We start from the raw sequence: 71,746 nt of genomic DNA on the forward strand, positions 1-71,746 counted from the left end.
TTCCTAAGGATCTTAGGAGGTGTGCATTAGTGAAGTTCTGCTCCCCCAGACCTGAGGCGGGAGGAGTCAATGCCCCTCTACCAAACTTCTGTTGCTGCCCAGTCATGTGTTAAGTCAAATTGAAAATAACTAAGGCATTTTCCTCATGAAAAACATTTTGACAGCAATAAGCTAAACATGTAATCATAGCAAAGAAGGGAATTCCCCGCACCCCAAAGGATCATGATTATTGGGGATTAGTCTGGTTGCTTAGTTGTAATGCTCGATGTTGTTCTGGAGATCTACTTCCATTATTTGCTAGTATTTTTTTGATCCACCTGTCTTGGTGTAGCAGATGAAGTAGGCTACTCTGATTGGCCAAAGTGAGTCATGGCCATTAGTGGCCATAACAGAATTTATGCTTTACTTAAAAATGGGTTTTAAACTCTTTTTGCTTCTGTCAGAGAGCGCTTTAGTGTAATTAGTAATTACAGCCCCTCCCCTGCGTTTTCCAGTGTTAATAGTTATAGTAACTTGAGAAGAAACATGTAACTAGAGTGTGTTTCTCTCTCCTACCCCTCTCCCCCCCAGTCTTCTACATTTCTAAGAAGTGTTTCATCAGCTACATGACTTACTGACAGGGGATCTGCTGTGCGACCAGATAAACCAGGACTTGCAGCAAGCCAACGATGCTCTACAAGCAGAACTCAACAAAGTAGGATTTTTAATATCTGAACTATTCAAATGGAAGTGGTGATGCTGAGTTTTTATTTTATGTAAAATTTAACTGTCCTCTTTATTGTGTTTGAAGATCTATACATGACTAATATTTAAGTGCAACTAAATATATCACAGGTCAGAGCAAGCTGCAGTATGTTTCTGTCACAGGGTGAGCTGGTCCATTAAAAGACTGGGGCACAGCTGCACCTTTTGTCAGGTTTAGCCCATCTCCCTGTATGATGGGAATAAATACAAGGGTCGTGTGACAGAAGCATGCATCTAAACCGGGCCTGCTGGCAGGTAAAAGGGCAGCCTGTGGTCATTCAAGAGAGAGAGACCCCCCCCTGCCCCAAAAGTTCAGAGAGAGACTCTCTCTCGTTAGTGCCCAGGCAGAGAGCCTGTGAAGAGGACAGGTGACAATTTTCCAGAACTCCAAGGCAGAAGCCTTTTGGGGGAAGAGAATTACAAGGAACTGGAAACTGTGCAGGGATAAGCCTCCATTGATGGACTTGCAGGATGCAGAAGTCCCAGCTAGGAGAGGGGTGGGACTACAAGGATGGGCCTGCTCTGATCAAGACCTGGAAAAACTTGAGGCATTATATGCGGAAAAGAATAATTGAGGCTGGTTAAGGGTATGTTTGAGTCTTGTGTTATGATAATAAACCAACCTGGAAGAGAGCACTACTGTAAAATCACCACATGTGATATCTGGTTTGATGCAAGATTAAAGGTAAACTGAGGTAGCAGAATGGCCCAAAGGCAGTCTGGGGGTAATGCCTTTAGCCTTGTTCTGATATGAGCACTGCTTCTTTTCTACCCCCACTCTCTAATAGAAAACTGCTTTTTTATTTATGATAGACATGGTCTACACTGACTTCATACAGAGGTTCTAAATTTGTCCACGATAGCTGTCCGGCATAGCTATGTGTCATCCTAGCTGTGTGAGCACATTAATCAAACCTTTTCTACAGAGGTGGTTAGTATTTTCTCTACACATACTCTTCTTTCCAGGTTTACTCTTGAAACACTCGATTCATACTCAAACTTGGACATCTATAGGTTTTTATCCAGAAAAGCCTACTCCTTTCTAGAATGGAACTAGGTTATTTCATTCTCATTTTTTACTTCCTTTTTAATTTGGAGTACTATGGAGCTATTATGACTGATATAAAACAGGTTAAAAAGGTTGAAAACCAGTTAGAATTTGGTGGTGGTACAGTTATGATCTTGTTAACTTCCTGGTTTAGATAGCGACATAACAGGGGTCGGCAACCTTTCAGAAGTGGTGTGCCGAGTCTTCATTTATTCACTCTAATTTAAGGTTTCGTGCCAGTAATACAATTTAACGTTTTTAGAAGGTCTCTTTCTATAAGTCTATAATATATAACTAAACTCTTGGTGTATGTAAAATAAAAAAGGTTTTTAAAATGTTTAAGAAGCTTCATTTAAAATTAAATTAAAATGCAGAGGCCTCTGGACCAGTGGCCAGGACCCAGGCAGTGTGAGTGCCACTGAAAATCAGCTCTTGTGCCGTCTGTGGCACACATGCCATAAGTTGCCTATCCTTGCGATATAAAGTCAGGTGATAAATTTAAGATAGAGGATAGCACGACACTAATTTCCATTGCCCCTGAAGAATGTGGTTATGGAGACAGAGGTGCAAGCTGAATGTCTTTGTTGGTCCATAAATATGGGGAATTAAGATGTACAAATACTGGTTTTTCACAACATGTAACCTATTCCTTGAGTATATAGTAAGTGGAGAAGGTAGAGTAATTTGTCAATCTCTTGGTATTTGGATTGTACCGAATTGAGTCTAGTTTGGTATTGATCCTTTCTGTTTGTTGGCTGTTCAATGGCATATTTGGTGATAGCTGATCGTCAGTCCAACACCTAAATGTTACCTCTCAAATGAGCAGCTGAGGACTGAGTGGGAATGGGGAAGGATCTTCTAAACCCAATAGGTGCTCGCTTTGACAAAATATGTTATGTTAAAAAAAATGGAGAGCAAGTGTTAAATCTGCTGCCCTTATGATTGAGCTTAAAAGAAAGCACTGGTTAGGATTCCCAATGATTACCAGACTGTACTATGACTATTGCTTAAATTATGACTATATTTATACATTACAACTATATACTTGAAAATGTGCCTGAAAATATTTTTCATAACTTTGCCCAGTCTTGAGTTAAAGATTTGTGTTACCTTAACTTGTTCTGGTTTTGGTATGATACAGAATCTAGAACCCAGGACTGGACAGTGAAAGGAGGATGGATTTTTCAGATATTTGGGCTATTTTTAATTGCACTTTTTTAAAGCCATCATGCTGAGTTTCAAGGTTTAGGACCAAATTCTGCTCTTAGTTATACAACACAGAAGTCAACAGTTACTCCAAACTTCTCTTTCTGTAGGAGGAAGCAGAACGTAGCTTATTCTTTTGGCTTTGTTTTCTAAGGTATCTCTGGAGCTCATCATTTAAAGGGACATCAGGAATTTTTAATTTTTTAAAATAGATTCAATATAACTACAAATACAATGTGATGTGTTTTCCTCATAGGCAATAGCAGTGAAACACCGTTTGGAAAACAACTCCAGTGAGCTTAACACAGAAGCTGTGCAGAGCAGAACAGGCTTTACTAGCAAACCAGTCAAAGGAACTGGAATAATTAATAATTTAAACTGGAAATCAGTAAGAACTGGTGCCATTTATGCCTTACTGACTCCCAGGGGAACTCTGCAAGCTCTATGTTGGAGAATACTGTATTTCCACCAGAAGTTGTGTTTCGATACTGTCTTATTCTGGCTGTCCTTTTTTGGAGCATCTTAAAAGACTGTGACAAAGTTCCTCCTCTGCCTTGGTGGGTCCTGCACTTATTGGCGGATTTGCTCACCTCAGATATTCAGGGCAGCCCTCAGTTTGGCCAGTTTTATGGCTCAAACCTGCCATTCACTCAGCTAACCACATCACTTGCCAGCATGGGGAAAAGGAAGGAGAACAATCCCCACAGTCTCTGCTGACCCACCTAGTGGGCCAGGGAGACAGGCCAGGGATCTTCGCCTCTGGTGGGACCCACAGTCCAAGTCAACTCCTCTTATATCCAGTAGGAGGGAGGGGAATGAGGGGAACCCAGGCCCTCCCTCTACTCTGGGTTTCAGCCCAGGGCCCTGTGGATCGCAGCTGTCTACAGTGTTACGTGTAACACCTGTGTGACAGCTACAACTCCCTGGGCTACTTCCCCATAGCCTCCTCCCAACATCTTCTTTATCCTCACTACAGGACCTTCCTCGTGATGCCAGATAGCGTTTGTACTCCTCAGTTCTCCAGCCGCAGGCCCTCTCACTCTCAGCACTTTGCGCACCCTTCACTGACTGAAGTGAGGTCCTTTTTAAACCAGGTGTCCTAATTAGCCTGCCTGCCTTCATTGGTTCCAGCAAATTCCTGATTTTTCTGGAACTGCCCCTGTTATCTTACCCAGGGAAAAGGGACCTGCTTAATCGGGGGCTAATATATCTGCCTTCTCTCATTCTCCTGTAGCGGGCCCCTGCCCCATGGACCCAACCGGCCTCCGTGCCCCTTCATCATAAGCCATCTGCACGACTTAAAGCCGGTTCATTTCCAGACCACGCCAAGGAAACATCTATACGCGCTCGTGCTCCACACTCTGCACTTCCTCACCTTTGCGTCCCACCCTGACACAAAGTGGAGGGACCTCCTGCCACCTCTAGAGGGTGAGGAGCCCCGGTGGGCCAGCCTATACTCCACCCTGCTCCCAAGGCCCGCCGGGGATGTCAGTTGGTCGCTTCTTCACAGGGGTCTGAGCACGAGCATGTAATTGGTGCAGTTCAGCCCCATCCTGGACACCTGCCCTTTCTGCTGCGTGAGGGAGACTCTGGTGCACGTTTACCTGGAGTACGCCAAGCTGCAGCCTCTATTCTGTCTCCTCACAGATATCCTGTTGCATTTCTGGCTGCACTTTCCCCCTCATTTCCTTATTTATGCACTGCCTATCGGTGGCCTCACAAAGTCACGGGACCTCCTGGTCAACCTCCTCCTGGCCCTGGCTAAAATGGCCATCTATAAAACCAGGGAGAGGAGGTTGGCCGATGGAGTCTCCTGTAACTGTGGGGCCTCTTTCCGGTCCTCCATCCATTCACGCAACCGGGCAGAAATCCTCTGGGACGCGTCCACTGACTCCCTTCATGCCTTCGAGGAGCAGTGGGCGCTGTCCGGGGTTCTCTGCTCGGTGTCCCCATCTGGTTCCCTTCGTTTGAGCCTTTGACAGCATGTCTGTCCCTGTTATTTCATTAGTTGTCCCCTGAAACCACTTGGTTTCCAGGTCTTGTTGATCCCCCCTTTAAGGCTGGGGGGATCTTTTAGCAGTGGGCTCCCCACTTCCTGAATCCCAATAGGATCACTCTCCTGTAGCCCTCTGGCCCGACCCTGTCACAAGACCTATAGCTGTGATACAAGATAAGGCCCCGATCTTGCAGTTTTTGCAATTGATTCCATGTGGACTGACCCCAGGCCAAAAATTGGTTGTATGGTCAGAGTTTAAAAAAATGATTTTGCACCAGCATACCACAGATAGGGTTACAGTTCATATGGAATTATTTGTTTAATCTAATTATGTAGTATGGTTCAAGAGACTCTTTGTTTAGTCCTAAAAAATAGAATATATTAAATATCTGAGTTCATTTGGAACTTCTAGAATCAGTAGCTGCTTCCTAAGTATAAGTGTGTTTTGCCTTAAAATGTACAAATCATTTGTTGGATTTTCTCTTGCTTTAAAATGATTGTGTGACCAAAAAAGTACCCACTCCTCCATGAAATCTTTGGTTTTCTCCTATATACGGGTCTCCTGGAGTGCTCTGTATCAGACTCGCTGCCTCCCTTCTCTCCCCCCAAGTATATCTGGGTGTGCAGAGAGATGTGTTACTTTTGTGAAGCCCATTCTCAGGTGGCAGGGTCATATAGTTTGTTCATCTCTGTTTTCAGCCTGGGACCCTCTTTCAAGCAGGGAAGGGGACCCAAATTTTAGGTCACAATGGAGTGGGAATTGTCCCTGTCTGTTTATCAGGTCAAGGACTCAGGCTTTACCAAGGAAAGGAGTTTGGAGTCTCCTCTCCCTCTCCATAGGCTTGCTCAGCATTGAAGGATTAAAGAGCACTTTAACCAGTGTGTGCCCAGAAGAGAGGCACATAAGAATTCCATTCATTTCCGGTTAAATCTAGATGTTAAACTAAAATGTTATAAAAAGATAAGGAAAATGTGTAAGTTTGGGGAACCTAAGTGCAGCAGTAGTCCTACCTGAGAGAGACATGGCCATGCCTCCAGAAGGGGGTTCCTTCCAAAAGATTCCATTGACCAAAAGAGTGAGGACACTACAGCAAATTTCAAAACTCCAACTGTGGCCATTTCTTAGACTTAGTAAGGAAAATCTAGTTGGTGGCAAGCAAGTGGGCCATCGTCTCTAGGGTATGATCCTCAATTTGATTGTGAGAGTTCTCTGGGTTACATTCTTGGCAAATCCTTGAGGTGTTGAGTAAGATATTCTTTCATGGCAATTTTTCTCTATCTTGATGTGATTTGTAGCAAAGCATTCTTACTCTCTGGCTACAAGGAAACTGTCTACACTCATGAACGTGAAAAAAATCATCCATACCCCGTGCATCCACTTTCATAAGTGCAAGGCTATTTGTGGAACCAGTGAAATTAGTAGCTGAGACAACAGAAGCCTGAACCCTCCTTGTCAAAGCCGGCATAGTAATCCATTGGTCACTGCCAACACCAAAGGTATTCATGAAGGGAATGGTTTCAGAGTAGCAGGAACAGGAGTACTTGTGGCACCTTAAAGACTAACAAATTTATTTTAGCATGCAGACGGGAGAGTATGAAGCAGAAGCTCACATAGATGACCTAAATCTTTTTCTTCCCAAACAATTAAATCTTCAGCATGAAAAGACAAAATGAGCATTTGTGTGTGAAGAGTTTACAATTCCTATACAAGACTCTTCGTTTTGACCTATCCTCTGTGTTGAGAGGTTTAAATGGCTGGTAGTATCACAGCAAGGCTGAGGTCTCAAGTTACACATCCCTGTCCATTTACAGACAACATCACTGTTTGTGCCCTGACCAGCGAAACAGATCCATTCCCAACTTGCCAGCTGCTAGAAAGGATTCCAACCCCACTGGAGTTCAAAATCCGAATATTCTGTATCCAGTGCAGGACATTGTTCAACCAGGTTAAAATAGGCATGGCCTGGACTCTAAATTTACCACTCTGGTAAAGATTTACTTTACAGAATTCAGTAGTGTTGGAACAAAAACATAGGAATGGACAGATGGGTTCAAACTAGTGGTCCATTGAGTCTCCTGTATGTCATCTGACGGTGGCCAGTAGCAGTTGCTTCAGAGGAAGGTTCAAGAAACCTGTAGAGGGCAGTTATGGAATAACTAACCCACAAGGGAAATTTCTTCCTATCTCCTGTTAGAGGTTGGCTTGTGCTCTGAAGTATGAATGTTTATATCCCTTTCAACATAAGTGAGTACCCAGAGGTCAGAACTTCTCTCAGAGGCCATGGAAATAATGTCAGATGTCGAGATGTCCGATGTCCGCTGCTTTACAAGACAATTCGCATAAAGGGAAGAGGAAAGAGCTGAAATCATCCTTCTAGTTCTTCACTAGCCAGAAGTTCTGGGAATTTTTGGACATGATTGATTAATAGCTAAGGAATCTCCACTCTACCAGCAGAAAAAACAGATCTCTTGACGCATGGGCCCCTATTTCATCTGTACCTGAGCTGCCTACAGTTTGACAGCCTGGATATCAAAAGGAAAGTGTAGTTCAGCAGAGATTATCCTTTAGCCCAGTGATTCTCAAACTTTTGTCCTGTTGACCCCTTTCACATAGCAAGCCTCTGAGTGCACCCCCACCTCCTTATAAATTAAAAACACTTTTTTAGCCTGACTGATACATTTTGGTATCCAGGCAGAATTCAATCAGGAACTTTCATTCATTGTTCTGGTAAAGTTTCACTTATGGTGCAAAGGAAACAATACCTTACTTGCCAGGGTCTCTACTTCAAAATGAGACCGTGTTTAAACATGTCTTTTCACTCTGCCCCTAAGGTTGACCGTAACTGACTGATGTGATATTAAACATAACAGGGCAGTGTCTACACTGCATGTTGTAACATCGTGTTAATGAACACATTAATATCTTCTGAAACTTCCCAGGGCAGACATGCCCCTATTATCTTTAAACTTCTTCTACTACCTCCTTATGTCACACTCGACTTGGGAGAGCATATCAGTTCTGATGTATGCAGAATTTCCATCTAAATTATTAATGAAGTGATTCTTCTTATGACAGCACTATTCTTGCTAATAATTTAGATAGGCATGTGAACAATTCCATGTGCCACTGCAAAGAGAAATTCTGGTAATGACTATATGAAGTTTTATTTGTAACACGCATAGGTTGGGTGTTTACTGCCAAGCAGAAGGGGAAAAGTTTTTAAACCTGTCCATCTAGGTGAATTTTTTCTTATCAATTCCCTCTGCATTTTCTAGTCTGCAATCTTTTTCTACTTCCATTTATGGTGAATGAGGGACTGTAGTTCTATGCTCTCGCTTCAGAAATAAACACATCAAAAAGCACTCATGTAGCACAGTGTGGAGCCGGTATTGTGGCAAGCAGGCATTGAGTTACAGTACTCACTCCATGCCCAGCTGATGGAGCACTGTGCTTGATATTTACATTATCCTGAAGTGTGTTTTATAAGGCTGCCAGATATCTACCATCCATTTATTTTGGCACCCCAATGCACATAAGGTGGACAAACATGCCTGGACCACATGCTTTTCGGCTGGGTTCTGTCATTTGGTTATTTTGAATATTATATTTAGATTATGATTTCTCTATCAAGGAAATCTACACACACGTAGCTTTCCAATAAACATGACTTTAATGTTTCTCTGTTGGAATTAGAAGCTGCTATAATTCAATTGTATATTACTAAGTGAACTCTACTGTACAAATTCATATTATAACATTCTGGATTTTTAGTTGCACTGAACTTTTAATGGTAGGTGAGATGCCATTAGTGAGAGTATAATGCTTAGACAGAAGAATGAATTTTCCTATTAGCAACTAAAATTTTTTTTTTATTTTATAGTTAGACAATCTGAAGGCTTTAGATCAACTGAAGAAGCAAAATGGATTCGCTGACAGTAAACTGAAGACATGGATGCAATCCTGTAAGCAGCTGGGGAAGGAAAAAGAAATGTTGCCGAAACAAACTGCTGACCATAATGCTCTATTAAAGGAGCACAAGCCAAGTATGGGGTAGTTGAAGAAGGAAATGCTATACTAGAATGATTGTAAGGCTGCAAATCATTCGTGGAAGTCACGGTTTCTGTGACCTCTGTGAATTTTGCAGTGCTGGTGCAGCTGATCCCAGGATCCCAGCAGCTGGGGAAGCCCAGGAGCCAGCCGCACTGGCCGTTGCTCAGTCAGCCCCAGGCACGGTCCCTGGAGCAGCAGTCTGGGACTCGTGGTGGTGGGGCCCTGAGCCACCCATTCCCCCCCAGCACCAGCATTGCCCTGCTCTCTCTCTCCACTCCCCAGCAGTCTTCAGGAGCGTCCCCTCTCCCAGGCGGTAAGATTTAGTCCCAGGTATTTTTAGTAAAAGTCATGGAGGGGTCACGGGGCCCTGACTTTTTGTTTATTGCCCGTGACCTGTCCATGACTTTTACTAAAAATACCCACGACTAAAACATAGCCTTAATCGTGATCCTGTTTCTAACCTTAATGCATTTATTTAGAACACATGTTTTCAAAACCTCCATTATTACATTTGATTCAGATGAGGGGCCAGATCCTCATAAATCAGTATAGTTTCTGAAGCTCTGCTATAGTTGACTGTGGTTGCACAAGCACACGTCTTATGTACTTAATTAACAAATGAATGATTGAGATCATTGCATTCTAAACACATATTTCCAGAGTCTCCTTAAAGTTATTTGTACAGGTAACGACTCTTTCCCTTGGTCAGGTGCTGATGAGGTTGCCATCTACCTACATTCACTGACCCAGGACAACGAGCCAGCGTATGAGCCAGATGGACTCCCAGAGGTGGTCAGAAAAGGTAATTGTTACTTCTTTAGAGGAGAATGGTCCACATTGTGGGGAGTGTGTGCGCGCACGCTTATCTAAATAATCGTGTTGTCATAGGTGTGACTTGGAAGCATTGTAAAAACTTGGACATCATTGGCCAAATCCAGCCCTCATATAGGTTGCAAGAGAGGGATTCTAGGCCCAGCCATTCCCATTATAAAACACCTTTTTCTTCTGGTTGATAGGAAGGGGGGAAATTTTTGCTTAAACATTTTTAACTAAATGTTTTTTCATTGAAATGTGCTGCATTGTCAAAACCGAAATGTATTACGGAGATGTATTGATTCGGACAAAGTTTTTGCTGAGCAGGGAGGGAGACCCCCAAATTGAAAGCCTGATGTTTTTTGATTCAATTTCATTTTATGAAAGCATTTGAAAGGCTTATGTTTTCATTCCAATCTAGAATAAAAACAAATTGTGAAACCTCGAAAGGGGTCGCAAAACAGAATTGTCTCCCTCTGGCCGGCTCTATGTAGAACAATAGGAGAGACATCGTTTTCAGATGGAAATGATTTTCCAGTTAATGGTGTCCCTTTAAAGGAAAAAGAGAACATTTGCTTGGGGAAAACTCTTTTTGCCATTTTAGTAGAGTTGCTGTTACACAGATCCACACCCTTGCCTGAGTTCACCTATAAAATTCTAGGAACGCAAGATAGTCCTAATAATTCCCCCATTCTGTTATTCAGTGAGTAAATGCCATTTTACTTTCTTAAATTATTACCCGTTGTCATCTCCATCTTGAATTGAGCAAGATCAGATTGATTGGAACAATAAAGTAATTTAATCAACTGTGGTTAATGGCTGTTGTTTATTTTTCAGGCATTGCTGATATTCCTACTGGGAAAACCAACCCCCGTGTTTCGCGCAGAACAGCGCTAAACCTAAAGACCAGTGCCCGTCTTGCTGCTCAAAGCCAAAATTTGTCACCATATGGCCAACGTTTACAAAAAGGCAGGTCAGCTAATTTTGCCAAGATCTCTAAACCGACAGCTGGTGGCAGCAAATCACCAAAGGTAACTGATCGTCAAAATGTATCTGAATGTGCAGGGCCTGGGAAATCCACATAATGTATTTATCTCTCCAAGTGAGTTTGAAGATATGCCGTGTTATTCATACCTCCTTTATATCTGCCATGAATATAGTGAAGACAAGGTCATCAATGTAAATAAAAGCAGAAAAGAATCCTGTGGCACCTTATAGACTAACAGATGTTTTGCAGCATGAGCTTTCGTGGGTGAATACCCACTTCTTCGGATGCAAGCAGTGGCAATGTAAATAAAATGAATAAAGCTTGGCACATAACAAAGATCTGGGCATAATGGTAAACTTAAAATTGTTGGTATGATCAAATCTGTGATCTCATGCCAAGTGCTCATTAACTTGGTAAATGGGAATGAGGTCAATCTTCCCACTTCAATGCTCATCCCAAATATTTGATTATTTCTTGAAAGGCCTGGATGCCTAGAGCAGCGGGGGTGTGCGTGTGCATATATGGATTACACGCAAAGCACTCAAAAATTCGTATATGCTGGAATTAAGGCTCCTTGTCCCAATCTCCTGCTCAGCCAGCCCCAGTTCTCTTAGACTCATAGACTTTAAGGTCAGAAGGGGCCATTCTGATCATCTAGCCTGACCTCCTGCACAACGCAGGCCACAGAATCTCACCCACCCACTCCTGTAACAAACCCCTAACCTGTGTCTGAGATACTGAAGTCCTCATATCGTGGTTTAAAGACCTCCAGGTGAGAGAATCCTCCAGCAAGTGACCCGTGCCCCATGCTGCAGAGGAAGGTGAAAAACCTCCAGGGCCTCTGCCAATCTGCCCTGGAGGAAAAATCCTTCCCGACCCCAAATATGGCAATCAGTTAAACCCTGAGCATGTGGGCCAGACTCACCAGCCAGACACCCAGGAAAGAATTCTCTGTAGTAACTCAGATCCCACCCCATCTAACATCACATCACAGAGCACTGGGCATATTTACCTGCTAATAATCAAAGATCAATTGCCAAATTAATTGCCAAAATTAGGCTATCCCATCATACCGTTCCCTCCATAAACTTATCAAGCTTAGTCTTGAAGCCAGATATGTCTTTTGCCCCCGCTACTCCTTGGAAGGCTGTTCCAGAATTTCACTCCTCTAATGGTTAGAAACCTTCGTCTAATTTCAACTCTAAACGTCCTAGTGTCCAGTTTATATCCATTTGTTCTTGTGTCCACATTGGTACGAAGCTTAAATAATTCCTCTCCCTCCCTGATATTTATCCTTCTGATATATTTATAAAGAGCAATCAGATCTCCTCAGCCTTCTTTTGATTAGGCTAAACAAGCCAAGCTCTTTGAGTCTCCTTACATAAGACAGGTTTTCCATTTCTTGGATCATCCTAGTAGCCTTTCTCTGTCCCTGTTCTAGTTTGAATTCATCCTTCTTAAACATGGGAGACCAGAACTGCACAAAATATTCCAGATGAGGTCTCACCAGTGCCTTGTATAATGGTACTAATCCTCCTTATCTTTACTGGAAATATCTCACCTGATGCATCCTAAAACCGCATTAGCTTTTTTCATGGCCATATCACATTGGCAGCTCATAGTCATCTTGTGATCAACCAATACTTCAAGGTCCTTCTCCTCCTCTGTTACTTCCAAATGATGCGTCCCCAATTTATAACCAAAATTCTTGTTCTTAATCCCTAAATGCATGACCTTGCACTTTTCACTGTTAAATTTCATCCTATTACTATTACTCCAGTTTACAGGGTCATCCAGATCTTCCTGTGTGATATCCTGGTCCTTCTCTGTGTTAGCAATACCTCCCAGCTTTATTAGCACATTCCCACTTTTTGTTCCAAAGTCAGTAATAAAAAGATTAAATAAGATTGGTCCCGAAACCGATCCCTGAGGAACTCCACTAGTAACCTCCTTCCAGCCTGACAGTTCAACTTTCAGTATGACCTGTTGTAGTCTCCCCTTTAACCAGTTCCTTATCCACCTTTCAATTTTCATCTTGATCCCCATCTTTTCCAATTTAACGAATAACTTCCCCGGTGGAACCGTATCAAGTGCCTTACTGAAATCGAGGTAAATTAGATCCACTGCGTTTCCTTTGTCTAAAAAATCTGTTACGATCTCAAAGAAGGAGATCAGGTTGGTTTGGCACGACCTACCTTTTGTAAAACCATGTTGTATTTTGTCCCAATTACCACTGACCTCAATGTCCTTAACTACCTTCTCCTTCAAAAAATTTTCCAAGACCTTGCATACTACGGATGTCAAACTAACAGGCCTATAGTTACTTGGATCACATTTTTTCCTTTTCTTAAAAATAGGAACTATGTTAGCAATTCTCCAGTTGTCCAGTAGAACCCCCAAGTTTACTGATTCATTAAAAATTCTTGCTAATGGGCTTGCAATTTCATGTGATAGTTCCTTTAATATTCTTGAGTGAAGATTATCTGGGCCCTCCAATTTAGTCCCATTAAGGTGTTTGAGTTTGGCTTCTACCTCGGATGTGGTAATATCTACCTCCATATCCTCATTCCCATTTGTCATCCTACCATTATCCCTAAGCTCCTCATTAAAGACTGAGGCAAAGTATTTGTTTAGATATTGAGCCATGCCTAGATTATCCTTAACCTCCACTCCATCCTCAGTGTTTAGCGGTCCCACTTCTTCTGTCTTTGTTTTCTTCTTATTTATACGGCTATTGAACCTTTTACTATTGGTTTTAATTCCCTTTGCAAGGGCCAACTCTACATGGCTTTTGGCCTTTGCCTTTCTAACATTATTCCTACATGTTCTGACCTCAATAAGGTAGCTTTCCTTGCTGATCACTCCCGTCTTCCACTCCTTGTAGGCTTTCTGCTTTTTCTTAATCATCTCTCTGAGATGCTTGCTCATCCAGCTTGGTCATCAACTCCTGCCTATGAATTTTTTTCACCTTTCTTGGAATGCAGGCTTCTGATAGTTTCTGCAACGTTGACTTGAAGGAATTCCAGGCCTCCTCCACCTTTAGATCCACAAGTTCTTCAGTCCAATCCACTTCCCTAACGAATTTCCTTCATGCTTTAAAGTTAGCCCTTTTGAAATCAAAAACCCTAGTCCCAGATCTATTTTTGTTTATCCTTCCATCTAGCTTGAACTGAGTTAGCTCATGATCACTCGAACCAAGGTGGTCCCCTACAACCATTTCTTCTATGAGGTTCTCACTACTCACCCAAACCAAATCTAAAATGGCATCTTGTTGATTCTTCAACTACTTGGTAAAGGAATCCATCAGCTATCACATCCAGAAAAATCTGAGCCCTATAATTATTACTAGCACTTGTCCTCCAGTCTATATCTGGGAAATTAAGGTCTCCCATAATCACACAATTCCATTAATGTTTACTTCATTAAAAACATGAGAGGTCTCTATCCATATCCAAATCAGATCCTGGTGGTCTCTAGCGAGCCCCAAGCACCTCAGGGGAGGTTCTAGTAGCTTTCTTTCCCATTGTGATTTTTGCCCACATAGACTCTGTCTTATCCATTCCATGACTTCTTATTTCTTTACAGTTAACCTCATTGTTGATATACAATGTTACTCCACCACCTTTGCCTTAATTTCTGTCTTTCCTAAACAGCACATAGCCTTCAATACCTGTACTCCAGTCATGACTACTATTCCACCATGTTTCTGTTATCCCTATAATATCCGGTTTCACTTCCTGCACCAGAAGCTCTACTTCCTCCATTTTGTTACCTAGGCTCCTCGCATTAGTGTACAAACATCTTAATTTTGCCATTTGGCTTCACTGACATTCTTTACCCGGTTAGGCACAGACATTCTACCCCAGTATCACTTCTTAGACTGGTATCTACACTACCCTTCCTCCTTATTTCCATTCTCCGACCCATGGCTGTATCCTTTCTTACTTTGTTTTCTTCCCTCTCAATGCTAAGAAGGAGATTACCCTTTATGGGAATTTTGGAGATTACCTGGACATCTCCCAACCATCTTCCCCAAATTCCTAGTTTAAAGCTCTCTTAATCAGTTGTGCCAGCCTCCATCCTAGAAGTCTATTTCCCTCCTTACTCAGGTGAAGTCCATCCCAAGAGAACAGTCCTCTGTCCATGAATGCTTCTCAGTGGCCATACATCCCAAAGCCCTCCTTATAGCACCACTGCCTGAGCCATCTGTTGATCGCCATAATCTTTTCACACCTTTGTTGCCCTTCTCTAGGAATAGGCAGAATCCCACTGAAGATCACCTGAGCCTCAATTTCATTAAGCGTCTTCTTCATTTTCTAACTCTGCAAACCTGTTCCTGAGCTCTATTTCTCCTTCACTGGCCCGTCTTTTTCTCTGCCTGGTTCTCTTAGTCACGTGCTTCCACCGTCCACTTTCCTCACCCAGCAGTCTCCCTCAGAATTCTTTGGTCCTGCTTCCATCTGCAAGACTGAGCTTTTCCTTCAGCCTCCTCATGTCTTTGCTCCATCATCCGCTCGAATCCCCTTCTAAACTCGACAGAGTTTCCACCTGCATCTCCAGTCCTCGGATCTTTTCTTCCATCAGCTCTATCAGGCGGCACGTCAGGCAGACGAAACTCTTTTCAGGTACCCCCTCCAGGATCATGTACATGCAGCAGCTTCCATATCCAGTCAGCCTCATTCTGTCTTTCACTGCTGCCTCTGTATCGGTCATAGCCTTCCCACCTAAAACCTGTAAGTCCAGGAAACACAAACCGAAGCAAACCACCACCACCTACAGCAAAACAACCCCCCAACAGGCACCAGAACACTGGCAGAACACCACCTACTCCCTTCACTAGCCTGTCAATTCCTCTCCTTAAGTCTCTTAGTCTCCCCTGCAAATTCCCCCTACAAACTCCCTTCTCCTCCTCCTCCTCCTCCTCTTAGCTCTGTGTCTTCTCTCAGTGTCTCCTCTACATTCCTTTCCCCCTTCCCCGGCCTTCTCTCATAGTCTTCCAGTCCTAGCATTGCCTACCAGCTCCCTGTCCTTGGCCCCCTCCCCGCACTCCCATTCCAGTCCCAATCTTGGCATACTCCTTGTCCCAGTCTGCCCCTCCCGCCCCTGCTCCTCCATTTGTCTTTTGTCCCCTCTGCATTTGAGTCCAGTATCTTCCTCCATCAGCGTGCTTGTGCAGCAGCTTGGAGGGGTCATTGAGAGTTTATTGAGAGAAAAGTTCCTGCTCTCAGTTCTGGTGCCTGGACCAAAGCAGCTGGGAAGAACCGTTGCAGGGAAACTCTGGCTTTGATCCTTAGAGGCCTGGGCTGGAGCATATCAATTGCTCTGCGGGGTGGCACAGTGTGCCGTGTTTTCACATCCAGGAGCTGTGTGGAAATGGTGCATGTGCAGTCACTCTGTGGGGAATAGCTCATGCACAGTTTGGTTAGCACTAAGAGCTGTGCGAGATTCAAGTATACTCAGCGAGGATGAAATCTTCAGAGATTTTAGCTGCTACAAGTCTAAGAATTCTCTCTGAGTATCTGTGAACTGTGATTTTTTTCAAAGGCTTATAATTTGGCCAAATGTGGGCAGGTTTTCATGGGGATGGCAAAAAGCACATTCTCTGCACAAAGGCCACCCCCTGCCAAATTACAAGTCCCTGCTCCAACACATGGAGTTTTTCAAAGAAAAGTTGCCAGAATATTTTAATATGAGAAAAATGTAGATTTCCCTAGCCTTGGTCTTGGGAATAGCTTAACCATTTTGGCTGAAATTCTGCCTCTGTCCCCCACCCCTGAAAATTTCAGCCCAAGCAATTAAAGTTTGTAAAGTTAGAAGCAGCAGAAAACAGGGTCTTCTTGTAATGGGAGGAGTCAGGTACCCTTAATAATAAATGGTCCTATTAGCTTTGCCAGTAATATATGTTGGTAACAATTCTGTTTTTGCTGGCACTAGAAGGATAAGCCCTGATGCTCACCTCTCACACAGGACCCACATCAGTGTAAATGGGATGAGAATTGGGGCCAATTACCTAGACTATCAGAAGCTTTGGCATTCAGGATTTCAATGGTCATGAAGCACACATATATAACTACTGAAGTTTTAGCTAACTGATGCTAAAATCATGTCAGAATTTGGTGGGGAGTGCAGGGAGTGCAGAGACAAGGACGATTGTAATAGCAGTGGGGACTGGAATTTGAGAGAACCCCAAAGGTGTACACATTGTGAAATTTTTCAACAGTTTTACAAAGCTAGTGTTGACCATCACAACAAACATATTGTGAAGGTTATGTTAAATATTTAGAATGACATGACATTCTCCTGAATATTTCATAATACGTCTGGACAGGATATCCTCTGCAGGCCAATGTAAATGCTTCAGGACTAAACAACTTTTTCAAGTGCTATCATATTTACAGAATAAACTATAGGACATTTACAAATTCATTATGTAAAAGCAACAAAGAATCCTGTGGCACCTTATAGACTAACAGACGTTCTGCAGCATGAGCTTTCGTGGGTGAATACCCACTTCTTCAGATGCAAGAAATTCATTATGAAATATCAGTAATTAAACTTAAATTACATATCTCAAAATACAGTTCTGCAGATTAGTGATTGAGCAAGAAGAGACTAGACAAGGAACTCCTGTGTACTACTCCTTAGCTTTGCCTATACCTTGTTAAATTATGTGATTTGTGATTTGTAAAGCATGGATGATAATGCCCATTCTATCTTGAACATGGTGAGGAGTAGGTAGTTGCTGTAAAGCATTCTGCATGGCGCTGTTGTATTTTCAGAGTGATAACTATAAACATTGAAGATTCTTGCTTTTAGCGTGTGTCTGCTAATTCATATTATTCAGTCGCTTGGAATGGGTCTTTCACTTCCTGCTGGTAATTAACAAGGTTCTCCAATACCACTAAAGCATGAGAATTTTTTTCTTTGTATTGCAGGTAGATGATACTCATCAGTGCCAAGCAGAAACAGCTATTGAACCCATGGAATCTAGTTCAAGATCTCCTCTTTGCATGAAGAAGCAAAACACACAAGCTGTTGCTGAGAACTTGAGGGAGAATCTCAACACACACCAAGGCAGATGTTCCTTGAGCACACAAAAACTACCTGATCAAAATGAACAAGACAAAAACTGTATGGTACAGTAAACCTGAGTAGTATAAGTAGTATACCATGAAACAAACCCTAACCGCACCCCTTGACCCCTTAAACTCTGCCCCTTGACCCCTTAAACCCCACTCACCTGTCACCAGAAGTCCCGCTCCGGGGGGTATTAATCCCAGGGTCAAGATGCCACATGACCGGAAGCAAGGTGTGTCACGTGACCATCCTCTACCACTCAGGAAGGGTTTCAGCCGCTGGGGACCACCCCGAGAGGAGATTTGACCAATCAAGGCAAGGTCTGGGGTGGAGTGACCCATCTGGATGTGGGTCATGTGACCCCTCTAAGAACTCCTCCTACTTCCCTCTGCCAATCAGGATGGGGTTCACCCTGATAGGACCTCCATCAGAGGAGATTTGACCAATCAGAGTGAGTTCTGGGGTGGGGTGACCTGTTCGGAAGTGGGTCGTGTGACCCCCTCTAAGAACTCCTCCCAACGCCCTCTGCCAATCAGAGAGCAGCACCATTACCCCATAAGTCCCAGCTCCGGGCAGAGGAGGCCATCTCTGACCAAGGACACGTGTTTTAGAAATTGTGGAAAGGCTACTGAGAGGAAACGTGGACTCCTTTACCACCCCCATGAGAACTTCGGACTTTGTTTTAACCCCGAGCACCTTTAGACTTGTGTGGAGAAAGCGCTACCTCAATGACAGTTCCAAGGAGGACCTTTGACTCAACCGTTGGGTTCTTACACTGTTTGTTTTCTGAAAATCTCTCAACAGCTTAACGATGCTGTGACAGTACCTCCTATACGGCTTTTGACAGTACCTCCCATAAGGCTTTATGGAAATAATGCTTAGAATGTGTTTTATGGAACTATGCTTAGAATGTGTTTTATGCTACATATGCCATGTAACACATCTCCGTAAAGGTTATGATCTAATGAATGTATTAATCCTATTGGTATGCATGTATCATTTTTGTATTCAAAGTTATGAATGTTGGCTGTGTACCGGCTTGATTTCTAAATAACCTTAGTAGAGCATTTGGTCAGTTCCTGGGGAAAGGAATGTTGAAATTAAGTACCTAATCAAGAAACACTGAAAGGACAATGGATCTTGGAATGCTCCAATCCACATAAGAAGTCTACTTGAGGAAGTTCAAGGTAGCATGTAAACAATGGATGCTCCCTGTAAAAACTGTGAGTCATGCATGGACATGTGGCTTGCCCAAGTGACTCCAAAACTCCATCTTGGAGCTGGACTTGGCACCGGAGTGAGGAGGGGGTCTCCACCCCCAAGAGAAAGTCTATTTAAACCCCTAGGAGAGCCCTCCATTTTGGCTTCAGCTGGCTAAAGAGACAGCCCCATCTCCCCCTCCCTGGGATACTTGAAAGAAATTGGAACAAAAGACAGTGAGTGCAGGGGCTGAGTGATTGCTGGACCCAGGCTAAAAGGAGATTAGTCTGTAAAAGGGAGCATTGTGGAACTGGTGAGGATCTTATCTGTATTCAGTTTGATTAGATATAGATTTGCACATTTTCTTTTATTTTGCTTGGTGACTTACTTTGTTCTGTCTTTTACTACATGCATCCACTTAAATCCTCCTTTCTGTCTTTAATAAAATCACTATTTACTTATTAATTAACTCAGAGTATGTATTAATACCTGGGGGAGCAAACAACTGTGCCTATGTCTCTATCAGAGTTATAGAGGGCAAACAATTGATGAGTTTATCCTGTATAAGCTTTATACAGGGTAAAAGGGATTTATTTGGGTTTAGACCCCATTGGGAGTTGGGCATCTGAGTTTAAAGATAGGAACACTTCTGTTAGCTGCTTTCAGGTAAACCTGCAGCTTTGGGGCAAGTAATTCAGACCCTGGGTCTGTGTTGGAGCAGCCGGGAGTGTCTGGCTCAGCAAGACAGGGAGCTGGCAGGGAAAGCAGGGCTTGAAGTAGTTTGGGAACATCAGGTGGCAGCTCCCAGGAGGTTTCTGTGATCCAGCCTGTCACAGTGGCGTAGTCAGCAGAATCTGTGCACATCTGATTGCTTTGAGGTACTGGTAGTGATTTTAAGTGAGTTTTGAGTGTGGTCAGTGGCTGAAGAACAGCCCAAGTGGTTACTGGTTTGTTATTTTCTATTTGCTTATTTTGGGTAAGGGAAGTAGGGACAGAAAAGGAAGCAAAATAAGTAAGAGACAAGATCTGAAGATGCTAAAACTGCACAGGGTGCAAATTGCCCAGAAAGGCTGAACACAGGGCACTGTGAAAGTCTCTGTTAATGAAGAATCCCCTGAGCTGAGTGCATCCCACTTTCAGTGAACTGCAGAGGGGATGTGGCCCAGAAGAAGAAAGCAGGAAAATGACTAGCAGTGAAGCAGCTTACAAACTAGAGTTGGCTAGACTGGAAGCAAAAGAGAAAGAAAATGAACATAAACGACTAATGGAGAGGGAGGAGGCTGCCCACGAGAGAGCTATGGAGGCAGAGACAGCAAGGGTGGAGGCAGAAGCAGCTTCCCACAAGAGAGCTATGGAGGCAGAGACAGCAAGGATGGAGGTAGAAAAAGCCAGGGAAGAGGCTGTCCACGAGAGAGCTATGCAGGCCCAGAGAAAGGCCCAGAAGCATGAACTGGCTGTAACGGAGTCAAAGAGACAAAACCCTCCACCTGCTGGCTCCACTTCCCCAAAAATTCATAAATGGGAGCAACTGTGTCCACAGTATGAGGAATCCAGCGAGATCGCCGAATATTTCATCACCTTCAAGAGACTGGGCACCCTGCATGCCATCCCTGAAGATCAAAAGATGACCACATTGATAGCAAAATGGACTGGTAGAGCTCTGGACATATTCAGTAAGATGCCTATTGATGATGCTTCAAACTACAGTAAATTTAAGGATCTGGTTTTGAAAGAGTTTCAGATTACACCTGAAACCTACAGGGTGAAATTCAGGAGTCTTAAGAGGGGATCTGGATTGAGTAATGTGGTTTATGCCAATGAAATGAGAGATTTGGTAGACAAGTGGGTGTGGGGGAAGGGCATTACAAGCTTCCAAGGGATGTGTGATCTGGTTACTCAGGAACACTTCCTGAATATGGGCAGGAAGATGTAAAACAGTATTTGTGGGACAAAAAGGTAAATGCAGTGGGTGAATTAGCTGGGTATGCAGACTCTTATGAGCAAGCACAAGCTGCAATCAAACATAAACCACTGGGAGAGGGGTACAGGGTTGGGGGAAAGCAGAATCACCGTTTTACCCCTGGGAAAAAGGAGGCTGGGGAACCTCCCACCCCTGGAACTCGTCCCAAATTTCCTGTGCAAGCAGAGGAGCCCAAGAGGTGCTAGGATTGTAAGTCAACTGAGCACCTGAGGACTAAGTGTCCCTTTCTGAGTAGAAACAAGCAACAAGTAACACATGAAGCTGCAGCTTCTCAGAGCCAGGCTGTGGCCTCTTTCCACACAGGATTTGTAAAGCTTGCTTCCACACAACCAAGCAATGAGCATATGCTTGCTGTTAAAATGAATGGTGCAGTGCTTCTTGGACTGAGGGACACAGGTGCTGAGATTTCTGTGGTCAGGAGGGACCTTATCCAGAAGAAGGATCTGTTGCCAGGTAAAATGGCAGAATTAGAGCTGTTAGCGGGTTACAAAGTCTTTGCACCTTTAGCTAAAGTACACATGCAAACTAAGGATTTGCAGGCTGAACCGACTGTTGCAACGGTGGCACACAATTTTGCACCGGTTCTATTGGGAAACAATTTCTTTAGTGTGGCAGAATCTGTCCCAGGGCTGGTTAGCAGTCGGGGTCGGTGCGGGGTGAAGTCACATGGACTGCTGGGGGAATAGGAGGGTGTCTCCTAGATTCCTCTGCAGCAGTACAGAATGCAGATGTGGGTGCCGGGATGGTTGTGGCCAGTTTCTGTAGTTCCGGGGCTCAAGGAAAGTTCCAGAGGGAGGGGCTGGATGAAGGCAGCTCCTGTCCCGTAATCATCTCCCCAGGGGAGGGGGAGGAACCACCTTGTAACAGGGGGGCCACCACAGCTGCTGACTGCCAGGAAATTGCAGGTCAGCAGAGGGCAGGGCCTGCCCTGGGGTGCATAGAGACGTGTGTCCCAAAGGTGGAAGTTGGGGTCCTGGTGACCACAGTGGTGGAAACAGACCCCAAGATCGCTGTAGCTGGAAGCAAACCCAACCTGAGTGAAAAGGGGGGAATTTTGCTGACCAGTGAAAAGTCTGCCATAGCTGGTAGCTGTGAGCCCACAGTTGGACCAGGGTCACCTTCCCTTTCGGGGGACACAGGAGTGTCTGACCCAGAGAGGAGCCCAGAGAGGGAAGCCCAGATGGAAGGGGGGGCAGAGAGTCCGCCCACCTTTTGTGGGAAGGGACTTTCCCAGGAGGAGGGTGAAAAGTTTGCATTTAAAATGCCAGCCCCTTCTCCTATGGTTCATGTTGTAAGGGAAACCTGAGGGTCAGATCTCCTGAACGGGGGAGTCCATCCAGCTGGCCTGTTGGGAACAGAAAGTGGGGTGCCCAAGGGGTCCAGAGCCCCCCATTGAAAGGTGGTGTTCTTGCTGCACCTGTAAGAGATAAAACTCTCTCCAAGATGGGGTGGTGGGGAATCTCTGCAGGGTGGCACTTCACAAGGAGTGCGGTCCAGCCCAGAGACATTCCAGAGGAAGGGGCCGAGGGCAGGCATGGTGGCAGTGCACCTCTCCCTTGCCAAAGGCTCAACCACATGCCTGAATTAAAGCCTTCTCCAAAGAGGCAGAGTGCCTACCAGAGGCTACAGAGAGCTGGGAAAATGCAATAGACACTAAAGGAGTCAAACTGAGTGAACAAAGCCTGTCCACCGTAGATTTGCTGTTAACCTTGTGTCTTTTGCTAATTCACCTATGGGATAAAACAAAGGAATGCGTACTAGTGTTAAACCCTTTAAAGATGTGGGACATACCTGCTTTGTGGAAGAAACTGTTGTACATGCTAGGGATGGTGACAGGAGAGCCCCTCAAGCAAGTTACTTTTCAGCCTACGCCTGTAAACAGTCTGGAAGCTTGGAACAGCAGCAAAAGCATAACAGCCCCATGCTGTTGTGTAGAAGGGGAAACTGAGGCACACTGCCTCATGAAATTGGTGGCAAATTGCCAAAACGCCTCCGCTGTAACAGATATCGCTGTCTGCGTTCTGTTAACAATACTACACCCCAACCTGTTTTCTGGCATCTGAGGACCAGGACCCCCAAAACTGGCTAGGACCCTTAGGAATGACATCATATGGTTTAAAGGTACTTGAAAGGAGTGGAACCAAAAACAAACAGGGATTTTACATGTACTGCCTCTGCCATGGACAGTGTCCAAGTCTCTGGCAGTAAGCTCAGGGGGAGGGTGTGACGGTACCTCCCATAAGGCTCTATGGAAATATGCTTAGAATGTGCTTTATGCTACATATGCCATGTAACATATCTCCATAAAGGTTATGATCTACTGAATGTATTAATCCTATTTGTATGCATGTATCATTTTTGTATTCAAAGTTATGAATGTTGGCTGTGTACCGGCTTGATTTCTAAATAACCTTAGTAGAGCATTTGGTCAGTTCCTGGGGAAATTAAGTACCTAATCAAGAAACACTGAAAGGACAATGGATCTTGGAATGCTCCAATCCACATAAGAAGTCTACTTGAGGAAGTTCAAGGTAGCATGTAAACAATGGATGCTCCCTGTAAAAACTGTGAGTCATGCATGGACATGTGACTTGCCCAGGTGACTCCAAATCTCCATCTTGGAGCTGGACTCGGCACAGGAGTGAGGAGTGGATCTCCACCCCCAAGAGAAAGTCTATTTAAACCCCTGGGAGAGCCCTCCATTTTGTCTTCAGCTGGCTAAAGAGAGAGCCTCCACCCCCACCCCAGGATACCCGAAAGAAATGGGAACAAAGGACAGTGACTGCAGGAGGTGTGAGTGATTGCTGGACCCAGGCTAAAAGGAGATTAGTCTGTCAAAGGAGCATTGTGGACCTGGTGGGGATCTTATCTGTATTCAGTTTGATTAGATATAGATTTGCGCATTTTAAGCTGTATACAGGGTAAAATCGATTTATTTGGATTTAGACCCCATTGGGAGCTGGGCATCTGAGTGTTAAAGACAGGAACACTTCTGTTAGCTGCTTTCAGGTAAACCTGCAGCTTGGGGCAAGTAATTCAGACCCTGGGTCTGTGTTGGAGCAGACGGGAGTGTCTGGCTCAGCAAGACAGGGTGCTGGGGTCCTGAGCTGGCAGGGAAAGCAGGGGTAGCAGTTGTCTGGGCATATCAGGTGGCAGCTCCCAGGGGGTTTCTGTGATCCCACCTGTCACAGATGCCTTTCTAGAGGCCTTTGAGAACTTACACGTCGGTAGCCCTGTGGGAGTAAGTCTATCATGCATCAGCTGTTTTTGCTCACGTCTGAGACACAGATCTCAAGAGGGAAATCTGGAAAAGGACAAAATGGACTTCCTTATGGTAGGGGTCACCCCACTAAAGCTCCCAACTTCCGGGGGGGGTGTAATATAGTTATTTAACAGAGCCGTCTGTGGAGACATAGAATCATAGAACTTAAGATCAGAAGGGACCATTATGATCATCTAGTCTGACCTCCCGCAAAATGCAGGCCACAAAAGCTGACCCACCCACTCTTGAAATAATTCTCTCCCTTGACTCAGCTGTTGCAGTCCCCAAATCCTGGTTTAAAGACTTCAAGTAGCAGGTAATCCTCCAGCAAGCGACCCCTGCCCCATGCTGCGGAGGAAGGTGAAAAACCTCCAGGGCCACTGCCAATCTACCCTGGAGGAAAATTCCTTCCCAACCCCAAATATGGCGATCAGCTGAACCCCGAGCATGCGGGCAAGACTCTCCAGCCAGACACTCAGGAAAAAGACTTTCAATATCCCAACATTGACCCTCGGTACTAATTACCAGTGGCGGCACATTATTGACCTATTGACTAAATAGTGTTATCCTATCAAACCATTCCCTCCATAAACTTATCAAGCTTAAACTTAAAGCCCCCACTGTTTCCCTCGGTAGGCTGTTCCAGAATTTCACTCCCCTGATGGTTAGAAACCTTCGTCTAATTACAAGCCTAAACTTCCCGACTGCCAATTTATATCCATGTCATGTACCATGTTTTACTCACACAAGTTTGGAGCGGGGGACACATTCGTATTGACACATTTAAATAAGTTTTATTAATCGCCTGCTTTAACACAACCTTGTGGCGCCGCCTGTAAAAATGGATGCCATGACCCCTACCATAAGGGAGTCTGAGCTGGTTCCTGTTGTCAGTAGCTACTGGTGTGATGCTCCCTGCAATGGACACAGCTCAGTCAGTGGTGGGGATTTCCACTGCACCCTAGGCTGGACAAAGATGTGCTCTCCGGTACGTATTCTTATACACAGGTGCAGAACAGATTACTCATCACTCCTGATGCATTGAGGTGCAGCCCCTTTGCGCATTACTTCCTTTCTCTTGGCACAGGTCGTTTCGAACAAATCCTTCCATTATACAGTCTGTCCATCATATTATCCTTTCCTATTGTCTATTCATCATATTGTGCTTTTATACTGTCATTAGGCTGGGTCTGCCTGTTCCTTGTTATCTGTGTGGGATGTGTTCGTACCCAGCTGTTCTGGTGCTGTTTTGGCATACGTTCCTAAGAACATAAGAACGGCCGTACCGGGTCAGACCAAAGGTCCATCTAGCCCAGTATCTGTCTACCAACAGTGGCCAATGCCAGGTGCCCCAGAGGGAGTGAACCTAACAGGCAATGATCAAGTGATCTCTCTCCTGCCATCCATCTCCATCCTCTGACGAACAGAGGCTAGGGACACCATTCCTTACTCCATCCTGGCTAATAGCCATTACTGGACTTAACCTCCATGAATTCATCCAGTTCTCTTTTAAACGCTGTTATAGTCTTAGCCTTCACAACCTCCCCAAGTAAGGAGTTCCACAAGTTGACTGTGCGCTGCGTGAAGAAGAACTTCCTTTTATTTGTTTTAAACCTGCTGCCTATTAATTTCATTTGGTGACCCCCTAGTTCTTGTATTATGGGACTAAGTAAATAACTTTTCCTTTTCCACTTTCTCAACATCACTCATGATTTTATATACCTCTATCATATCCCACCTTAGTCTCCTCTTTTCCAAGCTGAAGAGTCCTAGCCTCTTTAATCTCTCCTCCTATGGGACCCTCTCCAAACCCCTGATCATTTTAGTTGCCCTTTTCTGAACCTTTTCTAGTGCTAGAATATCTTTTTTGAGGTGAGGAGACCACATCTGTACACAGCAGCTGAATCCCTTCCTCTTCTAGCAGCCCTCTTTTTGCCAATTTCTGTGAGCAGGGCCTGCCTCTGGCTCACAGCCTAAATTTGCTTAGCAACATCTTGACCCTTACTTCACATCAGGCCTCAGGCCTCATCTCACTACAATTCATTCTTCCATTTTGTCCTTTTCCAGATTTTCCTCTTGAGATCTGTGTCTCAGGCATGAGCAAAAACAGCTGATGCACGATATATTTTTTCCCACAGGGCTACCGATGTGTAAGTTCTCAGAGGCCTCTAGAAAGGCATCGTCAAGCTGTTGAGAGATTTTCAGTAAAGAAACAGTGTAAGCACCCTACTGCTTGTTGTTAATTTATGCAATCCCTGGTTCTTCTTCGAGTGATTGCTCATATCCATTCCATGTAGGTGTGTGCGCGGCGCACGTTCGTCGGAAGACTTTTACACTAGCAACTCAGTGGGTCGGCTGGGCGCTTCCTGGGTGGCGCCACCATGGCGCCGGATATACACCAGCCGACCCACCCACTCCTCAGTTCCTTCTACCGCCCGTGGTCGTTGGAACAGTGGAGCGCGCTAGCTGACCTCCACTTCCCTAGCTACTCATAGTTTCTCTCGTTAATTATAGTTCAGATTTCTATAGTAGTATAGTTAGAGTATTTAATTCAGAGGAGTTCGGGGATTATCCCCTTCCCCACACCTGGTGCCGGGTACGATGCCCAGTCCACAGGGTTTTACAATGCTCGGCCGGCCACAAGCCGATGCCGACAAGAGATCCTCTCCTAAGTACCTTGAGGAATCTCACCTAACAGATAAGTGCCGCTTTTGTAAGGCCTTTAATCCGAGAACAAAAGGGGAGCAGGACTTTCATCTCAAGCAGCTCCTGAGGGAGGCAGCTCTTGCTCCTCCACTCTCGGCACCGAGCGCTGGTTAGTCTTCAAGGAGCGCTCCCTCGGCACCGGATCGCCGGTACCGCCAAGGCCTCTCGGCACCGGCCGTCGCTGGCTCCGACGTCCACTCGGCATGGATCCCTCTCCTGGAGTATGAAGAGGCACAAGATTCTTGCTGCGTCCGAACCGCCTGCTCCGCAGCCCGAGCGCTATGCTAAGTCGGATCGCCCAGCACCGATATCTGCCGCGGCACCGACAATATCCGCACCGTTAACTCCGGCCATGCAAGAGCTGTCGAGTCCGGTGCTGGAAAGCTCCCCGGTACGAACCGTGGTCGAGCTCGCTATTAAGCTGCGTCAGAGCCGCCTGCTCCGCAGCCCGAGTGCTCTCCTAAGTTGCACTGCCCGGCACCTATACCTGCTGCGGCACCGACGGTATCGGCACCGTTCACTCCGGCCATGCAAGAGCTGTCGAGTCTGGTACCGGAAAGCTCCCCGGTACAAGCCGTGGTTGAGCTTACTCTCCAGCTGCGTTGGAGCCGCCTGCTCCGCAGCCTGAATGCTATACCAACTCGGTGTGCCCGGTTCTGATACCTGCTGCGGCACCAACATTATCGGCACCGTCGACTCCAGCCACGCCAGAGCCGTCGAGTCCAGCACCGCCGGTGCGGGTTATATTGTCGATCGGCAAGCCTGCCTTGCTCAGACCACCCTGCGTCAGCACCTCAGAGCAGCAGCGTTCACGATCGCAGTCCCGCAGATGTTCTCGGTCCCGTCGCCAAGCCACGTGCCAGCACTGCTCACGGTCCTGGCACCGTTCTCCATTTCAGTACTGGTCGTACTCGCGGCACCGATCAGCGTCCCGTTCGCCGACCTGGCACACTTGGTGCCGATCCAGCTCCTGGCACCGCTCCAGGCTCTGGACTCTCGTAGCCACTCCCGGCATCCAGCCTCGAGATTTCGGTCGACCTCCTGGCTCCGCTCCGGTCGCAGGTCCCATTTTCGCTCCCGATACCAGTATGCCTCCCGGTACCAATCCCCGGTACCGCGTTGAGACGACATCAGCTAGAGAGGTAGACTATGCCATGGGCTTTTAGCTCCTCCATGGCCATCCATTCGGGTGTGCACACCAGAGTCTCCCACGTGCCCCAGGGCCAGGACCCTAACCCCCATCAGTGGCTACCCTGTATGTCTCGGGCGTGCCGTCAGGCCAAGGGCCTACCTGTGATCCGATCTCGCTCTGTTCTGTCAGAGCACTGGGTGCCAGAGGCGACGGTTGGCCGTCCCCCTCCGACCGGTATGGAGGAAGCCCAGTTCAGCCACCGGATTCCCACATCCCACCGGATCAGGAGGTCGTCCAGGAGCGTGAGCCCACACAGGACCCACTTGTCCCTGGCCTTTCTTCTTCCTCCTCCCCACATGAGGCGCTGGCAGGAGCGTACTCCTTCGGCCTCCCCCTAATCGGCTTGGGGGCCCATCAGGACCTCCCGAGACGAGTGGCGTTCACTATGAATCTCCAAGTGGTCACTATCCCGCCCGTGGGCTCGGGAGTCGAATGCGTGTGCATGGTATCCTCCAGGGGTGACGGGTACCTATAGGTACGTCTTTCCCCTGCTCCCTTGCCACTTAGTCCGTCAATAACATGCAACGCCATGGCCGACAGGTACCAGCCCCTAAATTCAAGGAGGCTAGGCAAATGGACTCCCTGGGCCATAAGATGTACTCGGCAGGCGCCCTACAACTTCGCCTTGCAAACCAGCAAGCCCTGCTCAGCCGTTACTATGGGCGGCGCTGGGAGACTTTACAGAGTCGGTTTCTCTGAACTTCTGTCAGGGGTTTGATGCCCTCCTGGAAAAATGGAACGAAAGTGGTGAGAGCTTCCCTCCAGGCCTTGTTGGATGTAGCTGACTCCGCAGCCACGACTCTGGCCTCGGGTGTGGCCACGAGGCACATTTCATGGCTCCAGTTATTGAGCCTCCCCTCGCAGCTGCTGCACACTATACAGGACTTGTCCTTCAATGACAAAGGCCTGTTCTCACAGCTGACCCTAGGCTGCAAGGCCAAAGGACAGCAAGGTCACTATGCACTCCCTCTCGGCATATGCATACCGATGTCTCACCGCCGACCTTTCCGCCCAGCCTCACTGCCCTTACCCTGCGCCTAGACAAAGACAGGGCTTTGCCAGCAGGCGTCGCTGAGGCAATCATAGGCGTTGGTCGGGACCCCAAAGGGGCCAGAATCAGGGTCCTCCTAACCACCAATCGGGCAAAAGCCTATCCCTCCTCGTCCATCTTAGGCACCCCTCTCACAAGCAATTCCTTTTGCAAGACGTGCGGACGCTCCTCACCATCGGAGCTATAGAGGAGGTCCTAAGGACGAATTGGGCAAAGGGATCTAGTCCCTCTGATTCCTGATCCCCAAGGCGAAGAGAGGTCTCAGACCTACCCTAGACCTGCGGGAGCTCACCAAGTTCATGATAGACCTGGAGTTCTGCATGGTGTCCATGGGACCGTCATCTCATACTTGCATCCTGGAGACGGGTATTCCGCCCTCGATATAACGGGCGCATATTTTCACGTCGCCACTTATCCTCCGCACAGAAGGTACCTCTGGTTTGTGGCCAACCGTCATTTCCAGTTTACGGTCCTCCCGGCTGGCCTCTATACAGCCCATGTGTATCCACAGTGTCTGGCTGTAGTCGCCACCTCTCCGCCACCGTCGGATACACGTTCTCTATATCTAGACGATTGGCTCATTCCAGGGACCACCGGGGCCCAAGTTACCACTCATGTGGGCGTCGACAAGGTCCTATTCCTGCGTTCAGGCCTGATGATCCATAAAGAGGAATCCACCTGATTCCCACACAGGGAATAGACTTAACTGGGGGCCACCCTGGACTCCAGTATCGCACAGCCTGCTTACCTACGCCTTGATTTCACGCGATGGTAACCATTGTACAAGGTCTATGGACCTTCCTGACAACTGTGGCTTGAACTTGCCTAGGTTTCCTGGGTCACATGGCTGCCTGCACGTTCGTAACCAAACATGCCAGGCTGCGCCTCCATACACTTTAATCATGACTCACCTCAGTGTACCACCCGGCCAAAGGTGACATGGTCATGGTCGCCGATCCCCGAACGCCCTAGGCTCCCTCGACTGGGGTCGACGCCTCCCTGATGTGTGCAGGGATGCTGTTCCATCCACCTCACCCTCGGTGTCCTCATGATGGACGCCCCATCCTGATTGGTGGAAGTAGGTGGAGTTCTTAGAGGGGTCACACAACCCACTTCTCAGATCACTCCACCCCAGAACTTGCCTTGATTGGTCTACCCCCAGTTTTGCTGCCCCACCAAACCTGGGTCTTCAACCTGGTTATAAGCAGTCTTATGCCTGCCCCATTCGAGCCACTGACAACATGCTCGCTGAGATACCTGTCCTGAGAGAGAGTTTTTTCCTTGTAGCCTTTGCATCGGCCAGACAAGTCTCCAAGCTTCAGGCTCTCACAGTGGACCCACGGTGCACTATGTTTCGCAAGGACAAGGTGCGGTTGTGACCACGTCCGGCCTTCCTCCCTAAGGTGCTGTTGATCTTTCCTATCATCCAGGATATCTTCCTTCCGGTCTTCTTTCCGAAGCCACATTCATCGCGAAGGGAGCACATTTGCCCTCCCTAGATGCCGTAGGGCGCTCGCTTGTTATGTCAAGCGGACAAGCCCTTTCGTACGCCCCAACTCTTCGTTGTCTTGGCAGACCGGATGAAGGGCCTACCTGTCTCCTCCCAGAGGTTTTCATCTTGGATGACGTCATGCATTTCCACCTCCTGTGACTTGGCCCATGTTCCATCGAGCCACCTTACTGCTCGTTTGGAAAGGGCTCAGGCTTCTTCTGCTGCCTTCCTGACTCACATACCCTTCCAGGGGCTATGTTGTGCTACTACCTGGTCCTCGAACCGGACCTTTGCCTCTTTGGTCTAACTGTCCAGAGATCATGCAGCCTTTGGCTCAGCAGTTTGCATTCTGCAACATCTCACTCCGACCCCACCGCCTACGTAAGGCTTGGGAATCACCTACATGGAATGGATATGAGCAATCACTCGAAGAAGAAAAGACGGTTACTCACCGTTGTAACCGTTGTTCTTCGAGATGTGTTGCTCATATCCATTCCACACCCACCCTCCTTCCCCACTGTTGGAGTGGCCGGCAAGAAGGAACTGAGGAGTGGGTGGGTCGGCTGGTATATATCTGGCGCCATGGTGGCGCCACTCCAGGGGGCGCCCAGCCAACCCACTGAGTTGCTAGGGTAAAAGTCTTCCGACAAACATGCACGCGGCACGCACACACCTACATGGAATGGATATGAGCAACACATCTCGAAGAACAACAGTTACAATGGTGAGTAACCGTCTTTCCTAGCCCCATTACAGCCCATCCTCGACCGTCGCTTCTTAATCATTCATTTAACCGAGCGACGTCTTTTCCATTCACCTTGTCTGCCGGTGACTCCCCCAAGCCATGATCACCTTCCACCTCGAGGGGGGTGGACAATGAGAGGCCTTCACACTAATTGGGATGCCTAACAAAGTTTTCGGGGTCGGATTTCAATGTATCCATCATCGTTGAGTCAAAGGGTCCTCCTTGGAACTGTCACCGAGGTAGCGCTTTCTCCACACAATTCCAAAGGTGCTCGGAGCTAAAACAAAGTCCAAAGTTCTCAAAGGGATGGTAAAGGAGTCCATGTTTCCTCTCAGCAGCCTTTCCACAACTTCTAAAACATGTGTCCTTGGTCAGAGATGGCCTCCTCTGCCCAAAGCTGGGACTTCTGGGGCAATGATGCTGCTCTCTGATTGGCAGAGGGCGTTGGGAGGAGTTCATAGAGGGGTCACACAACCCACTTCCGAACAGGTTACCCCGCCCCAGCACTCACTCTGATTGGTCAAATCTCCTCTCAGGGTGGTCCTATCAGGGCGAACCCCATCCTGATTGGTAGAGGGAAGTAGGTGGAGTTCTTAGAGGGGTCACACAACCCACTTCCAGATGGCTCACTCCACCCCAGAACTTGCCTTGATTGGTCTAATCTCCTCTTGGGGTGGTCCCCAGCAGCTGAAACCCTTCCTGATTGGTAGAGGATGGAGGGAGAAGTTCTTAGAGGGGTCACACGACCCACTTACGGACGGCTCACCCCACCCCACAACTCACCCTGATTGGTCAAATCTCCTCTCAGGGCACTGCTAATGGGACAAAACCCATCTTGATGGGTAGAGGGCAGTGGAAGGAATTCTTAGAGGGGTATGAAAACTATATGCTCACTATTTTTTGTCAAAATAATTTGTATAATACTTTCAACACGAAATCATTTTTACACATCTTGTTGTTAAACATTTACTGATAACTATGTCAGTAAAGCTGTGTTGAATGAATGGACAGATCCATTTTTATTTCTCAACATGTTGTTAATATAGGTGATTGTTGTACAATGTTCTGTAAATAATTGTGTAGAAACTTGTTTGAAATAAAATTTAATAGAAATTCAGTTAAGTACCAAACAACACATTACATTAGCAGTATTCCTTCTGTATATCAATGTTTCATTAAATTTCCAAAACACATTTTTGACACTATTTATTACTAGAAATTCACCTTGATCGATCAGTCCTTCAGCCGTCGTCTCATTTGCGCCGATCACAACACGTCTTCCATTCTTCTCGTATCATGGCCTTCCTTCTCCATGTGCGGCCATGTCTTTTCATGATAACATCTTCCCATCTCTTTGGAGTTTGGCCGAGTGCAGCTGCAGTCCATCGATTGTCAGTGAGCCTCTCTATATGCCAGGCCTATCGCATTCTACTATGCATGCTCTCAACAACAATGCCCAGCACTCCACTCTGCTGTCTGATCTCTTCATTGGGGACTTTGTGGTGGATTGAAATTCCCAGAATTCTTCTTTCCATCACCCTCTCCAGACAGTTCCTGCTCCTCTGTCAGCACCCATGTTTCGCTACCGTGGAACATTGCAATACAGTAATTCCTCGCTTAACATTGTAGTTACATTCCTGAAAAATATGACTTGAAGTGAAACGTTGTTAAGCAAATCCAATTTCCCCAGAAGAATTAATATAAATGGGTGGGGTTAGGTTCCAGGGAAATTTTTTTCACCAGACAAGAAACTAGATAGATAGATAGATAGATAGATAGATAGATACACACACCCAAATCCTCATCCCCAGCCAGAGCCCTCATCCCCCCGCACCCTAATCCTCAGCCCCAGCCCTCATCCCCCCGCACCCTAATCCTCAGCCCCAGCCCTGAGCCCCCTCCTGCATCATGAATCCTCATCCTCAGCCCCACAGCCCTCACCCCTGCACTCCCTCCTATCCCCAAACTCCCTCCCAGAGGGTGCACCCCCTCCCCCTTCCCACACACCTCTTCCCACCCCCAAACTCCCTCCCAGAGCCTGCATCCCTCACCCCTTCCTATGCCCCCACCCCCAGCCTGCACCCAAACTGCATCCCAAAGCCTGCACCCCTCACCCACTCTTGCACACCCACTCCCTGCCCCAGCCCAGAGCCTGCACCCAGCACCCAAACTCCATCCCAAAGCCTGCACCCTGTACCCCTTCTGCACCCTAATCCCCAGCCCTGGATCTGCACCCCACACCTCCCCCCAAACCTCCTCCCAAAGCCTTAGACAGGTGGGAGGCAGATTTTGGGGGGGCAGAGTTGGGCGGTGGGTTCTGGGCACCACCAAAATTTCTACAAACTTGCCACCCATGCTCTCAGCTTATGCTGATGGAGGATATGTCCGTTGTCTCAGAAGTTGTTCTGGATTCAGCTTAAACCCAGAAAGATGCTCAGGAAGATGTTTCTCTAGAGCAACCCCTAGCTGAAAAGGGAAAGGACAACATTTCTGGGGGAAATGAATTGTTGCCTAAAATTGCTCCTGAAGGACTAAAACCTCATGTAGCTTTTGCAAGCAGTTTGCTGCAACTGAAGGGTGTGGAAGTGAGTTGACTGAGTTAGCTCAGAATGAATCATTGCCTGTAGCAAGCAAGAGTGTAGGTGCTGAGAAATTTGGTTCAGTTTCTAGCCACGGCCACCCAGAGTGGGGGCAAGTGGGCAATTTGCCCCAGGCCCCGGCCCTGCAGGGCCCGCAAGCTGCTCTGGGTTTTCGGCAGTGGGCCCTTTACTCGCTCCGGGTCTTCGGCAGCGGGTCCTTCAGTGACGCGGGAGACTCGGAGCGAGTGAAGGACTTGCTGCTGAAGTGCTGCCAAAGCCTCGGAGCGCCAGCCGGTGAGTACGAGCGCCACAAGCGGCGGGGGCAAAAATAAAAAGAAACAAGCCGATATCGGCTGTACTTAGGCTGCTCTACTGCCACCACTTCATTCTTCGTCTGCATTTGGCGGTAGGTCCTTCCCTCCGAGAGAGACCCGCTGCTGAATTGCCACCGAAGACCTGGCCCTGCCCCAGGCTCCCTGAATCCTCTGGGCGGCCCTGTTTCTAGCTGTCACAGTTCCTCAACTGTGTATAAATCCACTGACTTTGTTTGAGAAAGATCCAGGGTGGAAGCCATCCCTATTAAAACCCACACTGCCTCTGTCACTGCTAAGCAGTTCTTTACATGCACCTGGAATGGCCGCTGCTCTTTGGTGAATCGGGCCAGCCCCAGTGTGTGTCAGGTAGAAATCCTGAATGAAAAAAATGGGAAACCCTGGCGAAAATGGTTTCATTCTTCACAGCTCAAAGTATGGAAGGATAAACCACCTGACCCTGTCTTCTCCATCCTGTTGGCCACCCATCTTGGCCAGCAAGAAGGAACGGCTTTGGGCCATTGGAAAATAAGCATCAAGTGGGCTGGTCAGTGCCTACCCCGATGTTAAGACAGGAAAAGGCCAGAAAAATCCTTGACTTATTATGCCCACCTCACGTAGGTCACCGCTTCATGATCACTCTGTAATATTGATCCCAGATTCTCCCAATATATACGGGGGGAGCGTGGGAAGTTTTTCTCTCTTCTCTGCCCCCTCACAGGGCCCGTCCATGAGCCATGACATCCCACTGGTGTGCCAGCACCCTGCTGTTCATAAGTGTCTGGAGTCTGATGCTGTCCAGGCTCTATGCTGTACCTGTGACCCCTCTGAGCCTCTGGAGGTGCTTGCCAGCTGGAGCCCAGGAAGCTAAATTGCTGTGCCACATGCATGGATTCTGTGGGAATGGGAGCAACCCCCTGGCCCTGCAGCGTCACTATCAGTTCGAAGGAGACAAACACACTCAGTGACAGCCTCCTGGGTGGTGAAAGGTGCAGGGTAGCCTTGGTTTCCTCTGCTGTTTGGGGAACAACCATGCCCCTACGTGTCATCATTGTCATTGGAACTCAGACACCTCCGTTACCTGGAGAGGAACTGCAGCTGTCTCTGATCACACCAGCAGGCAAGAATATCACATGGTTCCTCGTAAACTGCTGAACTGGACTTTAGCTGCACATGACTTGATTCAGCAAGGTCCCCCAGACTGGACAGTTCCATTAAAGGACACACATTGTGACAAGCTCATGCCAGCAATTTGGTGTAAATTCTATAGGCACATTGCCATTTCAGAGAGATTTCATGAGCCCGGTTTGTACAGAGTGGATTTGGGACAACAACAAAAACAGCTTTAAATTCCAACCCTCTGATCACAAACTGTGCTCCCTTCTGACATTTAAGAGCCCCAGTTTCAGGACCCCAGGTGTTAAAATTGGATCAACAAGAACATTTGGTTCTTCCACCTCAGACTTCTCTGAAGGAGGGTCAAATCCACTTAAAGGGCATGAATAGCTCTCACATTGCACCTGCATGTGCTCTCCTGATTGAAACTAGCCATAAGGATTGGGATGAATGGGTAACCTGGGAATATTCTCACTCTTCCTTCAATGTTATCCACGCAGAAGGGTCTGTTATTGTCTATGTTGGCAAAGCAGGTATGTGTGTAAGGACAAGATGTAATATTGTGTTGATTAATGGGCACTGGGTCCAACCCATGGGGCCTTATGCTAATCGCTGTTTCTATAATATAACCATCATTGTTGGTTGTGATATTACATTTACTGTGCCTATATGGACTGTACAACAGTTAAATGCCTATCCTGAGCTCTACAAGGAGGTTTCTCCCATTTCACTGGGAATGGGTCTCGTTGCCATTAAGGTAAAAACACAGGCCATCACTCTTGGTGGAAGACTTTGCTTGGGTGGGGCCCCAGTGCAACAGGTCTTTTAAATCTCATGCTTCACCCCATTTGGTGATCACTGGTTTCCAAATTATACTAGCAATTGGTCTGATTCTGCTGGTTTGTTGGATACAACGACTGATGCAGCGTCTGCAATGGATGAAGAAGAAGTGGGTATTCACCCACGAAAGCTCATGCTGCAAAACGTCTGTTAGTCTATAAGGTGCCACAGGATTCTTTGTTGCAATGGATGGAAGATCAGACCCGGTACCACGGCGTTAAGGATGCGATGGGGATACTCACTCAGTGCAAGTACCCCATCAACGGGGGGACTTGATACCAGCCAGCTCTGTGTTTTGGGGAACCAGGGCACAGTATCTAGCCTGTCTGACTCATGAAAGACACCCCCCTCCAGTCTCTGTTTGAGCCAAAACCAATCAGAGAAAAGGCTTGCAGAGAACAATGAAGGGCATTGGGAGACACACCTAGACCCCTCCTAACAAGGGTGACAAGATTAAGACATCTCTATTTGCATACAGAATGAAGAGACAACTCCTCTAGCCTCATCTGCATGAAAGATGGAACAGGGATTAGCATAACGGATGAGGAACAGAGAACCTCACTAAACTTTGAGACCAGAAAAACAGGGACACAGTGCATCATGGGAATCCCTGCTCCAGGTGCTAATGAACCTACGCCTGCACACACTCAGCTTAGCAATTATCAGACCAATTCTAGTAATAAATCTTCAATTGATGTCCCAAAATACTGAAGGAGCCTAGTTGCATTGTGAGCTCCCTGGAAGAAAACACTACCCATAGCCAAGAGTGATCAGTTCCTATTGTCTAGCTTAAAAAAAAAACCCTTGAGTCATCAGTTTACCCACAAAGAAATCTAGTGTTCTCCCTACAAAAACCACTACCTGTGCCCAAGTCAGTGTTCTGATGTATAGACCCAAACTCTGCATCAGTTCTACTTGGACTGACTGATCATGTTGAGGGCTCTGCCAGTCTCCAGCACTCAGGACCCAGAGCTACCACCATCACCTGGGAACCCCGACCAGTTCAAGCCTCATGGAGTGGGTGAGATTTCTCTCTCTCTGTTTTCTTTTCTACCACAGGTATTAACCTTTAAAATGTAACTGTTATATTTATTTAGCCCTCCTTGTGCAGTTATCACTATTATTCAATACATTACTTTTATGGTTCAGCTGGTTGCTTCTCTCTCTCTCTGAATTTTACTCTTTTGTGTTTTCAGTTTCCCCCATTAATTCTGCAGCAACGCTTCCTTTACCTAAGCTAAAGATCCCTGTAGCACCCAAAAATACTGTGGGCTTTGCTCATTAAGTGGGTTACTACCAGTACAATTGTAACGTGATAGTGGGATAGGGACGTGTTAAACTTGGGGCACATAAGGGGGAGGGGCAGCTGAAAGTGCTGCTCAACCCAGCCCATTGAGTACAGTGACACATGAGGGGATCAGCTGGAGGGTGCTGATTGACCCGGTCCACTCAGACTTAGGGGGGTGGGGTGTGTGTGTGTGTGTGTTCATCTAATTCTAGGGCTGGAGGAACCCAGCCCTGGGGAACCTAGGTCCTTCAGGGTAGCTCCATTGGGAGGGGCCTTGCAGAAGGGAAAAGTAGAGCTCCATATGAACACACAAATGACATAAGCAGCATATTAACAGATTTACAGCACCCTCCTTCCCCACCCAGAAGAGTGACCCTAATAAATGGGCATAGCCCAAAGTAACGGGCACATCTGGTAACATGACCATCTTGGATAATAGCCATTGATGGACCCATCCTCCATGACCTTATCGCATTCTTTTTTGAACGCCTTTTATAGTTTTGGACTTCAACACCCCTTGCCAATGAGTTCCATAAAGTGACTGTTCACTGTGTGAAGAAGCATTTCCTTACATTTGTTTTAAACCAGCTGCCTATTAATTTCATTATGTGACCCCTGGTTCTTGTGTTACATGAAGGAAGCAATAACTCTTCCTTATTCACTTTCTCCACTTATCATGATTTCTCAACATTTGCCATGACAACTACAGCCCACCTAGTAACTTAGTTCATTCATGCCCAACAGTACACATATCTAGCTCTCAACTGAATTAAATGCATTTACCAAACCTCATCCTATGCTGCGTTTTGAAGCGCCACTATTCAAAGGGAACACTGGGCTGCCCTGTTGTGTACACCACTGCAGCAGTTAATGCTAACTATACATCGCACTGTTCACAAGAATTTACTAGTCCTGTAAGGATTTTTCTTGAGAAGGCGAAGAAATGCTTTAACGCCGTCCATCTTGCTGATTTTTCTGCTTCGCTCTATTGTCTGCTGCTGATATTGATTGCACGCACCTGTGTCACATGTACATTGGAATATAATTCCACATAGTCCTACAATCCTTAGAAGACGATCCGAGAGGGAAGTAGAACATGTACTAAACTGGATTTTCTTTGCATTAGGAATTACAAATGTGCTCATTTTACAAATGAAAACTTGTCAGAACAAGGTAAATGTGCCCTGTCCTGAAGAAAAACTTCTTATTGCTTCTCAGTGTAGATTACAGCCCTTCTTGGCACCATCTCTATAGATTTGCCTCTGTGACTGGTTTTGCCTGCCTGCTTCGTGTTCCCGTTCATTAGGACTTAGGCCAACTTGACCCTTGTAATGGCTTTAATTCCCTTCACTATTATGAAGGAAAACATGGCCTTATTAAGCAAGATCTGCTGAGGCTTTCAATCCTCTGTGGAGAGTTCAGTTGTTCAAAACAAGTTTTTTAATTTTCTGGTGATGCTGATGAGTATTTGGTAGTCTTCTATAAAATGTGGATTATATTATAATCTCAACCATGATAGTACTGAAATTGATTTTATAAACCCTAGGAAAATTCCTGGATTTGCAGCATAATGGAACTGGTAAGACTGCGGTTCCAAAGATGGTACAGTTCTATATAAAACTTTTCAATGTATAATGTGCTCAGAAACTGAACAGCATTTTGAAAAGCTAGCGTGGTAACTTTAAAACAATTCAGTGTCCTCAAATGTGTTTGCATTGTTTTGTCTTCTTTGCATGCCTGACAAGCTGTCAGATCTTTATGCGAATGCTTCTGAGATTGATCTGTGCACTGCAAAGCCCACAGCCCTCAGTGTTCTGGGCCCACCCCACTCACTGGATCCTTTGAGTCTGCAGCTTCAGCTCTGAAGGGTTAAAATCCACGTGCTGTTTGCATAACAACTTCGTACACCTCTACCCCGATATAACACGACCCGATATAACACGAATTCGGTTAGAACGTGGTGAAGCAGCGCTCTGGGGGGGCGGGGCTGCGTGCTCCGGCGGATCAAAGCAAGTTCGATAGAACGCGGTTTCACCTCTAACATGGTGAGATTTTTTGACTCCTGAGGACAGCATTATATCGGGGTAGAGGTGTATATGGATTGCGTCCGCTTTTAGAGGCCCAAAGTCCAGAGTCTGGTCAAGAGGCCAGAGGCCTAGCAAATAGTGATCAGCTACGAGAAAGCAGAATAAACAAAAGATAACCTTGGCCCTAGGTCATTAATTTGTTTTTAATGTAGATTTCCATGGAAGGATATGACTAATACTTTAATGGCAGAATATGGCCCCAACATTCTCATTAGCCATCCTTAGACCTGACAGGTACGTCTTAATGTCTCCAAAGAAACTTAGAGACAGACTATTTTAAAAAAAGACCTGCTGAATGAATAAAATGAGGTTTAAAATTAACTTTGTAAACCAAATACAGTAGAACTTGCTTATATTGAACTCAGCTGTAATGAAACTTCATGTAAGTTTTGCCATTGACGTCAAAAGGATCTAGGGTCTGACCTTTTTCCAAAGTCTCAAATTGCCTCTATGCATTTCAGTGAATTTGCACTCCTGCTACACAGAAGCTACTCTATGTTTATAGGGCCAGATGGCATACCCCCCAACACACAGCCTGAATCCTATACCATAACGCATTTAAGCATATGTGGAGCTCTAAGTGTGTGAATAGTCCCATCAAAGTCAAGGAATTTGTAAGGAAAAACATGGCACTTCAAGTGCAAATCCGCTTCCAAGTTGCAAAAAGGCAAAAAAACCCACTTCACAACCACTACTTCAGTACCAGAGCTGCACTCCTGTTCACTGGCAGGAAGATGGTGCATAGATATGACTGCAGGTAGGAAAAGATGCCCAGCTTCTTGTCCTGCCTTGCTCTGCCAAGCATCCCGCCTCCTGTGTGGTTAGGTCTGGGATGCTGTGTTTCTGACAGGGGTCCCCAAACTGTCTTGCACAGGGAGGGCAGTAGAATTTTCCCCCATAGCGAAATCCCACTGTGGTAATCCTTTGGGAACAGAAATTATCACCAAATGACCAAATAAGTATTAAAACTGCACTGCAAGCCTGTTATCAGGCTGAGCAGAGACAGAAAGGAGGAGAAGTTGCCACAAGTGAGCCATGAGAGGACTAAGGAGTCACTAACTCCAGACTTCATGCAACTGCTTTTCATTAAGGGTGAAGGACTAGCCTTTCAGACAGGAAGTGCCCCTGCACTTGAAGGGGAATAAAGGAAGTGCCCCCCCAAGAGATGGGGCTATTTTGGCAGTCAGGCCTTTTCCTGTTACACTGAAACAACTCTGTCGATGGTGATGTATTTTTGTGAAACAACCAAATTTCCCCACAGGTATGTTCTTGTCATATCTATATTTAGATTGGCTAAAGCTCTTTGTAGTAGGAATATGTTTGTTTGTTTATCATGTAACTTTGACTCCTTCACCTGCACTCTTCCCAACCATCCATCTCTGCTGAACCTACTTTTAGCATATCCCACCTTTGAGCAGCTTTCAGCAGACACTGTATATGACTGATTTTGCCATTCTGCCAGTAATATGTCCCCTCACTGTCTCTGTAATTAACATGTAATAGACAAGTTTTGACAACACTTTCCTGTACTGTTTTACTTCCCTGTGTTGCACACTTTAGAACTTCTGAGTTTGTGCAGATTCTCCTTTTAGATTCTCCTGTTGTAACCCCTCCTATTATTTAATCCTGTCCATGCTGGGTGGTGGTATGTTTTGTCAGAAGTGAGCTGCATTCAGTGTGTTTGTTCAGTAAAGTTCAGAACTGCTACAATCCTGACACTTCAAACTGTTCAAATGTCAGCTTCAATTCTGAGGGAAAATGATCACACACAATATTCAAACAGTGTGCGGTGCAGGTTACAACAAATGCATAGGAGGTCATGACACTACAGAATAGATGCAGGAGCTCTAGAAGGCCTCAAGAAAAGGAGTTCCTCTACACAACAATTTTTGTTGTACCCCACCAACGGAAACGTTGTTCTTTCTGGATTTTAAAAAGCCTCTCATAAAATGCCACATCTGGTAGCATTAGCGCTGAGTGCAGAGAAAGTGGGTGCCACGGCACAGCTAGACTCCTTTCTAAGAAAGCAATAGACGTCAGTCAAGAATGTTACCAGCGATTGCCTCAGGTGGAAAGTGATAGCTAAAAAGTGTATGCAGTTGACAGATTTATATTAATTTCCTAGAGCCTGCTTCTCAGGTATCAGATTTGTGGGTACAATACAGTCATTCCTGGAGTGGAGTTTCTTGGGTAATCAAAATAGGTTCTACCTGTTTCACAAAATGTATTGATTTAGGGCCTGATCCAAACCCACTGAAGTCGTTGGAAGGTTCCCACCGATTTCAAATTATGGGCAGTGGATCTGGCCCCATTTGAGCACTTTGTAAGGACTCAGGAAAAGAATCCCATTCAAAATAGTTAGATAACTAAAGAAAGGCATGTGGTACTATTTTCCATATTATTCCTTACTGTCTCAGCACTGTGTGGAAGAAAGTGTTCATGCTCTTTATCCCACAGGGATTGGAAGGAATCCTATGAAATGATTATTTGCCACATGAGAAGAACAGAAAGCATTTGTACAGGCTTAGGGGAGTGGGGAAAAGATGGTGCTGTTTTATGTATGAAATGTTCCACGCGCTAAAGGAAGAGAGCTGGGTCATGTAAATAAGCAGTGACCCCCCAGGCTCTCTGGATTCTCTACTAAAAGGGGACCTGACCCTGCAAACCCTTGCTTTCCTCAGTAGTATTAGAGCCCAATCCTGCAATTGTTTAAGCTAATGAGTCAGTTTACGCAGGTGACAAGTCTGAGTAAAATACTTGCATGAATGAAGTTACTTCCCTGTTTTGTATTGTTTCAGGATTGGGCTCTTAAGGCAAGGAACCGGTACTGTGTGATTTAAGCACAACTTGCAACTGGATTTTTTAGGATTTGGCCCAATGTCTCTTATTACTCAACAACTGTTTTGCTAGGCCACAGTGGTGGCCAGTGAGCTGCAAAGCTCAGACTGAAACAGCAGATGAGATTTACAGTTATACACTGAGTCTTGTAGAGACACAAATGCCCTAGAGAAGACTGGCATGATGGATACTGCTGCAATCAGAGTTCTGGGAACTCAGCAATGTATCCAGTTGTCCAATTGTATGATGTCACTTTAATAGGAGAGGCATTAAAATAAGTCAGTTCAGGGACAGTGTTTCTGATTCAAGGAGGATTATGGCCTATGAACTATGGGAGGAATGCCGTACTTCTGCAGTTTTAAGGAGACAGCCTTTGGCTTCAAATGTTTGTGACCCAAACCAATTTATTATTCCTGCTTCTTGAATATTTGTATTTGTTCTTTTTTTTGTTTTTTTGGCCAGGGGAGGAAGGGTGGCAGATGGATGGTACTGTAGCCATACATTTTACCCTGCAGGGGCATCCACCAATTAACCACTTGTGAAAGGGACCCAAGGGTAATGTCACAGGTGACAGATAACCAGGAGACCTCAGATCAGTCTGTGACAAACATAACAATAATCTCGTGCGTCTCAAGGGCTAAAAGCTCAGTGGAAGCGGAGTCTCTCCTTTATAGTGCCGATTTAAAGGGGAAGCAAGCTGAAGCTTGTTCATGGTATGGGAGAGGTACCAAGCGGTGACTCTCTGATCCCAGGTGATAAACTCCTCCCAGCAAAGTACCGACTCGGAGACTACAACGCAGAGCTGCGGAGGAGGAAGAAATAGACGGGGTCCCCGGGATGTGGGAGCTCACTACACTCAAACCTTCCCAAGCCTGGTCTGAGGGCTCTCTGCTCGCTACAGTGATATTTCGTCCCCTTCAAAAGTTCCCTTGGGGAAGCTGTGGGAGGAAGATCCCCTAGGGGCCGTGGCGAAGAGCAGGAGCAGGTCTTGTGTCTCGGTGGTGGGGGTGGCTGTTGGCTTTTCCTCCACCCCATTCGCTCCCAGGGCTCCCAAGTCAACGCCCACCAGTTTGGGATTTATCTTTCCTAGGCAGACCTCTTCCCTTAACCTCCTTCTCCCCGCTTCATCCCTGCAGCATCTGCCTCAGCCTGGTCCTTGCACGGCTGAGCGAAGGGGCTGGGTAGAAATGCCGAGCAGCTCACCGAGATGAGGGTGCAGCTGCCCCTGGCGCTGGAGCAGGATGGAGGGAGGGGGAGACGCGCCCAGCGGCTGGGGTACACCGGGGGAAAGAGAATGAGGAGAGGAGCGGGTGCCCACACACACAGAGAGAGGCGGAGAGCAAGGACACACACACACACAGTTGCACCCAGAGTCAGGCACCCCATGCCCAGTGCCTGAGACAAAGTGACAGAGCAGGGGGCACAGACACCGTGTGAGAAGCAGGCACCGGGGCTGAGATGCACATGAGAGAAAGACAGAGGGGCCGAGAGAAGACAGGCCCCCGCCCACACTGACCGAGAGCGGGACGCGGATATATATACACACACACACACACACACACACACACACACACACACACACACACACACACACACACACACACACACACCAAAAGAGACAAACACACTGAGATTGTGACAGAGACACTTCAGGGACTGGCAGCCACACACCGAAAGAGGCTGATACACACACCCATAGGCGCCGACTTATATGGGGCTCTGGGGCTTTAGCCCCATGAATAAATCCCAAGCAGGGGCTCTGCCCCACCAATGTTTTTTCTCCCCTGCTTGGGCGCCCCGCCGCTGCCGCTGCCGCCAGGCTGCCCAGAGCCTTTAAATCCCAGCCGCGCCGGGAATCAGAGGGCTCTGGGCTGCCGGCAGAAGCGGGGAGCCCAGAGCGCTCTGATTCCCGGCTGCGGGTGGTATTTACAAGGCTCGGGGCTCCCAGCGGGTGCAGGCAGCCCAGAGCCCTAAATCCCAGCCGCGGCTGAGATTTAAAGGGCTCTGGGCTCCCCACGGGTGCAGGCAGCCCAGAGCCCTCTGACTCCCGGCGGCGGCTGGGATTTAAAAGGCTCTGGGCTGCCCGCCGCAGCAGACAGCCCAGAGCCCTCTGATTCCCGCCCGCGGCTGGGATTTAAAGGGCTCTGGGCTCCCCGCCGCAGCGGGAAGCCCAGAGCCCTCTGATTCCCGGCTGCGGCTGGGATTTAAAAGGCTCTGGGCTCCCCGCGTTTGCAGGCAGCCCAGAGCCCTTTAAATCCCAGCCGCGGCTGGGATTTAAAGGGCTCAGGGCTCCCCGCGGTTGCAGGCAGCCCAGAGCCTTTTAAATCCCAGCCACGGCCGGGAATCAGAGGGCTCTGGGCTTCCTGCGAAGCCCAGAGCCCTCTGATTCCCGGCGCGGCTGGGATTTAAAAGGCTCTGGGCTGCCCGCTGGCGAGCCCAGAGCCCTCTGATTCCCGGCCGCGGCTCAGTTTAAAGGCTCTGGGCTCCCGGTTGCAGGCAGCCCAGAGCCCTTTAAATCCCAGCCGGCTGAGATTTAATGGGCTCTGGGCTGCCCGCAGCGGGCAGCGCAGAGCCCTCTGATTCCCGGCCGCGGCTGGGATTTAAAGGTCTCAGCTCCCCCGGTTGCAGTCAGCCCAGAGCCCTTTAAATCCCTGCCGCGGCTGAGTTTTTAAGGGCTGCGGGCTCCCGCGGTTGCAGGCAGCCCAGAGCCCTTTAAATCCCAGCAGCGGCTGAGATTTAAAGGGTTCTGGGCTCCCGCTGCAGCAGGCAGCCCAGACCCTCTGATTCCCGGCCCCGGCTGGGATTTAAAGGCTCTGGGCTCCCTGCGGTTGCAGGCAGCCCAGAGTCCTCTGACTCCCAGCCGGGGCTGGGATTTAAAGGGCTCTGGGATCCCCACGGCTGCCAGCAGCCCAGAGCCCTTTGAATCCCAGCCTCTGTCCACTGATTGCCCCCTCCCCAGACCTCTGCCCCAACTGCCCCCCAGAACCTCCACCCCCTATCTAAGCCCCACTGGTCCTTGTTCCCCAATTACCCCCTCCCGAGACCCCTGCCCCTAACTGCCCCTTGGGACCTCAGCCCCTATCTAAGCCTCCTTTCTCCTTGTCCCCAACTGCCCTCTCCTGAGACCCCACCCAACTTCCCCCAAGGACCGCACCCCTACCTGTCCCTGATAAACCTCTTAGACTCCCATGCCTATCCAATTGCTGCCTGTCCCCTGACTGCCCCTTCAACCTCTGCCCCATCCAACTCCCCTGCTCCTTGTCCCTTGACTGCCCCCGGAACTCCCTACCTCTTCTCCAACCCCAAACCGCTTACTGTGCCACTCAGACCAGCGTATCTGGCTCCATGCAGCTCCAGACAGTTGCTGCCATGCTCCCCCATGGAGCCCACAGCCCTCTCCCACCCCCAGCACCTGCCTTCCAGATTTGAACACCTCAAAATTCAGGAGTGCTCAAGCTCAGTTTGGGCAGCTTTTACTTCATTTCTCCCAAATCAGTTTCCCCTGCAAGGTGCCAACTGAAGGTGTTGGAGAACAGAGAGATCAGGTGGCCTCCTAATGCCTGGAAAGAGACAAAGGCCGGAGGAGGGAGTGTCAGTGCCTGCCTGTGCGGACTTCTGGGAAGTGCACGGTGTGGAAGGGGATGCTGTGATGCTTTGGAACATCTCCATACAAAGCCAGTCAGGACTCTGGGGGAGCCTCCTCTCTCGGAGCATACTGTCTCCAGGGCAAGAAGCTTACACCTTCCTGGGTCTGACCTCGGAGCATTCAGCATGCCCTTCCACGTCATGCACTTTCCAAAGTGAGTCTGCCCAGGCTGGTCCTGGGGCAACCAGAAGGTCGCTGCACCCCAACTCTGCAGTCAGATGTGACTCTCAGCCAGACAGTAAAACAGAAGGTTTATTAGATGACGGAACACAGTTTAAACAGAGCTTGTTGGTACAGAAAACAGAACCCCTCTGTCAGGTCCATCTTGGGGGTGGGAGCCCAGAACCAAGTTCTGGGTCTCTCCCAATTTCCCCAGCCAGCTCCAAACTGACACCCCCTCCTCTGGCCTCTGTGTCTCTTCTGGACAAGGAGGCCACCTGATCTCTTTGTCCCCAACACCTTCAGTTGGCATCTTGCAGGTGAAACTGAGGCCCCCACACAGTATTCAGAGAAAATATTAAGAACAGTCCCACTTCATCACAACAGATGCAACAAAATATAATACTGTATATTGAAGTAGGCAAGTGCTGCTTCTGACTTTCCACTTTTAATTGACCCTTGTAATCTTTTGGCACTGGCGCGTTGTAGCTTCATTTTATATCGGCTTACAGGGCGGGAGCGGGGGCACCACCATTTTGGGCCCCACCAAAATTATACAAACCTGCCGCCTATGCACACACCTGGTGCCTGAGTGAATCACATACACAGCGTGATAACATAAGAACATAAGAACAGGGTGATCACACACACACACGATCGTACACACCTCTCCAGGGACAGGAGAGCGCCAGGCTCCGCTCATGCGGAATCTGAGCACAGCAGCAGCAAACCCATCCTGGGTCTGGGCCTTTCTTCTCTCTCTTTTTCCATTTAGTCAAACAACACCTCCCCAAGCCCTGAAAAATGCCTGCCTGTGAGCGAGGAGAGGCGCGGGTCTGTAAATAAGAAGTGAGTACTGGCACAATGGCATGTGTTTCTAGATCGCAGTCTGTCGAACCCCTCCTGGCCTGACCCCTTCCTGAAACCCTGCCGCACCCTGCAACCCCTGCCGCACCCCTCCTGCATCCCGACCCCTGCCGCACTCCCACACCCTTCCTGGCCCGACCCCTGCTGCACTCCACACCCTCCTGCACCCCAACCCCTGCCTGACCCCCTGCTGCACCCCGACCTCCTGCCACACCCCGCACCCCTCCTGGCCCGATCCCCTGCCCTGAAACCCCGGCTGCACCCCGACCCCCGGCCCGGAGACCCGTGCCACACCCAGCAGCCACGGTCCTGACCCACTTCCCTGAGCCCCTTGCTTCACCCTGCACCCCACATCCCTCCTTCACCCCACACCCTGCCCTGAGCCCCCTGTCACACCCCTCACCCCTCCTGCACCCCCTGGGGACAGGGAGGGGGCAGAGTTGGGGGGGATTTTGGGGAAGGGGTTGGAATGGGGGTGGGGCCGAAGGAGGCATGGGGGGTGTGTGTGTGTCAGTAAATGCAGTCCTCAGGACATGTACTAGTCCCTCATGGTCATTTGAGTTTGAGACCCCTGATGCAGAACCGTTACTAGGTATTTTTGAGCCCCAGGCAAGAATATAAAATTGCGCCCTCCCCCAGGGCTGGCTCTTCTGCAGCAATTCGGCGTCAGGTCCCTCAGTCCCTCTCAGAGGGAAGGGCCTGCCACCGAAGAATGAATGAAGTGGCGGCAGTAAAACCTGTGATTTTTGGGGGGTCAACTCATGATTTTTGACTGCTTGGGCTGGTAATGTTGCTTCCAAGATGGTCTTTGGTTCCAGTCTAGTTCCAATCCAGAGAGGGACTCACAGGTTAAGAGAGGAGGGAGGTGCTGGATATCAGCAGTGGCCACTAGGGATCAGCACGTGTCCTGAGAATGCTGGGAGTTCAGGTTTGCAGCCAGGATCAGGGGTGGCAGGTTTGTAGAAATTTTGGTGGTGCCCAGAACCTGCTCTGCCCAAACTCTGCCCACGGCTCTGGGAGGGAGTTTGGGTGAGGGAGGCGGTCTGGGGTGCAGGCCCTAGGCTGGGGCAGGGGAATGGGGTGCAGGCTCTGGAAGATAGTTTGGGGGTGGGAGGGGGTACGGAGGGAGGGTGCAGGTTCTGGGAGGGAGTTTGGGGATGGACGGGGTGCAGAGGGACGGGGTGCAGGGGTGAGGACTGTGGCTGAAGGTGAGAGGTTTGGAGTGTGGGAGGGGCTCAGGGTGAGGGCTCTGTCTGGGGCTGGGAATGGGAGGTCTGGGGAATGGGAGGGGCTCAGGGCGAGTGTAGGGGGTGAGGGCTCCGTCTGGGGCTGGGAGGGGCTCAGGGCTGGGGGAGAGGAGCAGCATGCAGGGGGATGAGGGCTCTGGTTGGGACTGGAGATGAAGGGTTTGTGGTGGGGGCAGAGGGTGCAGTGGAGGGTGAAAGCTCTGACTGGGGGTGTGGGCTCTGGGGTGGGGCAGGGCTGGGGCTGAGTTTGGGGTGCAGGCAGGCTGCTCCGGAACAGGGGCCAGAGAGGAGGACTTCCCCAGCCCTTTCCTGCTGGCAGCAGCAAGCTCTGGGAGGAGCCCCTTTCCTGCCCCCCCCAGCAGCACATTCACCTCCACCACTGTCACTGCATTGGCTCCTAGGGACCCTCTCAGGTCCAGGAATCTCCCTCACTTCCCCTGTGGTGGGTGCCAGGAGGTGCTGCATGCGCCTCTGCCCCTGCTGTTGCCCCTGACTGTAACCTCACTGAGGGTGAGGGATGGGGCTGCCTTCTTGCCCAGCATGGGGCAGGAGCAGTGACTGCGGGCGGAGGGAGAGGGGCTCTGTGCTGCTGGAGGGTCTCGTTGGAAAATGAAAAAGTCTGAGGTGGAAGGGCAGGCTCAGGGTCAGGAAATGGGGGGCACTAGGACCCTGCGGCAGCAATTGCTGCAGGGAGGCAGCATGGAGCTGCTCTGTCCAGAAGGAGGGGGGTGGGAGGAAGTTGGGGCCGGGGACACTCAGGGAGGCGTGGGGGCAGCAGGTGGGGCCGGGGACACTCCTGGGAGGCGTGGGGGCAGCAGGTGGGGCCGGGGGCACTCATGGGAGGCGTGGGGGCAGCAGGTGGGGCCGGGGCACTCATGGGAGGCGTGGGGGCAGCAGGTGGGGCCAGGAGGGGATCACCTGGGTTATAAATATCTCCGGGCCAGCGGCTTTTTTTCTTTCTCCGCCAGTTTCTGCACCTGAGGCAAGTGCCTCACTCCCCTCGCCCGGGCACTGCCCTGAGGTGAAGTAGGGTGAAGAGCTGGCAGAGCTTTCTGAGCAACTTGTATTGTGGGGATGTCCCCCCCCCCCTTGAAATAGGCATTAGAGGAAGGAAAGAAAGACGTAAGGAAAGGAACAGGCGCAGCTTCTCGCCTGTCTAGCCAAGACCAGCAGGCTTTGTAGGCACCATGCCAGGCAGCTGATCTCTAGGCAAGAGTCCCACTGAGGTAAGTATGAGCCCAGCTGCAGGGTCAGCCCGGGTGGGGGGGGGGGGCAGATGTGCACAGTTAGAACAGACACACCGCTCACTATCCGGCACCAGAACATTTCCACGCTGCCTTTCCCCTGCCTGCCCCCCCGCCCCACAGAACGCAGCCCCGGATCGCTGAGCGATCTACCTTCCCATTGGCCACACTGGGTGACGTGTTGCTGCCGAACCTCCCTAATAAATAGCCCATTGGTGGCAGCAGGTTCGTGAGTGGCTGCGCTAATGGCCAATCAGCGCTATCCGGGGGGTGGGTAGGTGGGTGTGTGTGTGTGTAACTGACCGTGCGGCGCCGGTTGTTCGAACCTGAGCGCTGGGGAAGGGAGCAGGGACCCGGTGTACCTACAGAAACATGAACCGCTCCCCATTCGCTACTTTGGCTGCATTGAGCATGCGCGGCCGTACTGAGCATGCCCAGTAACCTGCGCTGTCGCCACTGCCCTCTCTCTGCCCTCACTTCTACTCACCATTTGCTGCCTGCTCTTTGGGGAGGTTTAAAATGCACAAGGGGGCAACTCGCCGCGGGTGGGCTGCCCGGGTCTGCGCGGGGGACACAAATTTCCTGGCCAGATGGGTTCACGCTGCTGTCGGCCGCGGCCGGAGAGAGGCTGAAGGGTAAAAATCGGGGGTGGGGGGTGGTAGCCGCGGTTAAGCGCAGGGGGGGAGACGCTGCCAGAACCTGTGCGGGGACAAAACCCCCGTTTAGGGAGGGGGTAGTGGGGGGGACAGTGGCCCCTCGGGATGAGCCCCCTTGTTGCCGGCTCAAAGAGCCCGAGGCGGAGCAACAGCAGGGTTCGTTGCCCGGTGTGCGTCGCACTAATTATCACACCAGGGTGGAGAAGCAAAACCAGGTTTATTTGAGCCCAAAGAAAGGTGCCAGGGAGAAAAGCATTCTCAAATCCTGCACGCCCGCTCACAGGCGGGGTCCCAACATTTATACCCCCCTTGTTTGTGTAAGCCTTTTGTTCCGTTTTCCCCCTCACCCCTCCCTTCCCAACAGCAGTTACATTAGGCATTACATTTCAGCGAGTTAGAAAAAGTTCTCATCCATAAGCTTATCTGTTGGCCTTCACAGAACATCACAGACGCATGAAGCCTTCTCCCCCTCTTTCTCCCGCCTTCTCACTACTATTGCTAGTTTAAGCGGAACTGCAGCTATCTGCTAAAAAGCTGACTCTCACAATTCTGCTTCTAGGCTGTTAGCATGCAGGCTGGTTAAAGTTCACAGCATGTAAGAACTTTGGTTCACTTCAGGCCCAAAGTCACAACTTTGGTTTACTTAGGCCTAGTGGCACCAACAATTCCCCCCTTGGAGAATACTCAACAAACTTTTGGCGAGTTTTCTCAAACTTTAAAAACAAAAAACAATGAAGCTTTACAGATATGTAACCCTTCTGCCGGGCCGAAACAATAGCAGCAAGGGCCGGGTTCAATACATAGGGGTCCCTTCCCCACAACATAATGCAAAACCAGCTCGAGCCCCCACCCAGTGACCTGGGAAAATCTTACACACACCCCTGGGCGCCTCGAGGAGGCAATACTTCCCCTCTCGCAAGCACAGAGTCTTGTGTAGCAGAAAAGGTTTAATACATGATAAACAACAAGCATTAAATTGGGAAAATACCTCAGCTAGAGTTCATGGGTCAAACCGTGAGCAAAGACCCACCCCAGCAAATTGTGCCGTGTCCTTCTCTCAGGGCCCTTGAGTCCAGCAACCCCCAAATCACCCACAGTCCCAAAAGTCCCACCATCCAAAAGTCTTGGTCCCGGATCAGTGCAGCCCCAGAGTTCAAGAGTCTCTCTGCAGAGATCCCCCTCCCCAGCCTGGGTAGAAAGGGGCACCTTACGTGGGTTCGGGGCCAACTGCCCTGCCTCATCATGGGGTTCTGCTTCCACTAGTCGTCCCCGCAAACAGCTCAGCTCCGCTTGCTCTGTGGGCTGCTCCGCTCTGCCAGCTGCTCTGGTCCACCAGCTGTCCTGTGAGCCACTCCAGCTGTCCTCACGAGCTGCTTGGCTCCACTCACCCAGTGGCTGCACAAACTGCTCCACTCCGCTCTGCCAGCTGCTCTGCTCCACGGTATAGCTTCAGGCTCCCCCACTCATAAGCACAGTACTCAGTGCTCTCAGCTCAGCAAGTCCAGCTCTTCAGTGATTTCAGCTCTTAGTGAGTCCAGCTCATAGTAGGGGAGCCCCAGTGAGCTCAGCTCAGTAACCTGTATCTAGATTCTTAAGGGAATCAAAAATTAACTCTAACATTCCACAGTGGAGAGAGGCACAGGTGGAACTGGTGCTTCTGGCTCACACAAGAAGCCTGCACCACCCAGTACAGTCCGCAGCCTCTCTCCTTTCAATGGGTTTTGGAACTCATGTGCCCCATCTAGCAAGTGCTATCCAGCTGACAATGAAACCCCCCATCACAAGACAATTTTGTAGTTCCCCATTTACCCAATCGGGGTGACAACATTTCATTCCTCCTGCCCCAATAACAACGAAATTGGGGCTCCCACAGCTGTGAAAACAACCATCCCATACTGCTTTGCGGTATGCTAAGTGGGGTGGGACTGCCCATGCAAATAACTGAAATGCTAATGCGAATACTGGAACCTGCCACTCTGCACTCCCCATAATCTACCACCAGATGTCAGGGTAGAGCTCATCCTGACTCTGCTTACATCCTCCCCCCAGCCGAGAATTTGTCGTCCCGACAAATCACATTCCCTACTGTACCAACTTACTGGCCCCCATCAAACAGCCTCAGATAGCCCACTTTAGCTTCCACAAGCCTGTGTGCTAAATGTATTGGCTCCTCACTAGTCACCCCAGGTGCATCATAAGTTAACCGTTTCACTGGTCTTATTACCCTGTCTCGCCTATTGAGAATCTCTGTTGCTGTGGTAGGGGGGACATCCTCTGGAGTGACAGATGGGGAAGTTTCCTGTGAGTTCCCCTCGGATACTGGCATAGGCCCCTGCATTTCTAGCAGTGGAGGGTCGAAGGTGATTGGGGCATCTTCCATCTGTATGTCGCCACTGTCCAATAATCTGTGTAAGTCATCACATGGGGGTTCCACCAGTGGCTCAGGGGTGTCAGGAATGGGCCTAAATACTTCTGCCATAGGGTTTAGGGCAGAAGAGGAGGTGCTCTCTTTGGATTCAGCTGATTGAGACTGCAATCTTGTCTTCATCCTAGGATACACCATGGTTGTGTCTTCCTCCTCAGACTCACTCTCAGATGTGCTGAGTAGGGGTAAGTTAGCTGCAGGAGGCCGGCTGTCCACGTTGGAAGGTGGCTTTGGTACAGCACCTTCGTTCTGCCCAGTTGCCCTGTTGTGGCCCATCTCATAAGGGCTGCCCACCAATTCCCCCACTGGGAGCAAAAGGTTTCTATGCACCGTCTTTGTGTGCCCTGGACCCTCTTCAGGTTTGATCTTGTAGACCGGCAGATCTCCTAGCTTTTCCATTACCAAGTAAGGTATTGCCTTCCATCTGTCAGCTATCTTGTGTTTGCCAGCAATACCCATATTTCGCAGCAGGACTCTGTCCCCTGGCTGGAGCTCTTGCAGACGTACCCTAGCATCATATCAATGTTTGTTGCGGTCTGCATTCTTCCGAGCTGCAGATGCAGCTAAGTGATAAGCATCCCGCAGCTTTTCTCGTAGTCGGGATACATATTGCTGATAAGTTTCATAGCTATCTCCATCCTCGGATACACCAAAGCACAGGTCTATGGGTAATCTTGGTTCTCGCCCAAACATCAAGAAATATGGGGTGACTCCCGTAGCGTCGTTCTTGGTGGCATTGTAGGCGTGCACCAGAAATGCAACATGTTGGCTCCAGGTTGCCTTCTGCTCTGGCATAAAGTCCCTAACATATCTAATAGGGTCCGGTTGAACCTCTCTGGCTGAGGTCACCCTGCGGGTGATCTGGCGTTGTCCTCGACTTTTAATTCCGGCTACCCTCAGCACCTCCTTTAGAAGGTGACTCTCAAAGTCTCGTCCTGATCCGAGTGTATCCGGGCTGGGAATCCATAAACCGAGAAATATTTTTCCCACAGTACTCGAGCGACAGTGGTAGCCCTCTGATCACGTGTGGGATATGCCTGCGCATATCGCGTATAATGGTCGGTCACTACTAGAATGTTCCCAATATTCCTCTTGTCCACTTCTAAAGACAAGAAGTCAATGCAAACCAGCTCCAGAGGTTTGTTGCTGGTAATGTTCTGCAGATATGCAGCCCTCGTGGGCAGAGTTTTCCTTTGGACACATCGAGCGCAGGTCTCACATTTCCTGCGAACATCTTCAGCCATCCGGGGCCAATAGAACCTACTGTGGATAAGTTCCAGGGTCCTCTCCATCCCTAAATGTCCAAAGTCATCATGCAGGGCCCTCATGGCCAGGCCTCTGTACTCTTTCAGCAGCACTAGTTGGTTCCGTTGTCTTTGTAGGGGATCTGTGATCACGCGGTGTAGCACTCCCTGAATCAGTTTTAGCTTGGTCCATTCTCTCAACAGTAGTTTGCCCTCTGGGGTAGGTGGAACAACCGCAGCTGGGCCTCGCCCCTCCCTTTTGGCAAGTAGCGTATCACGAATGGCAATATCTTGCAGCTGGGCTTCCTGCCAGTCAGCCGCATTGAGCACGGGCAAAGGAGATTGGTCCAAAGCAATATAGTTCACTGAAGCAGAAGGCACGCATTCAGGGGGCAGGCCCAAAGCTTCAGCAACGCATCCATGAAGGCTCTCATGGGCCTCTGGCTCTCGGCGACTCACACTGCAAATAGCTCTCACTCCATCCGTGGGTATCACAGCAACTCCTGGTGCTTGTGGACGCCTGGACAATGCATCTGCATCTACATTGCTTCTCCCTGATCGGTATTGAATGCTGAAGTCATAGCTAGCCAAAGCGGCCACCCATCTTTGCCCTGTAGCATCCAGTTTAGCACTTGTTAACACATAAGTCAGTGGGTTGTTGTCTGTCCACACCTGGAACTGGGCACCATACAAGAAGTCTCGAAATTTCTCAGTGATGGCCCATTTCAAGGCCAAGAACTCCAGCTTGTGGGTGGGATAGCGGGTTTCACTATCAGATAGTCCTCGGCTGGCAAAGGCTACAGGCTTACGCTTGCCTTCCACCTCCTGGTACAGTACTGCTCCCAGACCCTCCTAACTGGCATCAGTATGCAGGATAAATGGTTTGCTTGGATCAGCAAAGACTAGGACAGGGGCATGAGTTAGGCAAGTAATGATTTCCCGAAAAGCCCTCTCACATCTCTCATCCCACCGTGGCCCAAATGGTTCGAAGGGGCCATAATGTCTCTGCACAGGAGGCTTTGGAGGCCTCCTCTTATGCTGGGTCTTAGATTTGTACTTGTTGCACTGGTATCCCCTGGTAAGATCATTCAGAGGTTTTACAATTGTGGCATAGTTCTTCACAAATCTGCGGTAGTAGCCACTAAATCCAAGAAAGGTCTTGAGTTCCCTGTAGTTAGTGGGACGTGGCCAGGTAGTGAGTGCTTCTATTTTATCGGGATCAGTACTCACACCCTCTTGGGACACGATATGACCGACATACTTTACTGAGGTTTGGCAGAACTGGCATTTGTCAATTGAAAGCTTCAAACCATATGCCTCCAACCTATCGAGCACTTTAAGAAGTCTTTCTTCATGCTCTTCCAAAGTTCTTCCAAACACAATCAAGTCATCTAAATAAACCAACACTTGCAGTAAATTCATGTCTCCCACAACTTTCTCCATAAGACGTTGAAATGTGGCAGGTGCTCCAGAAATCCCTTGGGGCATGCGTTCGAACTGATAAAATCCTAATGGGCAAATGAAGGCTGTCTTCTCCTTATCTTCTTCACCCAGAGGGATCTGGTAGTATCCACTCCGCAGATCCAACACAGAGAACCACTGGCTTCCCAGCAAACAGTCTAAGGCATCTTGGACTCGAGGCATTGTGTACTGGTCAACCACAGTACGGCGGTTCAGGGTGCGGTAGTCAATACACATCCTGATTTTCCCATTCTTTTTACGGACCACCACAATGGGTGAGGCGTATGAACTGCGGGACTCTGTAATGATGCCGTTTGCAACCAGCTCTTGAAGATGTTGTCGCACATCTTCCATCTCGGAGAGAGCAAGCCTCCTAGATCTCTCTCTGAAAGGTCGGGAGTCATGTAGTCTGATGTTGTGCTCTACTCCTTTTGCGCATCCCACATCCCACTCATGCAATGAGAACACCTTGGGTCTTTCACAAAGTTTCCTCCTCAGGCGATCTTTCCACTCCTCGGACAACGGTGAATCTCCAAAGTCAAACTTTGCTGGGTCTATTGTCGGAACTTGAGTCTCACACTGGGGTTTTACAATTGATTCAGGCTCAAAGAGGTCTGCTATCTTTTGTCCTTGCTTCACAACAACATCTTGACTTGTTTCATTAGCAATCAGTATAGTCACCTTTTCCTGGGCGTCAGCAGGTAGGGTTATGACTCCACTGGGGACCAGCACTCCTTCCGGGAGCTCTCCTTCAACTGGCTGCTCTATCATTGCTAGTGCCCCTTTACTGCCTTTCAGCCTGGTACTCATGACAAGCACCTCTTGCTCTGTCCTTGCGGGCACTACTAAGGGGGTTGTGCCCATGTACTTCAGTGCCCCAATTGGTAGCTCAGATGTCTCCTTTTTAGCGCTCTCAATCTTCCTATAGGCTTCAGCACAAAGCGTATGGATCATCAGGGTACTCAGGTACTGGTCCCCAGCCCGTTGTCTGCAGTAATCCATAAGCACCTTGAAGAGACTGGAGTTGGTCCCTATCAGCACAGACACATCAGAGGTCCCTTTAGGTCAGGGCATATTAAGGCAGCTGTGTCTACCTCTTCCCTTACCCCAGCAACCTCCTCTGGGAATTCAAGATGCACTATGACATACCCTTGGTAGGGGTATTCATCCATGCTGAGGCCACACAGACCAATGCCAGTCAGTGGCTGTATAGGCAGGTGCCTAAGCATCTGTTGGTAGAATGACTGAAATATAATAGTCACTTGAGATCCAGTGTCAAGCACGGCTTTACACTCCACCCCTTCAATCCTCACCATGACCTCTGCTCATGGCCCTATCAGTCCTGCAGGGATCCCAGCTGGACGGTCTCTTTGGGGGGAATCTTCAAATCCTGTAGGTCTAGGTGGTCTCCGTCCCCAGACCTTCTGGCAGCTACTGGGTCTCTCCCAACTGCTCCTCAGCTTTTCATACACTAAGGAGGGGTTCTCTTCCTTATGGCAGTTAGCAGCACTGTGCCCATCCTGACCACACCGGTAGCAAAAGAATTGCCCTTTCCCCCTTCGCCGGGGTGGGACAGTGGCTCTAGATACTGACTTCTCCATTGTCACAGTCTGAGGCTCCTTATTCCTGGCAACCTTAGCTCGGTCAATGATGCTCTGCAGCTCAGCTATCCGTTTCGTCAGGACCTGCATTTGTTGGGCAAGTTCCTCTGTGGTGCTCACCATCAGTACACTGGCCATTTGCAGTAGCGTGGTGCTGCCTGGTTCCAATGTTTGAACTTCCCAACACTCGCTGGCAGCCTGCCTTTCTTCCTCTTCCCTGACCTCCTTTATCAGCTGGGAGTAACTTGGGGGATGTTCCTGCCGTTCTCTTAGTCGGAGATGAAGTAGGATCGGGTTCTGATACCGAGTCCCTCTTACAACTTGAGCCAGTCTGGTCTGATCCATCTGCCCAGCAGTCACTGCTCCCCTCATAACAGCTCTCTGAAGCAGTCTCTCCAGCCTCTGTATATAGGCTGAAACTTTCTCACCCCTTTGCTGTCGGGAATCAAGGAATTTACAGTAACTGTCTTCAGGGCTCTCTACGCTCCCAAAGGTATTATCAAGGGCCTTTAGGCAGTCCTGCACACTAACCCCAGGGTCAATTAGCTTCAGGGTGCGAATTACATCTAGTGCGGGGCCACTAAGGCTCTCTATTAGACATCTTCTCTTTTCTACATCGGGTACAGCCCACTCCCGCAGCATTTCAGTGGTATGCTCCAACCAGGGCTCAAACTCCTCTTTCCCATCAAATAGCCTTAACTTACGACAAGAGTTTGACGTAGCATAGGCCAGCACAATCTTTTCCAATATATGCCCCAGTGCTTTTGCCCAATCATAGGCTGCGGCTGCCGCCCCTGAGCTAGAGGCTGCAGGACTGGGGCCCATCAGACCCGACATATTAGCCATTATACCAACAGTAATTTCCTCAAAATATAAACGCAATTATTTCCCAATACAGTGGAACACTCAACATGTGCTTGCGAGGGGTACTGACCCAGGGATCCCGGACGAGCCCCCAAAAATGTAACCCTTCTGCCGGGCCGAAACAATAGCAGCAAGGGCTGGGTTCAATACATAGGGGTCCCTTCCCCACAACATAATGCAAAACCAGCTCGAGCCCCCACCCAGTGACCTGGGAAAATCTTACACACACCCCTGGGCGCCTTGAGGAGGCAATACTTCCCCTCGCAAGCACAGAGTCTTGTGTAGCAGAAAAGGTTTAATACATGATAAACAACAAGCATTAAATTGGGAAAATACCTCAGCTAGAGTTCATGGGTCAAACCGTGAGCAAAGACCCACCCCAGCAAATTGTGCCGTGTCCTTCTCTCAGGGCCCTTGAGTCCAGCAACCCCCAAATCACCCACAGTCCCAAAAGTCCCACCATCCAAAAGTCTTGGTCCCGGATCAGTGCAGCCCCAGAGTTCAAGAGTCTCTCTGCAGAGGTCCCCCTCCCCAGCCTGGGTAGAAAGGGGCACCTTACGTGGGTTCGGGGCCAACTGCCCTGCCTCGTCATGGGGTTCTGCTTCCACTAGTTGTCCCCGCAAACAGCTCAGCTCCGCTTGCTCTGTGGGCTGCTCCGCTCTGCCAGCTGCTCTGGTCCACCAGCTGTCCTGTGAGCCACTCCAGCCGTCCTCACGAGCTGCTTGGCTCCACTCACCCAGTGGCTGCACAAACTGCTCCACTCTGCTCTGCCAGCTGCTCTGCTCCACGGTATAGCTTCAGGCTCCCCCACTCATAAGCACAGTACTCAGTGCTCTCAGCTCAGCAAGTCCAGCTCTTCAGTGATTTCAGCTCTTAGTGAGCTCAGCTCAGTAACCTGTATCTAGATTCTTAAGGGAATCAAAAATTAACTCTAACATTCCACAGTGGAGAGAGGCACAGGTGGAACTGGTGCTTCTGGCTCACACAAGAAGCCTGCACCACCCAGTACAGATCTCTGTCCCCAGCCTCTCTCCTTTCAATGGGTTTTGGAACTCATGTGCCCCATCTAGCAAGTGCTATCCAGCTGACAATGAAACCCCCCATCACAAGACAATTTTGTAGTTCCCCATTTACCCAATCGGGGTGACAACATTTCATTCCTCCTGCCCCAATAACAACGAAATTGGGGCTCCCACAGCTGTGAAAACAACCATCCCATACTGCTTTGCGGTATGCTAAGTGGGGTGGGAGTGCCCATGCAAATAACTGAAATGCTAATGCGAATACTGGAACCTGCCACTCTGCACTCCCCATAATCTACCACCAGATGTCAGGGTAGAGCTCATCCTGACTCTGCTTACAGATATATGTACAACTGCTCTTTTGAGCTTAGTCACCCCCAACCCAGGAATGAATGCATGGACAAAAGAGTGGAATGTTCATTTAACAACTAAGGGATTGGGGCACTGACTATAAATCAGGTAGGTATACCAAGTGGTTTAATTTTCCCAGATGTCTTGGTGAATAATTTAGTCCCACATGCATCCTCCCCATGGACCCAGCAGGATTCGGTATGTGGAAGCTACACCCACCCTAACTGGTCCATATGCTTGGAAGGAGCACTGTGAATGTCCACACTTCCATCCAGAAAGTGTCCAAGTATGTCTCCATGACCACAGATCAGATGGTACTCCTGATGCATCTGTAAGGGCAGTGGGCCAAGTCTAGTCTAGATCCCACTGCAATGCCTTCCCAGCCTCAGTGATATGCAATACCATCTCTGTCAGTAACTTCTGGGTCATAGAACTAAGGGCTGAAATGACATGTAACTCACCAACTTCAGCCTGTACTTAAGATAGCTGAGTTTCAAGAATAAGGCTAGTAGCCTTTTCTAGTTGACCCAATTTCTTATCATGTTCTTTGCTTTTGAGATATTGGCCCTAGCCCACAGGGATCTGCTCAATTCTCTTTCTTTCCAGAGGAAATAACCCAGGCCCTCTGTTGTGCTAATCTAATGGCAGCCCCTTGTGAGCAATCTGGGTATGTAGAAGTGATTTGAGAACCTGATAAGGACAGCGTCATTTAAAATCCAATTAGGGAGGGCAATACATACTGAAGGATTTATCCAAAACACAGGGCGCAGCCTGTAGATTAAACCCCAAAAATCCAATTAATACCACATTCCCAAGCATGGGTCACACAAATTTCTTCTTGCCAGTATACAATTCTTTGTTTCTTCACCAGGGTCAGTTCTCAATGTCCTTTTAGTCAGGAATTCCTGGACTTTGGCAATGTCAGTGGAGTGAGTGTTTTTTCTTCTTTCCCAAAACAATTGTGGTTTAGCATCCTACAGGGGAGAGATTTCCAGCACATATCACCCTGTAATGGCTTTGCTTTTTCTAGAAAAGTCTAAAGGCACAGTTGGTCTGTCAGTGGACAAGGGAGAGGTTGCCAGTATATCACCTTGTCCTTTTTCCCTGCTGTCCAGAAGCACAGTAGAGCTAGAAGAAGAAATAGGCTAATCATCAGTAGGAAAATTCTTCCGATGTGGAGGGGTCTTTTTGCAGTGAGAATCCTGGGTCCAAGCAGTCAGTCTTTGGCACTTCACAGCAGTGTTGGTAGACAGCAGGACTTGGAAAGGGCCTTTCCAGCGTGGAGCCAAGGCAGTCTTTTGTTGATGGATCTTTATGTAGACCCAGTCTTCTGGTTCCAAGGAGTGGTAGGGCTGCTAGGATCTTTGGGTTGTTTCTTCTTTACCTGTGAGGAAAAAACCTAACACATTGCATTAGTGTCTTTGCAGATTTTACAAATTTTATAGCTGCATGGGCAAATTTAAGTCCCCCCTTTTTCTGGTTTTTAGCCAAGTAATGGTTCTTATACTTATTAGTGCCAAAGGAAGGGCATCTGGCCACTTTAAGTTTGTCTCAGCACAAATCTTGGCCAGTTTATTTTTAGCATGTTAGCTATTTTTTTTTCAGTTAACTCATTCTTTTTCCTTTTCCCATTTTTTTTAACCTATAAAGGAAACTTTTACTTATACACCTTTTGTTAACAATAAACACATACACAGTACATTAGTTTTATTTAATGTATGCCACATATACCCTTTCACTAAAATAACCTTATTACAGAGCTTTAGAACAACAAGCCAGGACAAGCACACCCACTTTGATGAGTTCACTCAATACAACCTCTAGTCCAATAGCTTTCCACCATCCCCAGCCCTCTGGCTAGAAATCTGAGGTAGCCAGAAGGATCCCATGTACAATATGGGGAGTGGGTTAACTTTCCATGTCCTTGCTTTTAAAGACTGTTAGTATGCAAATTTTAATAACCACTCTAACTTAAAAGATTTGGCTAATAAAGTTTCTTTCTCTTACTTAAGAAAATGTATAAGACTTTAGTATATCACATTTTTCTAATATATCCAAACACTTTGTATTCTAAGTAGAACAAAACAAGTATCTGTATTTCAATTTAACACTGCCACTTGATTTTAAATTAGACCATCCCATAAAAATATTAAACACAACAATTCTGGCCACGAGACAAACACCACAAGACAGAACATAGAACACAAAACATAATTGTTACTCTGTCAGTAAATGCATGATATGTTGAATGCTGTTCAGCTGGCATTAGTTTTCTTTCATTATCTGAAAGACAAAAACAAAAGTCTACCCCTTCTGGGCAGTCAATCATTACTTAAAATATACAAATACTCTTGTTAATTTTAGGCAAAACAGGAGAATTACCCCATATTTTCTTTGCCTGAATTTATTTACAAACATTTCAAAGACACCAAAAACTTTTCTCTTTAGCATTTTTACAAAGTTCAACTGCTGTTCCCTCCAGCAACTAAACAGTTAACTTTTCACTTTCCCTTAAAAATCACTTGCTCTCCCCTTAAATCACTTGCTTTTTCCTTCAGCAGCCACTTACCAATTCAAATCACCATTTCAAATATCCTCCTGAGTATTTGAAATTTCCATGCTTATACTCACTTACTCCTTCTTTCCACTACACCCTCAAACGTTTCCAACCTGTTTTCCCATCTCTCTGTTGCCTGCCCGCCTGGGCCCGATCCTGCTTTTCTCGCTGAATCGTCCCTATCCTGGACACAAACTTATTCCACTACCAGTTTAGCTAGGAGAGTGGGCTTCACAACTAGCTCCCACCCTTCTGGTCTTTTCCCTAAAACATTTTACTCCCAAAACTACTTGTGTCCTCCCTAGTAAGGCTTGCCACCTGGGCAAAAATACATGGCCATTGGGTAAAGGCCATTTACTTAACACACAATCCAAACTCCTAAAGGGGGTCTACCCAGAGACCCACCCATTTGTCTGCTGACACTTAAACAGAAAAGAAAATTACACAGAGAGCAGAGAAAATTACAGTCTAAGCCAGATTTTTCCACTTCTATTACATTGTCCGTTACAGGGGGGGCGGGACAGAAAGATCTCAATACAACCTCAGAGCTTCATCGCACACATGGCTTCCACCCTGAGGAATTACGAACGAGAAGTTCAGTTTCGCCCACACACCTAACGCCCAAATGAACAGAGCAGAAAAACAACAGTAACTGGTTAAACAGAATAGAACCAGAACCAGATAGTGCACCAAAATCAGATAGTGTTTCCTTATTCTATTAGGGCTCACCTTTAACCATACAATCCTTATCATATAATACCAACAATACCAAACAAAGCAAACATAAAATGACAAGGGTAAAACAGATAGATGGTGTAAATTCTGCAGGGCTCCCCATTCTCTATTGCTCAGCAAACTGTGACAAATTTCTGTTACCAATTATCCCTCATGTCAGGTGATCAAACTGACATTGCAGGACGGTGGGGGGGGGTGGATAGAGAAAGCACACCATATATCCAAATTTTAAAGCTTCGTCAAAAATAATAAAACAACAATGGAGAGTATTGGGAACACTCCCACATCACTCAGGAAAAATATGAATGCCCCAAGCCTTAAGCCACTTTAATACTTACACATATCCAGATTGGCCACGTCTGTGTATAATGGTCAGAGAAGGGGAATAGGTGGACGGGAGATTATCCTGTATACAGCTTGTCCAGAATTTCCAACATGCTTCCACTCTTGGGAGGGCTGTTCTGTTACACCCTGGAATCTCCTGCGGCGTCTCTTTCAGAGATTCCAGTTCAGGTCAGCTGCCTGTCCGGCTTCAGGGTTGCAAAAACTGTTGGATCTCACTGAACCGTTAAGCTTTGCAAATGCAATCTCAGTTCTGTAACTTGTACTGCCTTTGGTTTGCCACTGTCTCTATTTTCCACAACCAGCTGGGGCTGAAAGCAGTTGTTTTTTTGCACTTAGCATAGTCTGTGCTGGTCCTTGACCTTGAACATAAAGCAACTTTTCCCTTCAGCTCTGAGACAAACTGGATTTCAAATTAACCCGTTCCTAGACAAATTGTTCACACTGTGTCAGAGGCTCTTCTTTGTGATTAAAAGCTCCTCTGAGATATATGATCTTATCTAGATTGAAGATACCTTCTAATGAGCACTGTTTAGATGGATTTTCACGCATGTGAAGATTCCAATTCTCTAAATACCTGCAGGTTTTAGGACCATAATGTACATACATGTACTATGCTGGGGTACCCTTAGGGGGTGAGGTAGAATTTTTAGACTGTCCCTTACCCATTTTTCACTTACACACACAGAGAGGGTACCCTGTCCGCGCTAGCGGCTCATAAACTAAGAATCTCTCCCTACAGAACATTCACACAGGAGAGACTAACGAGGATGACTGACTCTCCTACACCTCCCTTCAGCAAAGAGCGTCGGCTAGTCTCTGGGAGACACGTCGCCGCATACTCTGATTGCATCCAGTGAGATGATCAGACTGTCAGTAGCCCATACGGAAAGGAAGGGGGGGAGGGAAGATGGGTTCACACATTCCTAGACCCAGGCAGCTTCCTCGCCGGACGATGCCAGGCTGAGTCAGCCCACCGTGGGTCGGATCTCCTAAAGATCCACTAGTTACCGGGCTTGCATTAGACTACTCCTGATCATTAGCAATCGCTTCACAGGGTAATCTGGGCGTCTTCCAGTAACGAACACTCACACAGGTATACACACACACACACACACCAAGGCCATTGTTTCCTATTGCCACGATGCATCTTATCTTGCTGCACAGTCAATAAATTCAAAAAATAAATGCATGAGCCCAGCAGAGACAGACATTCCCATGGACAGTTCTCCTCCCAGTGCAGCTCTGGGGCATATGATGAGGGATTTTTCCCAAGAGCTCTCTATACAAACAGCTTCAGAAGCTACCCATTCGCTGACAAAACAGAAATAATTGAAGGATCATGTTGTAATTAAGTGATCCTTCTGGTGGCCACCTTTCCTGGCTCTCTAGCTGATACTGAGGCCAGTCTACTGTACAAAACCTTTTCAGTTTACTTTTAGTCAATGGATCTGATTCAAACACTTTTCAATTCACCAGAATGCATTCTAAGGGTGTACACCATACCCTGCCTGTACTCTGTTCCTGCCCCATACCTATGGGAAGACACTGGGCATCCCCAGGTCTTAACAGGCAAACAAAAGGTTCACAGCACTGGACTGTTCCTACCTTATCCATGAGACCGGTTCCTCACCATCGCCCGCAGCTGCTTCTCCACTATCTGAGTGCGTTGCACCGTTGTGTCCTCCAAGGTCAGCCTGACGCGTCTCTGCCGAGGCCCCCGGTAAAGGCACCGGTGCGCGCTGGGCATCGGCTGTGACCATCGTCCACTGGCCATTGGAGGAATCCGGGCAAGGCACAATTTTGCCTCGAGCCCACCCAGGGACGCCAAAACTGTTGCCGGCTCAAAGAGCCCGAGGCGGAGCAACAGCAGGGTTCGTTGCCCGGTGTGCGTCGCACTAATTATCACACCAGGGTGGAGAAGCAAAACCAGGTTTATTTGAGCCCAAAGAAAAGTGCCAGGGAGAAAAGCATTCTCAAATCCTGCACACCCGCGCGCAGGCGGGGTCCCAGCATTTATACCCCCCTTGTTTGTGTAAGCCTTTTGTTCGGTTTTCCCCCTCACCCCTCCCTTCCCAACAGCAGTTACATTAGGCATTACATTTCAGCGTGTTAGAAAAAGTTCTCATCCATAAGCTTATCTGTTGGCCTTCACAGAACAGCACAGACGCATGAAGCCTTCTCCCCCTCTTTCTCCCGTCTTCTCACTACTATTGCTAGTTTAAGCGGAACTGCAGCTATCTGCTAAAAAGCTGACTCTCACAATTCTGCTTCTAGGCTGTTAGCATGCAGGCTGGTTAAAGTTCACAGCATGTAAGAACTTTGGTTCACTTCAGGCCCAAAGTCACAACTTTGGTTTACTTAGGCCTAGTGGCACCAACACCCTGCTGCGCTCGCAGATCTGGGGGTGTCGGGGCTGGGGGGGGGCACAGGCTGTTTTCAGTTGTGCCCCGTGTCAGCCCTGGAGCAGGGGGCGGGTTCCTGGGGCTGGGTCTTAAAGGCACAGGCAGCCCGATTCCTACACTGTCAAAGCGTAGACAGCGCGGCTCCTCTCTATCCTGTACAAGTGCTGCGGGGCTGTTACTGCTCCAGCCAGGAGACTGAATGCGGGAAATATTGTACAGACGCCCCCTCCCTCAAACTCTGCCTCTCACATTTTGACTATGTAAAAGTGTATTCTATCATTTTCTATGTCTATATGAAATCCCTGCAGCTCCTTTCTCTTATACAACGTGCTGATTTGGTAACTCCCTCCCAGAGCCCACATGTCTGTACCCCCTCCTGTACCCGAATCCCCTGCCCCAGGTCAGAGCCTGCACCCGTCACTCAAACTCCCCATAGCCTGCAACCCTCCTGCACCCCCAACTCCATACCAGAGCCTGCACCCCAAACAGGGCCAGATTAACCTGTTGTGGGCCCGGTGCTAAACATATTTGTGGGTCCCCCTGGGGGAAATGGGGACATGAGGCATGGGGGCAGAGTCCTCAGAGCGAGGGGCTGACTTGGGGCAATGGGATATGAGTCATGGCACGGCAGGGACAGCCCCACTCCACCCAGCCCAGTACAAGGGCACTGTTTACAAACCAGACCCACGCTGTCCAGCCCAGCCCTGCACTGCCATTGTGCTTCTTCCCCTTGGGGGTGGGCCCATGCTGCACCATGCTACCCCCTGCCCAGCACCCCTCTGGCTCCCTACGCGCAGTGCCACACCACCGCTCTGGCTCCCTACGCGCAGTGCCACACCACCCAGAGACCCCCACAAACCCCCTGCCCAGCACCCCTCCGACTCCCTATGCCCAGTGCCACACCACCCAGAGACCCCCACAACCCCCCCTGCCCAGTGCACTCCCAGATCACTCCCCCACCCACTCAGAACCCCCCCACAGATCCTCTCACTGACCAGTGCCCCCCAGCTGAAGACCCCCACAGCCCTCCCACAACTGCAGTGCCACACCTTCCCACCCAGAGCCCCCTACAGATCCCCTCACTGTCCAGTGCCCCCACCACCACAACTGCAGTGACCGCACAGACCCCACACTTCCCAGCACCCACACACACAGATCTCCCCACTGACAGGCCCCCAACACATAGATCTCCCCCCCCCCGGTGTCCAGCACCTACCCAGACCCCCTAGAGTCCTACTCTCCCAAACCCTAGCCCCCAGCCTGAATTTAGAACAGTTGCAGGGCCGCCGAGCGAGGCGTGTGGAGGGAAGTGCAGCACGTTTGCAGGCGGAGGTGTCAAGGGGCTGGAGACTGACTCCCCTGCTGAACTAAAACCTCATCCTCCTGCTCCCGGCGGTGTTGGCACACAGCCGCCTTCCACGCCCGCTCTCCCTCCTCCTCACAGGCACCGGGCCACAATCCAGAGTCTTGTATAAAAGGAGAGTTAAATAAGGACACTCAGACTTATATGTGTATGGATCAGCTCATGTTCTCTTATACAAGGCACAAAGCTCATAATCATCCGTGTAGGTTCCCAGTCTGTAATGACCAAGCGGTACCTGCTCTTAGCAGAGCCTGCACGTCCAGACTACCCGCCCGTGTCGGCAGGTAACGATTGGTTTTTCGGGAGTGCCGGGCGAGGGCGAGGGAGTGAGGCACTTGCCTCAGGTGCAGAAACTGGCGGAGAAAAAAAAAAAGCTGCTGGCTCGGAGATATTTATAACCCAGGTGATCCCCCTCCCTGGCCCCCCCTGCTGCCCCCATGCCTCCCATGAGTGCCCCCGGCCCCACCTGCTGCCCCCATGCCTCCCATGAGTGTCCCCGGCCCCACCTGCTGCCCCCACGCCTCCCTGAATGTCCCCCAGCCCCAACTTCCTCCCACCCCCCTCCTTCTGGACAGAGCAGCTCCATGCTGCCTCCCTGCAGCAATTGCTGCCGCAGGGTCCTAGTGTTAGGCCTGAATAAAGATGTAGCACAAAACCAGTTGTGCCAACCTAACTGGAGTCAAGCATCTAGAGGTTTCTGGGTAATCTCAGAGTGGAAAATACTGAGAAGCAGCATTGTCTCACAAAGCCCTGGGAAACAGTAAGATCAGTGAAGGGGCTGGGACCAGCTGTGTTATATTGAGAAACAAACTGTCTGAGGAACTGATAAGACATACAAGCATCTCACAGTTCTGACTCTAACTCCTTGGTTTAGTGTTTGGCGTGTTTTAACTTCCTCGCATTCCTAACCTTTGGCGCTTGTTGAGATATTAACAATATAATGCTGTAGAGACTAGGCATGCGTATATATTAAAAGGTGTCTAATTTCTAGTTGTTAGACAAAGGGGGTGGGTTGGTTAAGTAAATGATTTATGATGTAATAAAACTGTCTATATAAGCTAATACTAAGCTGTAAAGGGGGGGCTGGTTCTCTTCGGATACGAGCTGTTCTTTTACTGACACGTGCACTGGTCAATAAAGAACTTTTGATCGGACCTTGCTGGTGTTGCCTGTCTCTGCGGTCAGACAACGAATTTCGCTGTTGGGGTTCAAGTCCCCGACATCTTTGGCGACTCCGCCGGGACTCTGTCTGACTCTCCGGCGGGGGATCAGACTCTGAGGCAACGCAGCGCGCATCCTCTGATTTAGAGGAGCCTTGCCTGGTAATCTGATCTCTGCGTCGGCGATAAGGCGAGTTCTGTGAACCAGCTGAAGCTCGTAGAAATCCAGCAACATCCACCTACCCATTGAGTAGGGTCAAGGTTGCCTGGGTTAGAGTCCCAGTGCATATTGTCGGGGTTCGAGTCCCTGACAACTTAGGTCTGGGTTAGAGTCCCAGTCCAGGTCTGGGTTAGAGTCCCAGTCCAGGTTTGCACAGGATCCAAGTAGTCTGGGTTAGAGTCCCAGCCTGGGTTTGAGTCCCAGTCCAGGTGTTCGAGTCCCCTGGAGAGGTAAGTGAGCGCTCGACGCGGGAGGTGGGGGTTAGAGTCCCTTTACCTTGACGCGGGGAAGAGGGGTTAGAGTCCCCTTACAAAATGGGACAAGTTGGCAGTAAGTGCCTGGGGGACGCCCCATTGTCTCTAATACTTAAAGATTGAAAGAAGATTTCTGGAACCGGGTAGCTTTTGGAGCTGTATGTTTAAAGCTGTATGGAGAGCTCTTGTAAAAAATCCCCCAGCATATGCCCCAGAGCCACACTGGGAGGAAGACTGTCCGTGGGGACGTCTGTCTCTGTTGGGCTCACGCCATCTGAATTTATTGACTGTGCAGCAAGATAAGATGCATCGTGGTAATAGGAAATAATGGCCTTGGGTGTGTGTGTGTGTGTGTGTGTGTGTGTGTGTGTGTGTGTGTGTGTGTGTGTGTGTGTGTGTGTGTGTGTGTGTGTGTGGAAAATGGGGGAGGGACAGTCTAAATATTCCACCTCACCCCCTAAGGGTACCCCAGCATGTTACATGTACGTACATTATGGTCCTAAAACCTGCAGGTATTTAGAGAACTGGAATCTTTACACGCGTGAAAATCTATCTAAACAATGCCCATTAGAAGGTACCTTCAATCTAGATAAGATCATACATCTCAAAGGAGCTTTTAATCACCAAAGAAAAGTCTCTGACACAGTGTGAGCAATTTGTCTAGGAACGGGTTAATTTGAAATTCAGCTTGACTTGGTGAAACTGGAGAAGCCACAGGCTGGAATCTGAACTGGAATCTCTGAAAGAGACACTGCAGGAGATTCCAGGGTGTAAAGAACAGCTCTCCCAAGAGCGGAAGCATGTTGGAAATTCTGGACAAGCTGTATACAGGATAATCTCCCGTCTGCCTATTCCCCTTCTCTGAACGTTATACAGACGTGGCCAGTTTGGACATGTGTGAGTATTAAAGTGGCTTAAGGGTTGAAGTATTCATGTTCTTTCTGAGTAATGTGGGAGCGTTCCCAACACTCTTCACTGTTGTTTTATTATTTTTAATTAAGCTTTAAAATTTGATTATATGGTGTGTTTCCCCAACGTCCTGCAGTAGATAAATTGGTAACAGATTTGTCACAGTTTGGTGAGCAATTGAGAATAGGGGAGCCCTATAGAATTTACACCATCTATCTGTTTTACCTTTGTTATTTTGTGTTTCTTTTGTTTGGTACTGTTGGTGTTATATGTTGAGGATTGCACGATTAAAGGTGAGCCTACTCTCAGCTGCAGTAAGTCTGAGAACTGGAGAGGGGTTTAGCATTTTTCTCCACCCTGGTTGACCGGAAGGGTGGCAGGTGGATCTACCCCCAGTCGTAGCAGGACTGGGCAATAGAGTAGTTGGAGAAAAGGGCCGAGATGTGTACTTGATAACTAGAATTGAGCAATTAAGGGCATAGATCATGAACCAGGCGGCAACTCAAACCTGCGCCAGGGCAAGTTGCAGGCCTTGAGACAGGATTTCCAGTTAGAAAAGGAAGCCCTGGCTAAGCAAGTACCAGTCCTTCAGGGACTTGTTAAAATTTAACCATTTGTGCTCAGCATATGTCGTAACAGCAGTGTGTTTGCTACAAGAGGAAATTGAATAGTTCAACGCCAGTGGGCCATGTGTTTTGCCCAGGTGGCAAGCCTCACAGGGGAGGACTCGAGTAGTTTTGTGAGTAGAAATGTTTTAGGGAAAGGACCAGAAGGGTGGGGGCTACTTAAAAAGCCCACCCTCCTAGCTAACTGGTAGTGGAATACGTTGGTACCCATGGAAAGAAACGGTTCAGCAAAAAAAAAAAAAAAGGATCGGGCCCAGGCGGGCAGGCAACAGACAGACGAATTGTTAAACAGGTTGAAAACTTTTCGGGTGTAGTGAAAGAACAGAGTAAGTAAGTATACGCATAGGGGTTCAAATACTCAGAAGAATATTTGGAATGGTGATCTGAGTTGGTAAGTGGCTGTTGAAAGAACAAGCAAGTGATTTAAGGCACAGTGAAAAGTTAACTCTATAGTTGCTGGAGGGAACAGCAGTTGAATTTTGTAAACGTACTAAAGTAAAAAGTTCTTGGTGTCTTTGAAATGTTTGTAAATAAATTCAGGCAAAGAAATTATTAGATTGCAATCATTTGGCTATGAACAATTTTGTTAAATTAGCTGAAGAATGTATACCGTGCTATGTAATTAAAATTGTATTAGGCTCTAAGAGCACTGTGAGTGATGATGTTTTCTTTCAGTGTTTACAAGCAGGAGTTACAAGTAAAAAGCGAGCCAGCAAGCATCTGTATTAATGCAAATTATCTAACTAATACGATAGGAGCCACAAAAACAGGGGCTGCCTAGAAAACACATACAAGAAAATATGGGGTAATTCCCTTGTTTTGTCTAAAATCAACAAGAGTCTTTGTATATTTTTAGTAATGATTGACTGCCCAGAAGGGGTAGACTTCTGTTTTTGTCTTTCAGATAATCAGAGACAACTGATGCCGGCTGAACAGCATTCAACGTACCATGATTTGCTGGCACAGTAAAAATTGTGTTTTGTGTTCTATGTTCTGTCTTGTGGTGTTTGTCTTGTGGCCAGAATTCATGTGTTTAATATTTTTATGGGATGGTCTGATTTGAAATCGAGCAGCAGTGTTGGATTGAAATGCAGATATTTGTTTTGTTCAACTTAGAATACAAAGTGTTTGGATACATCAGAAAAATGTGATATACTAAAGTCTTATACATTTTCTTAATTAAGAGAAAGATACTACATTGGCCAAAACTTTTAATTGACAATTGTTATTGAAATTTGCATATTAACAGTCTTTGAAAGCAAGGACATGGAAAGTTAACCCACTCCCCATATTGTACATGGGATCCTTCTGGCTACCTCAGACTTCTAGCCAGAGGGCTGGGGATGGTGGGAAGCTATTGGACTACAGTTTGTATTAAATGAACTCATCGAAGTGGGTGTGCTTGTCTTGGTTTGTTGTTCTCAAGCTCTGTGATAATATTATTTTAGTGAAATGGTATATGTGGTATATATTAGATAAGACTAATGTACTGTATGACAGCAATGTGTATGTGTTCATTGTTAACACCAGGTGTATAAGTAAAACGTGAACGTTTTTTGTAGGTTAAAAAAAAAACAAGCCGAGACGGGAAGCGGAAAAAAAACAAAAAACAAAAACAAGTTGACTGAAAAAAAATAGATAACATGCTCAGTTTAAAGCTGAGACACTGACTTTTTTCAAGGACACTCCTCACAGCTAAGACTTGGCTAACCCCCAAAAGGAACAAGGGGGGGACTTAAATTTGCCCATGCAGCTATAAAATTTGTAAACTCTGCAA

General features: G+C 48.1%; 1 protein-coding gene and 1 long non-coding RNA gene across 2 annotated transcripts in view; both read left to right on the top strand.

Moving 5' to 3' along the window:
* LOC120394192 overlaps window positions 1-691 on the top strand; it is a 7,028-nt gene extending 6,337 nt beyond the window's left edge. Inside the window, exon 3 of the long non-coding RNA XR_005592206.1 lies at window positions 571-691. This is a non-coding gene — a long non-coding RNA (uncharacterized LOC120394192). The remainder of the gene's footprint in view (window positions 1-570) is intronic.
* Window positions 692-8,930: 8,239 nt separating this feature from the next.
* On the top strand, window positions 8,931-43,434 carry LOC120394193 (centromere protein F-like). The gene is made up of 5 exons (XM_039518427.1): window positions 8,931-9,038; window positions 9,755-9,847; window positions 10,696-10,889; window positions 17,782-17,836; window positions 43,364-43,434. The coding sequence occupies exons 1-5, from the start codon at window positions 8,948-8,950 to the stop codon at window positions 43,432-43,434; spliced, it is 504 nt and encodes a 167-aa protein (XP_039374361.1). The 5' UTR covers window positions 8,931-8,947.
* Window positions 43,435-71,746: the final 28,312 nt, after the last annotated feature.

This window comes from Mauremys reevesii, unplaced genomic scaffold, assembly GCF_016161935.1.
Source record: "Mauremys reevesii isolate NIE-2019 unplaced genomic scaffold, ASM1616193v1 Contig41, whole genome shotgun sequence".
Classification (NCBI taxonomy): domain Eukaryota; kingdom Metazoa; phylum Chordata; order Testudines; family Geoemydidae; genus Mauremys; species Mauremys reevesii.

Excerpts from the sequence above, each read along its gene's own strand:
- LOC120394193 (XM_039518427.1), top strand. The coding sequence starts at position 8,948 with ATGCAATCCTGTAAGCAGCTGGGGAAGGAAAAAGAAATGTTGCCGAAA. Across the intron at positions 9,039-9,754 it reads ATTAAAGGAGCACAAGCCAA|GTGCTGATGAGGTTGCCATC; the intron begins GTATGGGGTAGT and ends TCCCTTGGTCAG. Across the intron at positions 17,837-43,363 it reads TATTGAACCCATGGAATCTA|GTGATAAACTCCTCCCAGCA; the intron begins GTTCAAGATCTC and ends CTCTGATCCCAG.